General features: G+C 34.1%; 4 pseudogenes; all 4 read left to right on the top strand.

Annotated features, from left to right (window-relative positions):
- The first annotated feature begins 35,921 nt into the window (after nucleotides 1–35,921).
- On the top strand, nucleotides 35,922–37,473 carry LOC120157312 (annotated as a pseudogene).
- Nucleotides 37,474–41,932: 4,459 nt separating this feature from the next.
- On the top strand, nucleotides 41,933–47,502 carry LOC120157316 (annotated as a pseudogene).
- Nucleotides 47,503–57,653: 10,151 nt separating this feature from the next.
- LOC120157315 lies at nucleotides 57,654–59,676 on the top strand (annotated as a pseudogene).
- Nucleotides 59,677–62,042: 2,366 nt separating this feature from the next.
- On the top strand, nucleotides 62,043–63,365 carry LOC120157313 (annotated as a pseudogene).
- The last annotated feature ends 8,724 nt before the right edge of the window (nucleotides 63,366–72,089 follow it).

Here is a 72,089-nt window from a genome sequence, read left to right as displayed (position 1 = left end):
ATCTCGTTGTATCGTGGGAGGTCGGCATGAGCATATGCTTTATTAAGTAATTTCATAGCTTTGCGAGCGGTTGAAGGTGTTCTCAATTAACAATTGGTTTATCGGTCATTTCAAGAGGTATTCGAGAAATATAAATCCTCCAGGACTTCATCGCATGTTCCACTGTTAGCATCTTTCTCAAAATCCACGTGCTGATCCACAACTCTCTACAAACAAAAATAGTGATTAATCACCAAAGGTGTAAAATGAATGTATTTACCTCGAACGTAAACTGCATGTTGATTTGTCTTCGAAATATTGGAATAAAATTCTTTAACCATGGAGGCGTTAACGGGGTCGGGGTACCTTGCAAACTTTTTCCATTTTAATGGCTCAACAATGTTTATAATGTCTAGTCCAAATCGGCCATCTTGTTCCTCAGTGAAGACGAACCCTAACTCAAAGAAGAGTTTATAATTCTTGAAATTTTGAAACACCCTTTTTCCGCATCGTCAACAAATTATTGAGTAATAGTGGTATCAGCTTCCGCAGGAATCATTTGTACCATTTTTGTATCGGTTTGAAGGAACAAAGAGAAAAAAGTTGAGAGATTTGCTTTATAACAATGGCATTAGCTATAGAGGAAAATGAGAGAGAAAGAAGATGAAAATAAAAAGTTAATGGAAATAATGAAGGAAAGAGAGTGAGTGGATGGTTGAAAATTATGTGAGTGGATGGGGTGAAATGGGTAGGTGGGAAAAAAATAAACTGTAACAATAAATGTGAGGTGAAATGACAATTAAAAATATGGAAATAAAATAAAATAAAGGAAAAAGTATAAAAGAATATTTCCCCTTCAATTATTTTGTCTTTTCCTTCCCCTTGGTAACTGCTCCTTCGTACAACTTGAGTACTGGTGGGTCCCTACAATACAAAACAAATTGTAATTATCCAAAAATAATAATATAAATAATAATATAAATATAAATATAAAAGAAAAATAAATTTGTTATTTATGCATAATCAGTAGAATTAAATGTTGTGGCATTGAAATTTAGTTTACAGGATAGGCACATTAAAGCATTGTGCAGATAAAGCATTGATTTGTCACACAACATTGTAGCTCTGTTGTAAACTTTCAATCGTTGTCCATTGATCTTAAAGATCATCCTAACATCTACATTTTTAAATCAACTACTCCATGGGGATAGACATGATGCACCTCAAATGGCCTTGACCATTTGGATTTAATCTTTCTAAGGAAAAACATAAGCTTGGAATTGTAAAGTAACACTTGTTGGCCAACATGAAAATGTCGCGGCATCAGCTTTCGGTTATGCCACTTTTTAGCCTTTTCCTTGTATATCCTAGAATTTTTATATGTTTGTCCCCTAAACTTTTCCATCTCATTAAGCTCCAGCAATCTTTGTTCACCAGCTAGTTGAGCATCGAAATTTAACCTTTTAATAGCCCAATACGCTTTATGTTCCATACACCAACTTGAAAGGTGACATGCCTAGAGGAGTCTTAAAAGCTATTTTATATGCCCAGAGTGCCTCATCTAACTTTGGTGACCAATCTTTCTGCCGTGGATTCACCTCTTTTTCTAATATCTACTTTATCTCTTGGTTTGATATTTCAACTTGGTCATTCACCTATGGATGATATGCCATGGTAATCTTGTGACGAACTCGATATCTACTCAATGCCTAGGCAATCAAAGCTAATGATGGCTCGTGGTACTCCAAACTGAGTAAATATATTATTGTGCAAAAACTTTAGCACAGTTTTTGAGTCATTATTTGATATTGCAATCGCCTCCACCCACTTGGATTCATAATCCACAATCACCAAAATGTACAGATCACCAAAAGAATATGGGAATGATCTCATTAAGTCAATACCCCAAACGTCAAACAACTCAATTTCTAAAATACCTTTTAGTGGCATTTCATGTCACCTGGATATGTTCCCAATAAGTTGGCATCGATCATAAAACTTATAAAATGCATGAGCATCTTTGAACAGTGTTGGCCAATAAAAGCCTGACTGTAAAACCTTTGCTGCAGCCCTTGCAGCAGCCCTGGATATCTTCTTCATGTACACACGTCTACTGATTTGGTCTGCACAATGCTTGAATAAATGCAACTTATCCCAAAAGTAAAACCTTACATCATGCTTGAATTTCTTCTTGCCCTGGCTGTTCAATTCAAAAAGCAATATACCACTAACAAGAAAATTAACAAGATCAGTGTATCACATGATTGTCGTGGCATATAAGATTTTCTCATCAGGGTTTCCTCTTGAATATCTATAGTGTCATGGTATTCAGAATTATTCTCTAACCTAGAAAAATGATCAGTAACCTGGTTCTTAGTAACTTTTTTATCTACAACCTCTAAGTCAAATTCTTGTAAAAGTAAGATCCACCTAATAGTCTAGGCTTGGCATCCTTTTTGTTCAATAAGTATTTTATAGCAGAGTGATCAGTGTGAATAATAACTTTTGTGCCTATTAGGTAAGGTTTAAATTTATCAAATGAAAATACAACGACAAGTAATTCTTTCTCGTTGGTTGTATAATTCATTTATGCCTCATTCAAGGTACGACTAACATAATATATAACATGAAAATTTTTACCTTAGTGTTACCCCGGAATAGCTCCTATAGCATAATCACTTGCGTCACACATCAACTAAAATGGTAATGTCCAGTCGGGGGGAACTACAATGGGCTTTGAGATCAATCGTTGCTTCAACTTCGTGAATGTGCCTAGGCATAACTCGTCAAACACAAAGGGTTGGTTTTGTTGAAGCAAGGTGTTGAGTTAATCGATCTACGGAATCGGCCAAGAGGGGGGTGAATTGGCAATTAAAAATTTCGTGGAAGCTTTTGCAGAAAATTTAAAGTAATTGCACAGCGATTTACAGTGGTTCGACTTTCTCAAACAAAGTCTACATCCACTACCTTAGCCATTCACACTAAGGATTTTCCAACAAATTCACTAATTTGTTCTTTCTTTTGAGGCCAAAGAGATAACCTTACAAAATCCCTCAAGAGTATACCCCAACTCTTGAGAACACTCTTTTTCACAAAGAGAAGATTACAAATTTGCAAACTTACAGGAAAACCTCACAAGGTAAAATGTTTGCACAATTCTAGAACAAAGAAAAGAACACTCAAGGATAAATACAATTGAGTACAAAAGTGTTCTTGAAAGCAAATGAATATTGGATGAAAAATAGGCTTGAAATACTCAAACTTGAGGTTTGATGCTTTCTCTTTGATTCTCTCTTGATTCTAGTTGATTGATGTTTCTTGTTATTGATCAATGGCTCCAGAACTTGTTTAAATACCCCTTGAATCAATTCTGAACGTTGGTGATAATTAGTGGGGATAATAGAGCCGTTTAAGTGTGAAAACAATTAATTTTTCTAGGTGGAGCGTCTCATGCATCGATGCATGATCAAGTATGCATCGGTGCATACGTGTAAAATTCAAATATTTTGACCGTTGGAACACTTGATGCATCGGTGCACCAAGTGTGCATCGATGCATGAAATGCATTCGATGTTTGAAAAATAGCCTGATGCATCGATGCATGTCTTGTGCATCGATGCATCAAATGCATTCGATGTTTTGAAAATATTCAGAGTGCATCGATGCATGGAGAGTGCATCGGTGCATGGAATGCATTCGATGTTCAATTAATTCATCGATGCATCGATGCATGTACTGATGCATCGGTGCATGCCTTTGAATAATTGATTTAAGGCTTGTTTTTGGTTCAAAATACTTTGTGAAAATTGTTTCAAAAATAGTTTAAGTACAAATCACAATTTTACACATTTAGTAAGGATTAAAATTGATCTTGAAAAACTTGGAGTAATAATTGATATTCGGTTAATTGAATCGAATTTGTAAAATCATTTGTGAAATCTTAAAATTCATTTAACTTAATTTGTTATATCGAAATATCAAAAATGTTTTCAACAATCTCCCCCTTTTTGATATAACAAAACATTTGAATAATTTTAAGATTTGTTTAAGAAATTATTTTTGAAATTGATTTTGAAAAACTTACTCCCCCTTACTATAGCAAATCTTAAATTTTCTCCCCCTTTTTGTTAAATCAAAAAGACTCTATATAAACGTTTTAAACAAGAATTTTAAAAAAACATTAGCCAATTGATTTATTAATAATAAGCTGCTAAGATCACAATCAAAAGAGAGATTAGCCATTAGTTTTCATAAACAATATTCATAATAAAATGTGAAATGGCATAATTGGTCATATATCTAATGATGCAAAATGAATAAAATTCAAACCAAATATATTAAAATTAAGTTCAAACATTCAAGCATCCAAACATCCAAACAAACATAAACATTCAAATCAAAAAGTTTAACAATCCAAGTTCTTAAAGTTTAAAACCAAATATCATCAAATAACGTTTAATCATCCATAGCGGAATCGGGAGGAGGAGGAGGATAATGAGCTCTAACTTCAAGAGTAAGAGCATCCATACAATCACGCATCTCCCTCTGAAACTCAGTTATCGTAGACTCCATGGAAGCAAAACGCAGATCAAACGACTCTAGAAAAGATTGGAAATAAGGTGGCGTTTGATCATCTTGCCGAGCTGGTACTTCCTCGTCAATATCTCTCATAAGCCTTTGAAGCTCTGGATCATTATCAGCGTCAGGAGCTGGAGGAGGAGGAGGAGCACGAGAAGAACTAGGAGCAGCTCGTGAAGAACTAGCTCCGGGGTTTGCTTACCGGGTCGAAAAGACCATAGTCCGGTGTTCTCATCCAATTTCCAATCCGATTTCTTTAAGGATGTTATATTGATTGGGTTTTGGAGCGGAATAGGATTGTCAAGGGAGACATCTAGGCCGAGTTTGATAAACAAATTGCTTAGTAGACAACCATAAGGTAGGGTTTCTACATGCTTTGAGGGAATGATGTTTATGATATCGACAAGCGCGCTAAAGACAATATGTGGAAAATTGATTTTCTTTTGTTCTTTATACAGTGCATCCACCATAAGTCTGTAGTACGTAGTGTGGAGTACCGACCTGCGGATGGTCTAAACCACCAAAGATCATTAAGTGAAGAAATCGATCGTGGTGAGACCTAAAGGTACTGACACTAGCATTAGGAAGATATGGATATTCCACAGCTTCCTTCTCATTAAATAAACCCTCGTCATCTAAACCAAAATGAGATGTGATGGATTCAGAAGTAATAGTGATATATTGTCCTAAAAGATAGGATCTAATCGCTATAGTACCGCACTGAGTTGTGTTCTGAATACAAACCGCATTGGAATAAAAGATGCGGACAAGTTGGTGAAAGACGATGGGTTGAAGAGAAAATAGTTTATCAAACTTCCATCGGCGAAGAATTGAGAGGTATTCAAATTCAAGTTTTATCATAGCTTGTAGAGAAGGAATACGCTCTTCCCTAATACGATAGGATTGGAAGGAGTTCATGTACCTAGAGTATAATTCATCCCTACGGTTTTCAGGCATGTTAAAACAAGTACTAATGAGGGATGAAGGAATATTGGATGGATTTTGAGGTCTAGGAGGGGAGGACAGTTTTGGTGAGACCGACTCGAGGATGATCTAGGGCGTTTGGGATTAGACATGGTTAGGGAAATCGGAAAAGAAATATCACCTGCAATTTAAAAACACATGTATGCACAAAATTCAATCCCAAAACTCAAATGAGTCCTCAATAATTCAAGGTTCTCTAACATAATCCTAATGGGCAAAGTTTTGAAAACTATTTAAAATTAATATCATAATACGTATAATTTTCATGAAAACAACACAATTGAATCAATAATTTTCGAAATAATTTTTTTTAAATTCGAAATTTCCAAATAATTTTGAAAAATTATGCGTTTTTGATGAAATTCGTTGTAGAAACTAGTTTAGAATCATCATATAGCCAATGCCCGATAATTATTTCAAACTAGAACTAATCTAAACTAGTCATAAGTTTAAAAATTTAATGAAATAGAGTTTTTGTGAAAATACCTTGAAAAATTCGGATTGAGGGGAATGAGGAGATGTTTTGCGCGATTTAATGAGTGTAGCAGGTTTGTAGGATGAAAAACTTGAAGAATCCGATGTTTTCCCGAAGATTTTGAGCAGAAATAGAGATTTGAGGTGAGAGTGGGACGAACGGGCGTGAGTTTATGTTTTAGGTTTTGAGAAAAATGAAGAAGATGAAGATTTTAAACCTAAAACCCGACGGATGCATCGGTGCATGGTCTTATGCATCGATGCATATTCAAGGATGCATCGATGCATTGTTAAATGCATCGGTGCATGAAGCACAAAAATGTCAAAAATCCGTTTTAAACACTTAAAATGCTAAATAATTTGGCTCTAATGGTAATGGCAACTCATATATCAAAAATTAATTATGTTCAATCAATCAAATTAATCTTCAAACTTTATTTGAACATAAATTAATTTTTATTAAGAATCATAAACTCCCCTAACTAATAGCAAGAATACAATCAAAAATTATTATTATAAGCATTTTCAGTATTTATTAAAAGTGCTAAATTATTTTAAACACTAAGTGAAGATAGGTCAGTTAAACCTAATTCTCTTCTAAGTGTCCAAAATCTTTCTTTATCTAAGGGTTTTGTAAAAATATCCGCTAATTGGTGCAAAGTATCAACAAATTCTAGAATACATCTTCCTTAGTGACATGGTCCCTAATGAAGTGATGTCTTATTTCAATATGCTTAGTTCTAGAGTGTTGGATGGGATTTTTAGTGAGACAAATAGCACTAGTATTGTTACACTTGATAGGAATGGTACCTACTTCAATTCCATAATCAAAAAGTTGTTGTTTCATCCATAAAACTTGTGCACAACAACTACCGGCTGAAATGTATTCCGCTTCAGTGGTAGATAATGCAACACAATTTTGTTTCTTTGAAAACCAAGAAATCAACATATTTCCAAGGAATTGACAAGTACCGGAGGTGCTTTTCCTATCTAATTTGCATCCTCCATAATCCGCATCAGAAAAGGCATGCAAGCTAAAGCTAGAGTCTCTAGGATACCAAAGTCCTAAACTAGGAGTGTCCTTAAGGTATCTAAAGATTCTCTTAACAGCTAGTAAATGTGATTCCTTAGGACATGATTGAAATCTAGCACATAAGCAAACACTAAACATAATGTCCGGTCTACTTGCAGTTAGATAAAGCAAAGAGCCAATCATTGACCTATATAATTTAACATCTACACATTTACCTCCTTCATCTAAGTCAAGCTTTGTTGAAGAGCTCATTGGAGTGTCATGAGGTTTGCCATTTTCCAGTCCAAACTTTTTGAGCATATCTTTGACGTACTTAACTTGATTGATGAATATGCCATCTTTTCTTTGTTTGATTTGGAGTCCCAAGAAAAATGAGAGCTCCCCCATCATGCTCATCTCAAACTCACTTTGCATTAGCTTATAAAATTATTGGCAAAGAACATCATTAGTAGAACCAAATATTATATCATCAACATAAATTTGAATTACTAATAAATCTTTACCTTTATGTTTTAAAAATAATGTAGTGTCAACCTTCCCTTTTGAAAAACCTTTTTCAATTTAAAAGTTTGACAATCTTTCATACCAAGCTCTTGGAGCTTGTTTTAAACCATAAAGTGCTTTTGTCAATTTAAGAACATGATCCGGAAATTTTAAATCTTCAAAACCTGGAGGTTGTTCCACATACACTTCTTCTTTTATAAAACCATTTAAAAATACACTTTTAACATCCATTTGATATAATTTAAATTCATGAAAACATGCAAATGCTAATAACATTATAATTGCTTCCATCCTAGCTACGGGAGCGTATGTTTCATCATAGTATATGCCCTCTTCTTGAGTATACCCTTGAGCAACAAGTCTAGCCTTGTTTCTCACTATATTACCACTCTCATCAAGCTTATTCCTAAATACCCATCTAGTACCTACAGTAGATTTATTACTAGGCCTTTCAACTAATGTCCATACTTTACTTCTCTCAAATTGATTTAATTCTTCTTGCATAGCCATAATCCAATGTTCATCTTTTAATGCTTCTTTAATATTCTTAGTCTCTATGCATGAAATAAATGCAACATAATTACAAATATGTCTAAGAGAAGATCGAGTTGTTAACCCTTTGGATGGATCACCTATAATCTCACCATCCTTGACATAGTTGTACTCTCTTGGATAAGATACTTCCCTTTCTTCAATGGTTGGATTCTCAAGAGGATCATGAGTTATCTCATCTTTTGTTTCTTCCTTTGATGATGGTTCTTCAACGTCATGTCTAACTTCATTTGTATTTATAATACCTACATCATCATTCACACAAGAATCCTTCCTCGGAAGGAGATTATCATCGAAAACAACATGTATAGACTCTTTTACAACTAAAGTTCTTTTATTAAATACTCGATAAGCTTTAGAATTTAAGGAATAACCCAGAAAAATTCCTTCATCACTTTTAGCATCAAATTTGCCAAGGTTTTCTTTACCGTTATTTAAAACAAAACATTTACATCCAAAAGGATGAAAATAGCTAATGTTAGGCTTTTTATTTTTGAAAATTTCATATGGAGTTTTCTTTAAAATTGGCCTAATCATTACTCGATTTATAACATAACAAGCGGTATTTGTGGTTTCCGCCCAAAAATATTTTGGCACATTATTTTCACAAAGCATGGTTCTAGCCATTTCTTCTAAAGTTTGATTTTTCCTCTCAACAACTCCATTTTGTTGAGGGGTTCTAGGTGCTAAAAAATTATGGCTAATACCATTAGAATTACAAAACTCATTAAATCAAAGATTTCAAATTCAGTGCCATGATCACTCCTAACACTAGTTATAGAGTAACCTTTTTCATTTTTGGATTATTTTTGAAAACGTGATGAATTTTTCTAATGCTTCATCTTTAGTACTTAAGAATAGAACCCAAGTATATCTAGAATAGTCATCTACCAAGACAAATGCATATTGTTTTCCACCCAAGCTAGTAGTCCTAGTTGGCCCAAAAAGATCTATATGGATCAATTGTAATACTCTACTAGTTGATACGTCATTAATGGATTTAAAAGAAACTCGTTTTTGTTTTCCTTTAGCACAAGCATCATATATTTTATCATTATCAAATTTAAGCTTAGGCAACCCTCGAACTAAATCACCTTGAATTAGCCGTTGCAAAACACTCATACTAGCATGTCCTAGTCTCCTATGCCATAACCAACTATCGTGTTCATCCTTAGCATAATCAATAGAATCTAAATGCACCATGTATATGTTTCCTATTCTATGACCAACAAGCATAATCTGATTAGATGCAATGTCAATGGCTTTACAACCATTAATATCAAACAAGACATTGAATCCCTTATCACAAAATTGACTAATACTCAATAGATTATGCTTTAATCCATTCACATATAAAACATTCTTAATTTGTATGGAAGAGGTATTACCAATAGTATCAATACCTTCAATGTGACATTTTGAATCATCACCAAAAGTCACTTCTCCTCCATTTTTGGCATTAAGCTCAATGAACCGGTTTTTGTCTCCGGTCATGTGTCTTGAGCATCCACTATCAAGGTACCATGCATTTGGATTTGTTTCCTGTGCCTTGTAGCAATGCTCCTTATCCTTAGAATCTTCCCCGAATGCCATCTTTTCTTTGCTTGATTTGGAGTCCCAAGAAAAATGAGAACTCCCCCATCATGCTCATCTCAAACTCACTTTGCATTAGCTTAGAAAATTCTTGGCAAAGAACATCATTAGTAGAGCCAAATATTATATCATCAACATAAATTTGAACTACTAATAAATCTTTACCTTTATGTTTTAAAAACAATGTAGTGTCAACATTTCCTTTTGAAAAACCTTTTTCAATTAAAAAATTTGACAATCTTTCATACCAAGCTCTAGGAGCTTGTTTTAAACCATAAAGAGCTTTTGTCAATTTAAGAACGTGATCTGGAAATTTTGAATCTTCAAAACCTGGAGGTTGTTCCACATACACTTCTTCTTTTATAAAACCATTTAAAAATGCACTTTTAACATCCATTTGATATAATTTAAATTCATGAAAACATGCAAATGCTAATAACATTCTAATTGCTTCCATCCTAGCTACGGGAGCGTATGTTTCATCATAGTCTATGCCCTCTTCTTGAGTATAGCCTTGAGTAACAAGTCTAGCCTTGTTCCTCACTATATTACCACTTTCATCAAGTTTATTTCTAAAAACCCATCTAGTACGTACAGTAGATTTATTACTAGGCCTTTCAACTAATGTCCATACTTTACTTCTCTCAAATTGATTTAATTCTTCTTGCATAGCCATAATCCAATGTTCATCTTTTAATGCTTCTTTGATGTTCTTAGGCTCTATGCATGAAATAAATGCAACATAATTACAGATATTTCTAAGAAGATCGAGTAGTTACCCCTTTTGATGGATCACCTATAATTTCACCATCGTTGACATAGTTGTACTCTCTTGGAAAAGATACTTCCCTTTCTTCAATGGTTGGATTTTCGAGGGGATCATGAGTTTCCTCATCTTTTGTTTCTTCCTTTGATGATGATTCTCCAACGTCATGTCTAACGTCATTTGCTTGTGTAATACCTACATCATCATTAACAGAAGAATCCTTCCTTGGAAGGGGATTATCATCGAAAACAACATGTATAGACTCTTCTACAACTAAAGTTCTTTTATTAAATACACGATAAGCTTTAGAATTTAAGGAATAACCCAGAAAAATTCCTTCATCACTTTTAGCATCAAATTTGCCAAGATTTTCTTTACCGTTGTTTAAACCAAAACATTTACATCCAAAAGGATGAAAATAGCTAATGTTAGGCTTTTTATTTTTGAGAATTTCATATGGAGTTTTCTTTAAAATGTGCCTAATCATTACTCGATTTACAACATAACAAGCGGTATTTGTGGCTTCCGCCCAAAAATATTTTGGCAAATTATTTTCACAAAGCATGGTTCTAGTCATTTCTTCTAAAGTTCGATTTTCCTCTCAACAACTCCATTTTGTTGAGGGATTCTAGGTGCTGAAAAATTATGGCTAATACCATTAGAATTACAAAACTCAATAAATCCAAGATTTTCAAATTCAGTTCCATGATCACTTCTAACACTAGTGATAGAGTAACCTTTTTCATTTTGGATTATTTTTGAAAATGTGATGAAATTTTCTAATGCTTCATCTTTAGTACTTAAGAATAGAACCCAAGTGTATCTAGAATAGTCATCTACCAAGACAAATGCATATTGTTTTCCTCCCAAGCTAGTAGTTCTAGTTGGCCCAAAAAGATCTAAATGGATCAATTGTAATACTCTACTAGTTGATACATCATTAATAGATTTAAAAGAAACTCGTTTTTGTTTTCCTTTAGCACAAGCATCACAGATTTTATCATTATCAAATTTAAGCTTAGGCAACCCTCTTTCTAAGTCTCCTTGAATTAACCGTTGCAAAACACTCATACTAGCATGACCTAGTCTCCTATGCCATAACCAACTATCATGCTCATCCTTAGCAACTAGGCATAAATTAGTCATATCAATAGAATCTAAATGCACCATGTAAATGTTTCCTATTCTATGACCAACAAGCATAATCCGATTAGATGCAATGTCAATGACTTTACAACCATTAATTTCAAATAAGACATTGAATCCTTTATTGCATAATTGACTAATACTCAATAGATTATGCTTTAATCCATTCACATATAAAACATTCTTAATTTGTATGGAAGAGGTATTACCTATTGTACCAATACCTTCAATGTGACCTTTTGAATTGTCTCCAAAAGTCACTTCTCCTCCATTTTTGGCGTTAAGCTCAATGAACCGGCTTTTGTCTCCGGTCATATGTCTTGAGTATCCACTATCAAGGTACCATGAATTTGAATTTGTTTCCCGTGCCTTGTAGCAATGCTCCTTTCCCTACAAACATAGATTAATTTTTATTTTGGTACCCAAATTCTTTTGGGTCCATATTCATTAGTTTCCAAAATCCTAGTCCCCTTAGGTATCCATTTGTGTAGGATATTTTTATCTTTAGTAGTAATGAGTTCTTTAGGAACCCACATACTTCTAATGATTTTTCCATTAGAGGTTCTTTGGGGACCTCTATGATTGTAGTTTCTAAACCTTTTTCTAACAAAGTTGGATTTTGAATTTCCACCTTTTTCAAAATGTTTTGTTCCAACTTTATCAAAAGAAGTTTTAAGATCATCAATTTTCTTTTGATGATCATCATTGATCTTTGAAAGTAAATTTTGCAAATCTAAATTTTTCTTTTCAAACTCTTCTAGTTTGATTTGCAAATCTTTAATTTTACTTTCAAGATCGTTGTTGGTTTTGGATATGAGTTTGTTTCATTTTTCAATTTTGAAACATCATTTTTATATTTTAAAAACAATTTCTCATAATCCGAAGCCAACCCATTGTACTCCTCAAATAACTCATCATAAGATAATCATCAAAATCGGATGAGTTAGAGGTTACCTTAGAATCTTCCCCGAATGCCATCAAGCACAAGTTTGCTACTTCTTGTTCCTCTTCATCGGAACCTTCTTCATCGCTCCATGTAGCCACATGAGCCTTGTGCTTATTCTTTGATTGACCCTTTCTTTTCAATTGTGGGCAATCATATTTGACATGCCCTGGTTTTTTGCATTCATAGCAAATGATCGGGTCCTTCTCTTTGGTTCATTTTTGAGGCCTTCGTTTCGTTTGAATTTTCTTCCTTGGTAAGGTCTCATCATTTTTCTGAACCGTTTGGCAAACAATGCCATTTCCTCGTCATCATCATCATTATTAGAATCACCCTCATATTTTGTGGATTTGAGAGCAACTCCAATATTTTTCTTCTTCTCCTTTTCCTTTGGTGTCTCTTCAACTTTATCAAGGTCCACCTCATCTTCGAGCATCATCTCATGAGTGAGGAGTGAACCGATAAGTTCTTCAAGAGTTAAGGACGATAGGTCCTTAGACTCGATGATTGTCGTCTTCTTTGATTGCCATGATTTTGGGAGGGAGTAGACTAACTTCCTCACAAGCTTTTCATTTGAGATGATCTCTCCATATGATTTGAGACCATTGACAATCGTTGAAAATCTATCCGTCATAGCTTTGATGTCTTCATTTGGTTTCATCCTGAAATTTTCATAGCTATGCGTTAGAATACTAATTTTTGATTTCTTTACCTCATATGTACCTTCATGTGTGACTTGAAGCTTGTCCCATATTTCTTTGGCGGTTGTACACGATGAAACTCTTCCGTATTCATCTGGTCCAAGAGCACAAAAAATAATATGGATGGCTTTGGAGTTGAGCTGGAATATTCTTGTCTCTCCTTCACTCCACAACCTTGGATGAGTGATAGGCTTGATGTATCCTTCTTCTACGGCATTCCATGCTCCCATGTCACTTGCTTGAATGAAGTACATCATTCTATTCTTCCAATAGGCGTAATTAGCTCCATTGAAGAAAGGAAGCTTGTTGACGGGCATCGAATCAAGACCGGAGTCGTAATTTGAAGTGGAGGCCATTGATGACTTGGTAATCGATGTAACTCTTCACGAATCGACTCAAGAGGTGATTAAACCTTCAAATGAGTGAGGCTCTGATACCAATTATTGAGTTAATCGATCTACGGAATCGGCCAAGAGGGGGTGAATTGGCAATTAAAAATTTCGTGGAAGCTTTTGCAGAAAATTTAAAGTAATTGCACAACGATTTACAGTGGTTCGACTTCTCAAACAAAGTCTACGTCCACTACCTTAGCTATCCACACTAAGGATTTTCCAACAATTCACTAATTTGTTCTTTCTTTTGAGGCCAAAGAGATAACCTTACAAAATCCCTCAAGAGTATACCCCAACTCTTGAGAACACTCTTTTTCCCAAAGAGAAGATTACAAATTTGCAAACTTACAAGAAAACCTCACAAGGTAAGATGTTTGCACAATTCTAGAACAAAGAAAAGAACACTCAAGGATAAATACAATTGAGTACAAAAGTGTTCTTGAAAGCAAATTAATATTGGATGAAAAATAGGCTTGAAATACTCAAACTTGAGGTTTGATGCTTTCTCTTTGATTCTCTCTTGATTCTAGTTGATTGATGTTTCTTGTTATTGATCAATGGCTCCAGAACTTGTTTAAATACCCCTTGAATCAATTCTGAATGTTGGTGATAATTAGTGGGGATAATAGAGCCGTTTAAGTGTGAAAACAATTAATTTTTCTAGGTGGAGCGTCTCATGCATCGATGCATGATCAAGTATGCATCGGTGCATACGTGTAAAATTCAAATATTTTGACCGTTGGAACACTTGATGCATCGGTGCACCAAGTGTGCATCGATGCATAAAATGCATTCGATGTTTGAAAAATAGCCTGATGCATGTCTTGTGCACCGATGCATCAAATGCATTCGATGTTTTGAAAATATTCAGAGCGCATCGATGCATGGAGAGTGCATCGGTGCATGGAATGCATTCGATGTTCAATTAATTCATCGATGCATCGATGCATATACTGATGCATCGGTGCATGCCTTTGAATAATTGATTTAAGGCTTGTTTTTTGTTCAAAATACTTTGTGAAAATTGTTTCAAAAATAGTTTAAGTACAAATCACAATTTTACACATTTAGTAAGGATTAAAATTGATCTTGAAAAACTTGGAGTAATAATTTGATATTCGGTTAATTGAATCGAATTTGTAAAATCATTTGTGAAATCTTAAAATTCATTTAACTTAATTTGTTATATCGAAATATCAAAAATGTTTTCAACACAAGGTACATAATGGCTTAGAGATTGTGAAGAAATCTTTGATGAATATTCTATAAAAGCCAACGTGTCCAAGAAAACTCCTTATGTCCTAGACAGAAGTAGGCAGTAGTAATTTTTCAATCACTTCAATTTTAGCTTTATCTACCTCAATGCCCTTGTGAGATATCTTGTGCCCTAATATAATACCCTCAGTCACCATGAAGTGACATTTCTCCTAGTTCAAAACTAGATCAGGCTCCTTATATCTTTTGAGAGCTTTTTCCAAATTGCCAACATCACTCAAAGTCATCTCCAAAAATAAAGAAATCATTCATGCATATCTAAAGGAAGTCCTCAATCATATTAGATAAGGTGGGTTGCATACAACACTGAAATGTTTTCGGGGCATTACAGAGTCTAAAAGGCATCTTCCTAAAGGTAAAAGTGCCATAGGGACAAGTGAATATGGTCTTTTCCTGGTTCTCTGGTGCGATGGCAATTTGATTATACCTAGAATACCCATTTAAAAAATAATAGAATGATTTGCCAGCCAATCGATCCAACATTTGATCGACGAATGGAAGAAGAAAATGGTTCTTCTTTGTAGCTTTGTTGAGCTTTCAATAATACATACATATCCTTCATCTAGTGATAGTGCACATGGGTAATAGCTCATTATCCTCATTGGTCACCATAGTCATGCCACCTTTCTTGGGCACACATTGGACAAGGCTCACCCATGAGCTATTAGATATGGGGTAAATAACTCCAGCGTAAAGTCATTTAAGTATTTATTTAATCACCATTTTCTTTATAACAGGGTTGAGTTTTCATTATGGTTCTATTTAATTTACATGGTATTCTTCTAACATGATATTGTATATGCAAATCATGGGACTCATCCTCTTTAAATAATCCATAGTCCAACCAATCTCTTTCTTATGCTGCAACAAAACACTTACAAACTTTGCTCTTGGTTAGTAGTAAGGTTAGAGGAAATAATCACAGGCAAAGTATTATCATTACCCAAGTAAACATATTTAAGATGCCCTGGCAAAGGCTTTAGCTCTAGGGTAGAGGCATGTAATAATGATGGCTTAGGAGGAATAAATTCATCAAAATCAAGGGGTCCAAAGTTCATACATGATCAAGCTAGAAGTAAGATAGATTGCTTCATCCCAACTGGCAATTTGTCATGCTCCTCCATGCTTTCATCATCAATCAAACATTCCTTATCTGCTAGCTGAATGAAATTATTCTGGCAAAGCTGTTCAGTTTCTTCTTCAATCAATGAGTTCATTTCAAAAATGTGTTGACATTCTTCAGGGTCACCAGCATACTTGAGGGTACAAAAAACATTGACAGTCATGCATTGGTCGGCAACTCTCATGGTAAGTTCATCTTTTTTTCAATCTATCATAATACAACCAGTGGCTAAAAAAGGCTTACCCAATATGATGGGTGCCTTGTCATCAACTTCACAATCAATGATAAGGAAGTCGACTGGAAACACAAATTTATCTACCTTTACTATGACATCTTTGACTCTTCCTTCAGGTCTGACATGGGATCGGTCAGCAAGTTGTAAAATCACAGAGGTGGGTCTCGCATCTCCTATGTCAAGCTTTAGTATATAGATTTCAACATTAACTTCACACTTGAACCAAGATCGCATAGTGCCTTTCCAACGAAATTAGCTCCTATAGAACAGTGAATAATGAAGCTGTCAGGATCATTTTTCTTTGGTGGAAACTTAATGGAAAGTAATATTATTTTGTTATGGAAATTGTCTTATACTTCTCCACTTTCCTTTTCTTGGTGCAAATTTCTTTAAGAAATTTGGTATAAGTCGGCGTTTGTTCAATAGCTTCAAAGAAAGGTACATTAATATGAAGCTGATCAAGAATGTCCATAAACTTTTTGAACTGAACTTCATCATTGTTCTTCTTTGGTCTTTAGGGGAATGGTGGTAGGGGTCTAACTTCCTTAACTACGGGAGTAGGAATTTCTTTTACCTTGGTATTGGAATTTATTACTACGGCAGGTTCACTAGTAGAACCCCAATCATTGTCCTTCTCGACAATGATATCATCATGTAGTTCAGATTTAGCTTGTGCGTCATTGGGGGTATAATCATCATGTTTTATTCCCCCAACCTTGCCTTGTTGTTTAATCTTTATTCCACTCCTAAGAGTCAATATATTGCATTATTCTTTTCTAAGAGATTTAGTGAATTCAGTGTCACTTGGCAAACATCCTTGCTAACGCTCTTACAATGCTGTAGCAATCTGACCAACTTGACCTTCCAAAGCTCTCATAGACGAGCTATGGCTTTGAAGTAAGGCACCATAACTATGAAGCAAAGCTCTTTGATTCTAAATTGAAGCAGAATAGTCTTGCAGTATTATTTTATGGTACATACGAAATCTTAAATGGTGGCTTCTAAAGAACTAATGTTTATTGAATATGAGGCTCCCTTGCTAGATTTATGCCATGGCATAGTGTTTTAGTAGCCTTGAGATTCAGTATAATTTTGTTGATGAGTAGGTTGACTAGCATTAGGGGCTCCTTGATTACCCCATGAGAAATTAAGGTGTAGATGTCATCCTGTATTATATGTGTTAGAATATGGATTTTTATTGCTTTGATTGAAAATACCTACAAAGTTGATGGAATCATCATTGGTCGGGCATTCGATTTCTTGATGATTTCCTTGGCATAACAAACATGTCGAACTAGCTACTTTCACTTTCTTTACCTCAGTAGAGCGTTGTAAATTTTTTAGCATATTAGTGATAGATGAGAGTTGAGCGAAAACAAAATCATTAGTATCTAACTCAAATACCCCAGGTTCTTTTCTCCCAGTCCCAAGCCTTGAGAAAGGAAATTGATAGTCATTGTTGGCAATTCTATCCAATATAGCAAACGCATCAGTATATAATTTATCCAATAATGTCTCATTTGCCGAGGCATCAAGCATTATCCTCGTGGGTTCATTGACTCAATTATAAAATATAACTACTTGAGTCCAGTCTTGAAAACCATGATTAGAACACTTTCGAAGCAATCTCTTGTAACGATCTCAACATTCATACATAGATTCATCGCCACCCTAGCGAAAGGATGTTATATCATTCCTTAACTGAGTGTTCATGTTCAGTGGGTTATAGTGCAATAGAAAGCTTTTACAAAGATCGGATTATTTTATCAAACCACATGGAACACCACTCAACAAGCCCTCGCTTGGTCATGCAAAGAGTATGGAAATAGCTTTAATTTCAGCACATTCTCATGCACTCCTTGTTGGCAGAAAGAATCACAAACCTCCAAAAAGTTGCGAATATGTTGTCTGGTATCTTCAGTTTGCATACCCCCATACTGCCCTATAGAGTTCAGCTTATTAAACATGACTGATTTAAGCTCAAAATGGGTAGCTTAAATTTTGAGTGCCATAATTCCAGGATTCAGATAATCCAGTATAGTATTCATATGATCATGAATAGCACGAGGCTTATCATCATGCCCAACATTTTGGAATGCCTCAGAATTCTGATTACCATCATCTTGACCAATGCCCTAGTTCCCAATTTGATACATGTTTTCTCGAGCACGTTGAGTACATCTCATTTGCCTAAAGAGTCTCTCAATCTCAGGTTCAATTTGTTCTAATAGCTCGTCAGAATGTCTTCTAGGCATAAATCAAATAAGCCTGAAAAAGAATAAAATAAAATATCAAATAAAATATACAAAAATTAAAAGTAAAATACTCTAGCAAAACTAATTAACTTCACGTTGCAAATCCCCCGGTAACGGCGCCAAAAACTTGTTCGCGTTTTGTGAGTACTAAATATGACGAGAAATATGTTCAACTATACACAATCAAACAAGTAATATAATGATGAGTGAGTATCCTCACCAAAGGGATTAGTGGAAATTATTAGTTTAACTAAAGAAAAGAACTATTTTATCTAAGTATAGTTAATGATGGCATGTACTAATGTAAATGCTAAGGCAGAGTAAAATGTATGTTGATGGGGATGGAATAATAGTGTGATGTGGCAGCAAATGGAGATGTCATGGCAAAATAGATTGTGTGTAGTGTAATCAATGAGAAAGTAAAGGCAAAACAAAATGTAAACATTGGATTTGAATAAAATGACTTGATAATCCTCGCACAACAAGCTACTAGGGGAATGAATGATAGGAGTCACTTAGGAAACTTAGGTCTATCTTCTCAGGATGGTCTCACTTCTATGTTTTACTTTCCCGAAATATTTTACTAAAGGTTTTGTATGTTATCTCTAGTCAAAGGACTCTACATGATGAAAATGTCATGGCAATACCTCTTGGCGTTAGTAGGTGCAGGGATCACATCAGTTCAACAGAATATGTCACGGCAATACCACTCAGCATTAGCACTAGCATCTAACCTCTTGACCGAGCACTACTCATTTTAGTAGATTGAAATCCTAGACTTATGTTTTCAGGGTGGATTAGGTCTAGTTACTATCTAAAACCCATTGCTTATGTTGATTCTCCTTAGTTTCTCTCAAACACTAAATATGAGCTACTTAGTTTCTCTCGAACACTAAATATTTTCCTAGAGAATGGCTACTCTCATAGCTCCTACAACCTTAAGTCATTAAGCACCATAAACAAAACAAATAAAATTATAGAAAAAGAATAATCATCATTTAAAGAAAAAGCTTATACATTCATAGTGAACTCTCACCAAATAAAACTAGTTCATGGTGGGGTTCAAATAATCCATGAAATAAATCATAAAATCCATTCGTTCCTTGCAACCCAAATATGATAAGTGAGAAATAACAACAAAGGAAAGGAGGAAAAAACCTTTGACGTTCACTTCCGGAGCTCTCCTCAGCCACCATAAACCACCTTAGCTAGCTAGCTCCTCTCGGACGCCTAGCTCTCTACTCCTTAGAGCTTTCTAATGGAGGAACACCACGAAAATATGGAGGAAGAATAATGGTGGAAAGGATGAAGAAGATAATGATTTCTAAGCTGGTGTAATCGTCCTCTCTTCTCTCTCCTATGTGGTGTCTTTTAATAATAAAAATATCTAAGGGTATTCTTGGGATTTTATAATCAAAATACCTATAGTACCCCTAGATTCATTTCTTGTAGATGAGGTCTATCTTCACATGTGGAAATGGTCACCAACAAGCAGTTACAAGCATCAGACACGTGCCTTGCTAGCTGTCCTTTTGTAAAAATATATTTTTGTCTTTTTCTGCGCCAAAAATGTCAAGGCATTGCAATCTACTTCAGCAACATGTGATGCCACGACATTCTTTCTCAGCTAGCCCTTTTTCTCGTTATTTCCTGCACATCACTAACAGTTACACCTTTCTCCTCGTATATCACCTTAACAAAATAGAATAACACAACCACCACAAATGCAATTATATGCAATTACAAGTATCTAAAATGATCTAAATGAACCCTTATACAAACAATAAAAAAGGGCCTTAAAAGTAACCTTTTTACGAAGTTATCAAGAGGTAATTGTTCTAAGAAGAAATATTTGAAATATATAAAATAATTTCTTGTTTTGCTAGAAATATTATGAATCCTTGCATTTGTAATATGGAGATGCGAGGTATCGATCCCGTACTTCTTGCATACAAAGCGGGCGCTCTACCATTTGAGCTACATTCCTTCATTTTATTCTAATATCATGATTAACGTTAAAATAGCTTAATCATTTACTCCTTACATTTGTAATGTAGAGATGTGAGGTATCAATCCTGTACATCTCACATGCAAAGCAATCGCTCTACCATTTGAGCTACATTCCCTCATTTTATTCTAAGATCATGATTAACGTTAAAATAGCTTAATCATTTTTATTATATTGCAACACTTTTTTGTTTATATTTAATAAAATAGTTATTTTCCTTTAATAGTGTATATTTTTAAGAAATAATATATAACTTAATCCTATTCTTTCACTTCATTTTCATGTTATGATAAATGGAGATGCAGGGTATCAATCCCCATATCTATCCCATGCTAAGAGAGCGCTCTACCATTAGAGTTACATCCCTTCACATTTTATGGTTTTCATGATTAACTTTGGCTTACATTATCTTCAATGTAGTACAACACATTTTCACGTTTATAACAACCACATATTTCTCCTTGTATGGTAAGCTTTTCAGTGACATTAGCTTCCTTTCTTTTCCTTGACTAATGCAAGCTCATTTTCTACGTTTTCTTCTGATCTTGCAATCTCTCCTTCCTCTAGCAAATTTAATATAAAATAAATATCAAAGATGTCATTATTCAGCTTCTTGATCTCTCCAAAGGTTGTTTTTCTTTCAAAAACATGTATCACGCTAAGTTATGTCCTTAATCTTCACTCGAAATAAATGTATCCAATGAAATATATACTACATAAAACACAAACCAATTGAAAGTATCGCATAACACATGGGAAGCAAGTCGAATAGGTTGCTCGATTTTGATTTGAAAACATGGATTTTGATCGTCGCTTCATTGGGATGGCAGATTAGGTTTTCGGTATGTCTATGCTATGTAAAAGACATGAAAAATTGTAAATAAATAAATAAATTTCTTTTGTAGTAATTGAGGCAATTATTCTGAGAAGAAACATTTGAAATATATACAATAATTTCAAGTTTTGCTAGAAATTTTATGACTCCTTGCATTTGTAATGTGGATATGCGGGGTATTGATCTCGTACTTCTCATATGGAAAGCAAGCGCTCTACCATTTGAGATACATTCCCTTATTTTATTCTAATATCATGATTAACGTTAAAATATATTAATCTTTTTTATTATATTGCAACACTTTTTTATATATATTTAATAGAAATAAAATATTTTCCTTTAATATTTTATATTTTTAAGGAATAAAATATAACTTAATCCTATTCTTTCACTTCCTTATCATGTTATGATAAATGGAGATGCAGGGTATTGATCCCCATACCTATCACATGCTAAGCGAGCACTCTACCATTAGAGCTGCATCCCTTCACAGTTTATGGTTTTCATGTTTAACTCTGGAATACGTTATCTTCATACAACAAATTTTCACGTTTATAACATCCATATATTTCTCCTTGTATGGTAAGTTTTTCAGTGACATTAGCTTCCTTTCTTTTCCATTACTAATGCAAGCTCATTTTTCTACGTTTTCTTCTGATCTTGCAATTTCACCTTCTTCTAGCAAAATTAATATAAAATAAATATCGAAGATGTCATTATTCTACTTCTTGATCTCTCCAATGGTTTTTTTCTCTTTCAAAAACATGTACCATGATATGTCATGTCTTTAGTCTTCACTCAAAATGTATGTATCCAATGAAATATATACTACCTAAAACACAACCCTATGGAAAGTATTGCATAACACATGGGAAGCAGGGAAAATGAGTTGCTTGATTTTGGTTTGAAAACATGGATTTTGATTGTCGGTTCATTGGAATGGTAGATTAGGTTTTTGGCATCTTTATTCTATGTAAAAGACATAAAAAATTAAAAATAAATAAATTTCTTATGTAGTAATGGAGACTATTGTTACTTTGAAGAAACATTTGAAATATATACAATAATTTCATTTATCATTATTTAAAATAATAGTTATCGCCACAAAACAATTTTAATTAAGATATTAATAAATCGCTTTTAATAGTGCATATTAAATTTAAATAAGTTGTTTTGCTAGTAATACTGTGAGTCCTTGCATTTCTAATGTGGAGATGTGGGGTATTGATCCCCGTACTTTTCGCATGCAAAACAAGCACTCAATAATTTGTACTACATACCCTCATTCTATTATAAGTCTATGGTTAACGTTAAAATAGCTTAATTATTTTTATTTTACTGCAACACTTTTTTATGTTTATTTAAAACAATAGATATTTTTAAAAGAATAATTATCGCCGCAAAACAATTTAAATTAAGATACTAATAGATCACTTTTAATAGTTTATATTAAATTGAATTCACGTGTTTTGCTAGAAATAATATGAGTCCATGTACTTCCAATGTCAAGATGCGGGGTATCAATCACCGTGCTTCTTGCATGCAAAGCGAGCGCTCTACCATTTGAGCTACATCCGTCATTCTATTCTAATTCTATGGTTAATGTTAAAATAACTTAATCATTTTTATTTTACTACAACCTTTTTTTTTATATTTATTTAAAACAATATTTTTTTTCTTTAATAGTTTATATTTTTAAGGAAGAATATATAGTTTCATCCTTTAGATTCACTTCATTTTTAGGTTATGATAAATGGAGATGTGAGTTATTAATCCTAGTACCTCTCACATGCCAAGCGAGCGATGTACCATATGAGTTACATCCCCTCACATTTTATGGTTTATATTTTAATACTGGAATATATTATCTTCAATGCAGTATGACATATTTTTATGTTTATTACAGCCACATATTTCTCCTCGTATGGTAAGATAGTCATAGACATTAGCATCTTTTTTTCATTACTATTGCAATATCATTTTTCTACCTTTTCTTCTGATCTTGCAATCTCTCCTTCCTCTAGAAAAATTTATATCAAATAAATATCAAATATGTCATTATTATGCTTCTTGGTCTCTCCAAAGGTTGTTTTCTCTTTCCAAAATATGTATCATGAAATGTTATGTCATTAATCTTCACTCGAAATGTATGTATCCAATGACATGTAATAAATTGGTAATGCCGATAACACTGAATTTATAAGGACAATTCTTCCTGCAAAAGATAAATTTCTTCTTTTCCATGTAGAGAGTTTCGCATGAATTTTTCTCACTTCTTCCCAAGAGTATATACGACGCGGGTCAGCACCAAGAGGAATACCGAGATGTTTAGAAGGTAACCTCCTCACTTTGCACCCACAAATCGAAGCAAGATTTTGCAGTTTTGCCTCCTCCACGCCACACCCAATTATTATAGATTTGCTGAAGTTAGTACTAAGACCCGAGAATAATTCGAAGCATCTCAAGGTATACTTCATTTTCACCATATAATCTCAAACAGCCCATTCCTCAAATCCTTTGGTTCTTCATACAAACTATTCCCAATTTTCATCCCATGCAATACTTTCCGCTTCTCTTTAAATTTTACCGATTTATGAAAAAAACCAGTGTTAGCGTCACCCTCTTTGATTCACCTAATTCTCGATTTTTGTCTCCATTCGGCTTCCTTCTGGTTCATTAACTTCCATAGCTAATTTTACCCTTCTGAGCTTTGTTGGCATTTTCATTAACTCTTCAACCTACTTTGCACAAATCCTTGAGCCAAGTTGACCATTGTTCATCTAGAAATCATTCTATGAATTCGTTGAACTCCCTTGAGCCTGCTACATTTTCAAAAGTACCGCTCCTTTCACTTCTATTCTTCACTACATTAAAATCTAAACCCATAATCCAGTAACCAAATTGCCTTAACAACATCCTTCCAACATAGCAGTTGCACTTCTGCCAAAATCACTGACTTTATCACAATCATGTGTCTTTAATAGTTTATATTTTTAATGAAGATTATATAGCGTAATCCTTCTGTTTCACTTAATTTTCAAGTTATTATAAATGGAGATGTGAAGTATCAATCCATGAGCCTCTCGCATGCTAAACAAGCGCTCTACCATTTGAGCTATATCCCCTCACATGTTATGGTTTTCATGTTTAACACATGGAATACATTATCTTAAATGCGTTTATAACAGCCAATATATATACTAATTTCATTTATCATTATTTAAAAGAATAGTTATCGTCACAAAACAATTTTAATTAAGATACTAATAGATCACTTTTAGTAGTTTATATTAAATTTAATTCACGTGTGTTTTGCTAGTAAATAAGAGCCCTTGCATTTCTAATGTGGAGATGTGGGGTATCGATCCCCGTACTTCTCGCATGCAAAGCAAGCGCTCTACAATTTGAGCTACATACCCTCATTCTACACTAATTTCATGGTTAACGTTAAAATAGCTTAATCATTTTTATTTTACTGCAACACTTTTTAATATTTATTTAAAAGAATAGTTATTTTTCTTTAATAGTTTACATTTTTAATAAAAGAATATATAGCGTAATCCTTTTGTTTCACTTCATTTTCGAGTTTATGACAAATGGAGATATGGGGTATCGATCCTTATAACTCTCGCATGCCAAGCGAGCGCTCTAACATGTGAGTTACATCCCCTTACATTTTATGGTTTATATTTTAACACTGGAATACATTATCTTTAATGCATTACGACATATTTTTATGTTTATTACAGCCACATATTTCTCCTTGTATGGTAAGATAGTCAGACACATTAACATCTTTCTTTCCATTACTATTGCAATATCATTTTTCTACCTTTTCTTCTGATCTTGCAATCTCTCCTTCCTCTAGCAAAATTAATATAAAATAAATATCAAATATGTCATTATTGTTCTTATTGGTCTCTTCAAAGGTTGTTTTCTATTTCCAAAACATGTATCATGATATGTTATGTCATTAATCTTCACTCGAAATGTATGTATCCAATGAAATATATACTACCTAAAACACAACCCTATGGTAAGTATAGCATAACACATGGGAAGCAAGGCGAATGAGCTGCTCGATTTTGGTTTGAAAACATTGATTTTGATCGTCGGTTCATTGGGATGAGAAATTAGGTTTTCGATATTTCTATGCTATGTAAATGATATTAAAAATTTCAAATAAATAAATAATTTTCTTTTGTAGCAATGGAGACAATTGTTACCGAGAAGAAACATTTGAAATATATGCAGTAATTTCATTTATCATTATTTAAAAGAATAGTTATCACCACAAAACAAATTTAATTAAGATACTAATAGAATTGCTTTCAATAGTTTATTTTACATTTAATTCACATGTTTTGCTAGAAATAATACGAGTCCTTGCATTTGTAATGTGGAGATGTGAGGTATCGATCCCAGTACTTTTCGCATGCAAAGCAAGTGCTCTACAATTTGAGCAGCATCCCCTCATTCTACTGTGATTCCATGGTTAACGTTAAAATGGCTTCATTTTTATTTTCCTGCAATTGTTTCACTTCATTTTCAAGTTATGATAATTGGAAATGCGGGGTATCGATCTTCGTACCATTCACATACTAGGCAAGCACTCTACCATTTGAGCTATATCCCCTCACATTTTATGGTTTTCATGTTTAACACTAGAATACATTATCTTGAATGCAATACGACACATTTTCATGTATATTAACAACCACATTTTTCTCCTCATATGGTAAGATAGTTAGAGACATTAGCCTCTTTTATTTTCCATTACTAATGCAATATCATTTTCTATGTTCTCTTATGATCTTGCAACCTCTCCCTCCTCTAGCAAAATTAATATAAAATAAATATAAAAAATATCATTATTCTGCTTCTTAGTCTCTCTAAAGGTTGTTTTCTCTTTCCGAATCATGTATCATGATATGTTATGTTAGTATTCTTCACTCGAAATGTATGTATCCAATGAAATATATACTACCTAAAATACAACCCTATGGCAAGTATCGCATAACACATGGGAAGCAAGGCGAATGAGTTGCTCAATTTGGGATTGAAAACACGGATTTTAATCGTTGGTTCATTGGTATGGTAGATTAGGTTTTCGGTATGTATATGCTATGTAAAAGACATGAAAAATTGCAAATAGATAAATAAATTTCATTTGTACCAATGGAGGCGATTGTTACCGAGAAGAAACATTTGAAATATATACAATAATTTCATTTATCATTTTTTAAAAGAATAGTTATTGTCGCAAAACAATCTAATTAAGATACTAATACATCGCTTTTAAAAAATTATATTAAATTTAATTCACATGTTTTGCTAGAAAAAATATGAGTACTTAGAATTCTAATATGGAGATACGGGTATTAATCCCCGTACTTTTCACATGCAAAACAACTGCTCTACCATTTGAACTACATCCCCTCATTCTACTCTAGTTCTATGGTTAACGTTAAAATAGCTTAATCATTTTTATTTTATTGCAACACTTTTTGTAATATTTATTTAAAAGAATAGTTATTTTCTTTAATAGTTTATATTTTAAAGGTATAATATATAGATATTAATCCTTTTGTTTCACGCCTTTTGCAAGTTATTATAAATAGATTTACAGAGTATCGATCCCCTTACCTCTCGCATGCTAAGCTAGTGTTCTACCATTTAAGCTATATCCCCTTATATTTCATAGTTTTTATGTTTAACACCGGAATGCGTTATCTTTAATGCAATACAACACATTTTCATGTTTATAACAACCACATATTTTTCCTCGTATGATAAAATATGTTAAACCATGTTTTATAATATTTTGATATAACAAATTAAAGAAAAATGTTTTTGGACTTAATTGAATTTGTTTAAAGTTTTCAAAAGTTATCAAAAATAATTCAAAGTCCAAATAAACTAAAATTTGAGCAAAAACAAGTTTTTCACGTACAAAGTACTGATACTGTTCTTACAGTATCGATACTATATGAACAATACCGATATTATTCATGTGGTACCAATACCCTAGGTCGATACTCTCTAGGTAGTATTGATCCTACCAGCTTGCTCAAATTTCAGAATGCAAAATAGGTACTGATACCCAAAGGGGTATCGATACTACTTTACATAGTAGTATCGACACCATGAAGGATAGTATTGATACTGTACGGCTAGTTTTATTTAAAAATAACAAAGGAAGTATCGATACCTTTAAAAGGAGTACCGATATTCCTTGTACTGGGCAGCTTTATTTTGCACGAAATTTCATCCCCAACGGCTAGAAACGGCCACAAACACATTCCAACATATAAATATAAGTTCAAGACACTTAAAGAAGGGTTAGAACACCTATCCAAGCAATCAAACACAAGAGAAGAGTTTTTCACTATTTATTTCAATTCTCTTGTAAATAGTTTTGTTCTTGTGAGCTCTAATTTTGTAAACACCTACCTTTTATAGGTTTCTTTGTTTACTTTTCCTTTCTTTTGTAAAAGGGGTTTTGGTTCTATCTTAGCCAAATAAAAAGATAGGGAGTTGTAAAGGTTACTCTTGATCTTTGAAAAAGAAAGAACAAATTAGTGGATTTGTTGGAAAATCCTAGGAAAGGAGCTTAGGTAGTGGATGTAGACTTCATTGAGGGATTTGAACCGCTATAAATCTTTGTGCATTACTTTTCTCATCCTTTAAATCTCCTTACTCCCTAATTTTTTTATCAAAATCTAATTCACCCTCTCTTGGCACTTTTTCGATTGTCAGTTGAGCTTAATAAGTCTTAACAATTAGTATGAGAGCTTGACTCGTTAGAAGGTTAACCACCTTGAGACGATCCTAGAATAAGCTCTATCAATTCTCGATGCAACCGAGAAGATGGCTTCGACCTTTGGCTCTTACTACATTGAAGACTCTAAACCGGTCAACAAGCCACCTTATTTCAATAGAGCAAACTATGCCTATTAGAAGAAAAGGATTATGCTCTTCATTTAAGCCAACGATCTAGGAGCTTGGAACTCTATCATAAGAGGATACTCCATTCCAACCGGTGAGATGAATGATTGGAGTGATGGAGATAAGAAGAAGTTCCAACTCAATGCTAAGGCTATGCATATCCTCTTTTGTGCATTAGGCTCGGATGAATATGAAAGAGTCTCCTCTTGTTCTAATGCCAAAGAGATTTGGGACAACCTCCAAGTCACTCATGAAGGAACCAATGAAGTGAGAGAAACCAAAAGCAATCTTCTCAACCATAGCTATGAGAATTTCAAGATGAAACCGGATGAAGACATCAAAGTTATGACAGATAGATTTTCCATGATTGTCAACGGTCTCAAGGGATTTGGAGAAGTAATCCCTAATGAGAAGCTTATGGGGAAAATGATATACTCTCTTCCAAAGTCTTGGAAATCAAAGAATATGGTGATTATCGAGAGCTAAGAACCTTAAGTCACTCACTCTTTATGAGCTTATCGGTTCTCTTCTCACTCATGAGTTTATGGTAAAAGAAGAAGAAAATGATAAAGAAAATAAGAACAAGAAGAATGAGGTAGGCATTACCTTCAAATCTATCAATGGGAGTAATAAAGATACAAATGAAAAGGTGGATAAAGATTATGATGATGATGATGAGATGGCCAAGCTCTTCAAAAGATTCAAGAGATTCATGACTTTCAAAGAAGTGAAGTATGAATCAAGCAAGAAGAAGGGTCCCCTAGTGCGCTTCGAATGTCAAACAATAGGGCATGTCAAATATGATTGTCCCCTCCTAAAGAAGAAAGGATCAAATAAGAAGAAGGCATTTGTGGCATCTTAGAGTGATGAAGATGACTCCAATGATGAAGATGAAGTAGTCAACTTATGCCTTATGGTCATCAATGAAGATTCAATGGTAACTTTAAACTCTAGTGAATTAAATTATTATTTGTTTAATGAGTTACAAGTTGCCTATGATGAGTTGTATTTGGAATTTGAGACCATGAATTCCAAATATAAGAAATTAATTTCAAAACTTAAAGTTGAAAATGATTTGGTTTTGAAATAAAAAGTTGATTTTGAAAAACAAAATGAATCTTTGAAAAATGATTTAGAGCTTTCAAAAGTCAAAATAAATGATTTAGAAAAAGAAAATTTTGATTTGAAAGTTAAGCTTGAGAGCTTAACAAAAGAAAAAGAATTAATTTCTAAAAACAACTCATTATGTTTAAAAATGGCAAAATGCTCACATTGTCATTTTCATGGTCATTTGGAACATACTTGTCCTATAAAGAAAATAAAATCTTTTAAAATTAGACAAGTATGGGTTCCTAAGGGAACAAGATGCATTGAAACTAATGTTCAAGGATCCAAAGCAATTTGGATACCGAAATCCAAATGAATGTCTCTTGTAGATGTGTGGGAGCAATGGTGATGAAAATGAAGATATTCAAATGTTCTAGCCACACTTGAAAAGGAATGGGTAACCTCTAAGCTTAATGTTTTTTTTTATTAATTGGTTGCTCATTTAGTTTTAAGAATGCATGAGTTTTTTATCTTAAATGACTATGCATTATTTTTCATCTCATGTATGTTGAAAAGTGTATTATGATGAGCATTTTAAAGTTTTAATGATTTTTCATAATTTTTAGTTCATCATAATGAATTTTGGTCAAAATTGGTTTTAAACTCAAATGATATCTCTCTAACAACTAATATCAATTTTTCAAATTTAAAATTTTGGCCTAAATTTAAATGTTTATGCATGTGATTTATTGCAAATGATATCTCTCTAACAATTGTTATCAATTTTTCAAATGCATAACATTTTTTGATAGCTTTATGCACATGCAATTAAATTCAACAATTGATATTGCATAAAGTACTTTAGACTTGGGTATATTGAATTTCGTGTGCTACTAACATGTTTGTTTATCTTTGTTGAAATTCAATTTTTTTAATGTCTAAGTTTTTTAGCCAAAATTTTTTGGAATGCTTTTATTGACGGGGAGCTTTGATATTTTCAAATGCTTTTAATGTCAAATTTACCACTTACTCTCCAATGTTATTTTTTAACTTTAAAAGTTGAATTATTTTTTATATAACAAAAAGGGGAAGAAGTTAGGTTTGAAAAATTCAATTTAAAGAATGAAAAAGGGGGAGTTTTAATGTTTTTCCAAAATATGTCTCTTTTTCATTAAATGTTTTATTAAGGGGAGTTTTGCAAAAATAATTTTTTAAATGTTTTGTTATATCAAAAAGGGGGAGATTGTTGAACCATGTTTTATAATATTTTGATATAAAAAATTAAGGCAAAATGTTTTTGGACTTAATTGAATTTGTTCAAAGTTTTCAAAAATAATTCAAAGTCCAAATAAACTAGAATTTGAGCAAAAACAAGTTTTTCACGTACAAAGTATTGATATTGTTCTTATAGTATCGATACTATATGAACAGTACCGATATTGTTCATGTGGTACAGATACCCTAGGTAAGAGAAGTATCGATACTCTCTAGGTAGTACCGACACTAACAGCTTGCTCAAATTTCAGAATGCAAAATAGGTATCGATACCCAAAGGGGTATCGATACTACTTTACATAGTAGTATCGATACCATGAAGGATAGTATCAATACCGTATGGCTAGTAACGGCTAGTTTTATTTAAAAAATAACAAAGAAAGTATCGATACCCATAAAAGAAGTATCGATACTCCCTATACTGAGTAGCTTTATACTACACAAAATTTCATCCCAATGGCTAGAAACGGCCACAAACACATTCCAACATATAAATACAAGTTCAAGACACTTGAAGAAGGGTTAGAACACCTATCTAAGCAATCAAACACAAGAGAAGAGCTTTTCACTCTTTATTTCCATTCTCTTGTAAATAGTTTTGTTCTTATGAGCTTTAATTTTGTAAACACCTACCTTTTAGAGGTTTCTTTGTTTAATCTTCCTTCTTTTTGTAAAATGGGCTTTGGGTCTATCTTAGCCAAGTGAAAAGATAGGGAGTTGTAAAGGTTACTCTTGATCTTTGAGAAAGAAAAAACAAATTAGTTGTTGGAAAATCCTAAGTAAGGAGCTTAGGTAGTGGATGTAGACTTCATTAAGGGAGTTGAACCACTATAAATCTATATGCATTATTTTTCTCATCCTTTAAATCTCCTTACTCCCTAAATTTTTATCAAAAGTCAATTCACCCCCTCTTTGCACTTTTTCGGTTGTCAATTGAGCTTCATAAATCCTAACGAGATAGTTAGAGACATTAGCTTCTTTTCTTTTCCATTACTAATGCAAGATCTTTTTTCTACATTTTTCTTATAATCTTTCCATCTCTCCTTCCTCTAGCAAACTAATATAAAATAAATATCAAAGATGTTATTATTCTGCTTCTTGCTATCTCAAATGGTTGTTTTCTCTTTCAAAAACATGTACCATGATATTTTATGTCCTTAATATTCACTCAAAATGCATGTATCCAATGAAATATATACTATCTAAAACACAACCCTATGACAAGTATCGCAGAACACATAGGAAGCAAGGCAAATGAGTTGCTCGATTTTGGTTTGAAAACATATATTTTGATCGTCGGTTCATTGGGATGGCAGATTAGGTTTTTGACATGTTTATGCTATGTAAAAGACACAAAAAATGCAAATAAATAAATAAATTTCTTTTCTATCAATGGAGGTTATTGTTACCGTGAAGAAACATTTGAAATATATACAATAATTTCATTTATCATTATTTAAAAAATAGTTATTGCCACAAAAACAATTTTAATTAAGATACTAATAGATCGCTTTTAATAGTTTATATTACATTTAATTCACATGTTTTTCTAGTAATAATATGAGTCCTTGTATTTCTAATGTGGAGATGCGGGTATCGATCCTCGTACTTTTCGTATGCAAAGCGAGCGCTTTACCATTTGAGCTACATCCCCTCATTCTATTCTAATTTCATGGTTAATGTTACAATAGCTTAATCATTTTTATTTTTTTATTTTTTTTTTGTTCGGCAAGATGGAATTTTTTAATTAAACAAGCATACGTTAAGAGTCTCATTAAAAACATCCCTACACCTAGTTGGAGGAAAAGAGTACTCTTAACAAGGTATAAAGTTATAGCTCCAACTAACGCTTACAAAATCGAAGACACCAAAGACGGGCACTGGCCCCTCCATGACAATCCCAAGAGCTAATTACACAACATATCCTAACATAAAGCGGGACTATGTAGGCACCAAAAAAGACTAACTAACATCAAGTTTGTGTGAGGAGAAACCATATGATAACACGCTAAAATAATCGAACAGCAATCAATATTCGCACAACAAGAAATCACCCGAGTAAGTCAAAATAAAAGTAAACACGGTTGTTGATGCCAAACTTGTTGTTCTCCAAACTTTCTTTTCCTTCAATCGAATGGAAATTCTATAAGGAGACCTCTTTGAAACTTTCTTTTCCTTTAATCATTTTTATTTTACTACAACACTTTTTTTATATTTATTTAAAACAATAGTTATTTTTCTTTAATAGTTTATATTTTTAAGGAAGAATGTATAGCTTAATCCTTTTGTTTCACCTCATTTTCAAGTTATGATATATGGAGATGCAGGGCATTGATCCTAATAACTCTCCAATGCTAAGTAAGCGCTATAACATTTGAGTTACATCCTCTCACATTTTATGGTTTTCATGTTTAATATTGGAATACGTTATCTTGAATGCAATACGATTTCATGTTTATAACAGGCACATATTTCTCCTCGTATGGTGAGATAGTCAGATACAGTAACTTCTTTTCTTTTCCATTACTAATGCAAGATTATTTTTCTATGTATTCTTCTGATCTTGCAATCTTTCCTTCCTCTAAAAAAAATAATACAAAATAAATATCAAAGATGTCATTATTCTGCTTCTTGGTACCTTCAAAGGTTGTTTTCTCTTTCTAAAACAGTATCATGATAGTTATGTCCTTAATCTTCACTCGATATGTGACGCCTAAACACAACCCTATGGCAAGTATCACAAAACACATGATAAGCAAGGCGAATGAGTTACTCGATTTTGTTTTGAAAACATGGATTTTGGTCATCGGTTCATTGGGATGGTAGATTGGGTTTTCGGTATGTCTATGCTATGTAAAAGACATGAAAAATTGAAAATAAATAAATAAATTTCTTTTTGTAGCAATTGAGACAATTGTTACCAAGAAGAAACATTTTAAATATATAAAATAATCTCATTTATCATTCTTTAAAAGAATTGTTATCGCATTTAATAGTTTATATTAAATTTAATTCACATGTTTTGCTAAAAAAATATGAGTACTTATATTTATGATTATAATTTAAAGTTGTCGAAAATATTTAAAAACAAAATATTGAATTAAATGTTTGATTCTAGGAAAACTTAAAATTAACTACATAATTATTGACAATATTACAACCTTGAAAGAATATAAAGTGGAGATACGGGGTATTAATCCCCGTACCTCTCGCAAGCAAAGCGAGTAAGCTCTACCATTTGAGCTACATCCTCTCATTCTATTCTAATTACATGCTTAACATTAAAATAGTTTAAGCATTTTTATTTTACTACAATATTTTCTTATATTTATTGAAAAGAACGATTATTTGTCTTTAAAAATTTATCTTTTTTAGGAAGAACATATAGCTTAATCCTTTTGTTTCACTTCATTTTCAAGTTATGAAAAATGAAAATGCGAAGTATCGATCTTCGTACCTCGCATGCTAAGCGAGAGCTCACCATGTGAGTAACATCCCCTCACATTTTATGGTTTATATTTTAACATTGGAATATATTATTTTGAATGTAGTACGACATATTTTTATGTTTATTATAGTCACATATTTCTCTTTGTATGGTAAGATAGTCAGAGACATTAGCATCTTTTTTTTCATTACTATTACAAGATCATTTTTCTACGTTTTTTTTTCTAATCTTGCAATCTCTCCTTTCTCTAGCAAAATGTATGTATCCAATGAAATGTTACCTAAAACACAATGCCATGGAAAGTGTCATAAAACACATGGGAAGTAAGGTGAATGGGTTGCTCGATTTTGTTTTGAAAACATGAATTTTGATCGTCGATTCATTAAGAAGAGAGTTTAAGTTTTCGGTATGTCTACGTTATGTAAAAGATATGAAAAATTACAAATAAATAAATAAGATTCTTTTTTAGCAATGGAGGAGATTCTTAACGAGATGAAATTTTTGAATTATATACAATAATTTTATTTATTATTCTTTAGAAGATTAGTTATCGCCACAAAACAATTTTAATTAAGATACTAATAGATCGCCTTTTAATTTTTTATATTAAATTTAAAGTTGTCAAAATTTTATTTAAAATTTTATATATATATATATATATATATTTCAACTTTATCCTTAAACTATGACTAGCATTCTAAATTAGTCATCAAACTTTTAAATATTTCAATTTCATCTCTAAATTATGACATTCATTCTAAATTAGTCCCTAATTTTTCAACATTTCAATTTCATCCCAATCTATAAGTTATACATATATACTAATCACAACCAGTTTTAATAAAATTTCTAGGCCAAGTTATATTTTTATATGTTTTAAAAAAAATAGGTTAAATATGGTTAAAACTAATTATATATTTGGATGAATTTAGGGATAAAAGTAGAATGTTCAAAAGTTTGAGGACTAATTTAGAAAGAATGTAATAGTTTAGGGATGAAATCAGAATATTCAAAAGTTTAAGGATTAATTTAGAATGAGAATCATAGTTTAGGGATAAAATTAAAATATGCAAAACTTTAAAGTCTAATTTAAAATAAAACTATATTTTGATGACACATGATGAAATTAACTTTTATTCTTTAAAAGTTTATCTTTTGAGAGACATTGGGCCCATGGCCCATCAAAAATAACAATAAAATAAATGATACATAAACAAAACCGGCCTTCGCCTCTCCGCTGTGGCTCTATATCATAGGGTTTTGCAATCCCCATCCTAATTTCCTTTGTTTTTCATTTTGCAAATCGGCGGTGTTCAATAATCGGTGGTAAAGGTAAGGTTTTCTCAATAAATTTCTTCAGATTTATTCTTCTTTTTTTTTAAGTTCTTTTAGCGTAATTTGATATTTCTTATATACATAAATAACACTCTGAATACGTTATATTGAGGTATTGTTCTTACGATTCAATTTATTTCATTTGATTAAAAATATGGTAAATCTGGTTTTTTCTTGTTCTAAATTGGGGATTTTGTTAATTCTTAGTTTTCTCAAGAAAAAAAAACCGTACCCCTTTTTTAACAATTGTGAAAATCAAAGGGTTATCTTTGAGCTGCTTATAATATGTTTTTTATCTTTCTTTTGCGCCGACGAGCATCCGTGGCTGCAAATAGGTTAATGTCTTGTTAAATATGTTGAAATTAATAGATTGTTTCCATTTTTACATTATTTTAACTTGGGTTTCTCTTGTTTTTAATTTTTAGCCTTTTCCGCCATTGATATATGTTGCTTTGAGCTGTTATATACTTATTATTATCTTATCTTTGAAACAGTAGCTATGGCATCAAATATGTTTGTGGTTCCTCAGACGAGAGGTACTGTCTTGTGTTGCAAATGCGGTATTTCAATGGCACCAAATCCTGCCAATGTGCGTGACTTGTTTGAGGTCCGAAGTCGATATCACGGAAGGTTTACGAAAGCATGTGACCATTATGCATTGTCCCGAGTGTGATAGCTACTTGCAGCCCCTAGAACTTGGATAAAAGCTCAGTTGGAATCGAAGGAGCTCTTGACGTTTTGTGTGAAACGATTGGAGACTGATTTGAAAAAAGTTAGGCTAGTAAATGCTGAATTCATTTGGACAGAACCACATTCTAAGAGACTCAAGGTCAAGCTGAAAGTTCAGAAGGAGGTTCTCAATGGGGCTATTCTGGAGCAATCTTACCTTGTCGAGTATGTTCAGCAAGATCACATGTGTGAATCTTGTACAAGGATTCAGGCCAACCCTGATCAGTGGGTGGCTTCTGTGCAGATCAGACAGCGGGTTACACACAGGCGAACTTTCTTTTATTAGAGCAGCTCATCCTGAAACATGATGCTGCTGTCCATGCCATTAAAATCAAGCAAATGGATCAGGGTATCGATTTCTTCTTCGCTAACAGGAGTCATGCTGTGAAGTTTGTGGAATTTTTAGGTAAAGTTGCTCCGACAAAGAGTAGACATGACAACAGCTTGTGTCCCATGATCCTAAGAGTAATAACTACAATTATAAGTATACGTTCTCGGTTGAAATATCCCCCATTTGCCGTGAGGATTTGATTTGTTTGCCTCCGAAAGTGGCTGCTAGTTTGGGTATTTTGGTCCACTTGTGATCTGCACAAAAGTGACTAACAACATTACGCTGTTGGATCCTTTTACTCTGAGGCAGTGTTTCTTGGACACTGAACAGTATTGGAGGCATTCGTTTAAGTCTCTTATTGGTAGCAGGCAGCTGGTGGAATATGATATCTTCAATATTGAAGTTGTATCTCCTGAATATAATCTTGGGGGCTCCAAATATGTGATAGCAGATGCTGAGGTAGCTCGTGTAAGTGATTATGGAAAGTTGTTTTACATAAGAACACATCTAGGCCATATTCTAAAGCCGGGAGATCGCGCGCTCGGTTACGACCTTTATGGGGCCAACAGTAACGATATCGAACTAGATAAGTATAAAGGACTGGTCCTTCCCGAGGCAATTTTGATAAAGAAGAGCTATGAAGAAAAACGCCAGAAGAAACGAGGGAAACCTCGTCCGTGGAAGCTCAAGTCCCTTGAGATGGAAGTTGATGAATCTAGAGGTAGAGGAAATGAGCAGAAGGTGGAGTCGGAGTACGAAGAGTTCTTGAGAGATCTGGAAGAGAACCCAGAATTAAGGTTCAACTTATCACTGTACCGCAACAAAGAATACCAGCCATCGGAAATGGCATCTGTGTTGGATGGGGATGATGTTCCTTCCATTCCATTGGAAGAGTTGCTTGCCGATCTAGAGTTGAGTGAACAAGGAGATGGTGAAGATACCATGAGAGAATGAATCTGATGTACGTCTCATATACTACCTTTTATGAGTCTCATCTGCTTTGTGTTATGAGTTTCTGTTTTTTTTTTCTTTTGCAGTAAATAAATAGTTCTATCATATTTGCTACTGCCCATGGGACCTTAGGTTTGTAAGGCCAAATATTATTGAAGTTGTTGTTTTTTGAGTCGAACTTTCTGGTATTAAAAGTTGTTTTGAGTTCATTTTGTTGAATGTATCGGTTTCATTTTTGTTCTATTTCAACCTGAAATGACTTGTCCTCAAGCTTACGTTTACTATGAAGCTTTCTCCAATGGATGATGAACTAAATTTGTTGAGGCTTTATTTTTTTATGGAGATTTGTACTCAAATGTATTAGGGGAATATACGCATGAATGTTAGAGCTCCATATTAGAGCACCATAAATATTAAAGGTTAAAGATGTGAACAAACGATCTTTGTATTATAATTATATCATATTGATAAAAAAAAATTAAATTTCAGCGTAAAATTGCTCAACTCAGTGACTTACATTTGTCTTTTACTATTATGCTTTCTTCAATTCCAGATAATAATTGGAGCTCGCACTGCCATTGCATGGTTATAAACAACTCAATTATAAGCAAGTTGTGGATTTAATCTTTAATATTTCAATTGTGTTAATTTAATCTTTGTGTTTTCCTTATTTTAAAATTTTAGTTTTCTCAAATAATGACTATATTAAAAGGAGGAGGAGAATTAAATTTGGGGTAAATTACATGTTTAGTATTTAAATTATTGTTTTTGTTTCATTTTGATATTTAAACTTTAATTTTTAAAAGAATTATATTTAAATGTTTAGTTTAGGTTTTATTTTGATACTCCACCGTTAAAATTTAATAGAATTGTTGACATAATATCATAAAATAATACTACGTCATTATTTGAAAATTTTTAAAAAAATATCACGTGTATTCTGTTAAGTTTTTAACGACAATGTATCAAAGTGAAACTTAAGCTAAATGTTAGGTATAGTTTAAAAAAATTAAAGTTTTATAAAGATGGAAAAAAAAGTAATAGTTTAAGTACTAAACATGTAGTTTACCCTCAAGTCTATAGTTTATATATAGCACAATAGCTAATAATAAAATTTCGTTTAATAACAAATATTTAAGATAAGATCTATATTTTAAATTTAAAAAAATATAAAAACTTGGAAGATATTAATAGAAAATTTTGAGCAATATATAATTGGTCTTTTGGGTGTGGGGTATGTTAGTGGTGCCAAATCAATAGAATGGGTCCAATAATAGTGGCAAGTGGCATACATATTCCTGGATGGGATCATGTTAATGTAGACCTTAGGATTTGATAATTTTGGATAGTTGGAACATACCATATTTAATAAATTACCAAATAATGCAATAAACATCATACAAATAGTGAATTAATTAAGAAAGTTAAAAATAGATGATACTTTATAATTACTTGAATTATTAGATGAAAAAATAATATAAAAATAATATGCTTAGCCCATGTGTTGTTATTTTGTAATAAAAAATTTATAATCGGGTCAAATTTGGTTTAATTTTTTCATTTTTCAAAATTTCGATCTCTTTTTCATAATATTAGACATAATTATTAGAGTCAATAATCTTTAGAGGAAATAGTTAAAAGCTCTCAGTTGACACATCTTATCTCTCTTAAGTTACGAGTCCATTATCTATTAGGAGTAAAATTCTCCCTCTCCCTCTCCCTCTCCCTCTCCCTCGTCCTCTTTTAAGTTGGAATTATTAAAAAAAAGTAAAATTATTAGAAAATTTAAAAAATATATAATTAATTAATTTTAACATCACAACAAAAAGATTTCTTGTGGGAGGATGAGTAGGTGTTTTGGTCTTTTAAAACGGTATAATTTATGTTGAGTTTTTTTAAAGCTTACAAACTTTCAATGAAAAATTACACATTTGGCCACCCAATTTTTATAAATTTGTGGGACTTTATAATGCTAAACTTTATTAAGAAAATGTACTGTGTTATGGTTGTAGAAACCTTAAATTGAGAATTGGTAAGTTGACAACTAAGAATCAAATTATCTAATTTAGATGTGTTTTAAAATGATAACATTTTTAAAGGCGGCGAGTAATTGTAAACCCCTTTCCTCGATGACTAAAATTAATTTTATAGAAACTGAGTGACCAATCATACAATTTACCCCAATTTAATTTAGTAAAATAGGAAAATCACTGTTTACCTTCTTAAAATTAATAATTCGATTTCAACTCAAATATAATTATAATCTAAATAACCTTTAACATCACAACAAAACATGTCTGTGGGCATAAATCAACACATAATTTTACGTTAGAGATGAACTAATAAAATTTAAGAGATGAAGTAATAAAATTTAAGAGATAAAATTCAAATATCAATAAAAATGGATAAAGTACACAAATGATCCCTTGGTTATATGGTGTAGTTTTGTTGAATCCCCAGATTATTAAAAGTTACAAAATGGTCCCTCGACTATAAGGAGTTGCTTTGTTGAGTCCCTCGACTATTAAAGTTACAAAATGGTCACCCGACTTTTCATTATGTTCCAAACTCATCCTTTTCAGTAAAAAAAATTGACGGAAGTCTGAGCTGGACGTTAACACGCTGGCTGAGATATTATAAAATATGATATCATAATCTCAAACGACTATCATATATTCGTCGACGTGTTAATGTTCATCTCAGATGACCGTTACTTTTTTAATAAAAAAGAACTAGTTTGGAACATAATGAATAGTCGAGTGATCATTTTATAACTTTTAATAGTCTAGAAACTCAACAAAGCAATTCCTATAGTCGAGGGATCATTTTGTAACTTTTAATAATTAATGAATTCAATAAAGCAATACTTTATAGCCAATGAATCATTTATGTACCTTACCTTAAAAAATATTTAAATTATATAAAAAAATTAAAATTTTAAGAAGCAATAGACCGTGTAATGTTCGTTTCCTCCCCACGTATGGTAGATGGTGTTGGCATACCGACCCACCTTTAGAAATGGTGACACGTTCACATGAATCAGATAAGCCTCCCCTTTGAATTTTTTTTTTTAAAAAAAGTTTTCAATACAAAAAGAAATTCTCATTTTGTTAGGAAATTCACATTTTGTGACAACCAACAAAACAAATATATAATTTCACGTTTATTGATACTTTAAGGTTGGTATGATTTATGTCGGATATAGTATATTTAAGTCCAATTTTGATATTAATTTATGTTAAGATTAGTTTTTTTAAATTAACAAACTTTAAATATATGATTAAAATTTCAGTTGATACATCTTTCTTCCCTATAGATTGTGGGTTCAATATTTAAGAGTAAGATTCTCCCTCCCCTAGGTAGGAATTGTTCAAAAAAAAAGATTCTTTGTTTATTTTTTTTATAAAACCACCGGATATGATCTATTAGTCGTGTAATCCAAACATGTACTCTAAAGGTCAAGGAAACCCTCCCAATTCAGTTTGTTTCATTCGCAAACGTCGTGATTTAAAATTATAACTTTGCTTAAGGGATCTAGTGTCTCGTCTCATTAAAAAAAAGTTTATTTATTTTAATTCAACATAATTGAACTCATCAAGTGGCCTCAATGGTTAAAGGAGTGTTTTTCTCCTTAGAGGTCATGAGAGTAATTACGTCTGCATGACAAGTGTACGTTATAAATATTAAAAAATTATAACAAATATTTATTATACTTTTCTCAAACTAATCAAAGAAATTTAACAAATTCAATTCAAATTTCATCCACTAAAAAACTCAAATCATAATTTGAGATTTTTAAAATTTTTATGCATGTAGAGATTACTCTCTTAAAAAACCCATATTCGAACAAGTTTTAAAAGTGAGTTTAACATTAGTTTTGAAGTGTTTTTAGAGAATATGGTGAAAAAAAATCTTATTTTAAATTGGTTTTGATATTTTTGGATATTCCAATTTTATCTTCAAGCTCTCTTATTCTGAATTGATCCCTGAATATTTGGGCATTTCAATTTCATATCTAAACTATAACTCTTATTCTAAATTAGTCCCTAAGCATTTGAATATTCTAATTTCATCCTCAAACTCTAACATTTCAAATTCATCCCCAAACTATGACTCTCATTCTAAATTGTTCCCCAAGCTTTGAATATTCAATAACATTCCTCAGATCATTCAAAATTTGAGGTGAAATGGAATATTCAAAAGTTAGGACTAATATAGGATGAAGATCACAGTTTGGGATGAATTTATAATGTTTAAAAGTTTTGGAAGTAATTTAGAATGAAAGTCATAATTTGAGGATCGAATTGGAATGTGCAAAAGTTTAAATACCAATTTAAAATGAGAATCATAATTAGGTCGTGCAATGTAATTAACTCTTAGAATTGATAAATCCAAAGTTTTATACTTCATTATATATTAATAAATTCAAATTTACATAATAACTTAATTCAAATTTTGCGATACAAATTTTTGACCCGTTCAAGTGATCTCAATGGTTAAAGAGATAGTTGTTCTCTTTAAAGGTACTAATTTAATAAGTTGTGTCTGCAATGTATGTATTATCAATGACTAAAAATATTATGAACAATATTATCTTATAATCACCTCGTACCATCGAAAAATATTAAAGAGGGATAATAAAGAGTTGAGTGGAACATGAGACAAAAACAAGTTATAGTATAATGTGAAAAGAGACGTGGTAAACAGATGCAAAGGGAATCCATTTGTTAAGTTTGATTTGTATTCCCTAACTGTGAAAAAGAAGAAAGCACTCATCATTTGGCAGCAAATACACCTATGAAAGTGATACTTGTCTTTGTCCGTTACTAAAATATAAGTTAATTGCATCATACATCTTCAAATTAGGATTCTCTTCTAAATTGGTCTTTAATTTTTTAAATATTTCAATTCATCTTTAGATTATGACTACCAATTTCATCTTTAGATTATGACTACCATTCTAAATTTGTCTTCAAATTTTTGAACATTTAAGTTTCACCCCCAAACTATATCGTTCATTCTAAATTAGTCCCTAAACTTTTTCAAGATTTCAATTCCATTCCAAATTATATGTATATACTAATCACATTCCATGTTAATAAAATTGTTAGGTCAAACTATATTGTTATATGTTTAAAAAACAAAGTTTAGGTTAAACTATGGTTAAAACTAATTACATATTTAGATGAATCTGGGGATGAAATTGAAATATTTAAAAGTTTAGGGACTAATTTAGAATAAGGGCAATAGTTTAAGGATGAAATTGGAAATTTCAAAACTTAAGGACTAATTTAGAATGAGTATCATAATTTGATGATAAAATTAGAATATTCAAAAGGTTAAGGACTAATTTAGAATGAGGGTCACAGCTTGGGGACATATGTTGTAATTAACTCCTAAAATATCAATCTTACCTACATGCAAACGTGGCATTCTCTCACTGGACCTCCACTTGTCTTCATGTTTTCTCCATGTAGATAACCCTAAAACTAATATTAAACAAAACAATTTTTTTAAGTATATCACTCCTATATTCTTTTTTTATTACACAAACTTATCTCTTTGACAAATTCACTAATTTCTCTTTTCTTAATTAAAAATAATACAGAGTTTAAACTTTATAAATTTCTTAATATGTAACAATAACAATATTAACTAGTTAAAATTCAATCAATAATTATTTATACACAAAAATAAATTAACAAAATTAAGAAATATATCTTTTTTTTAAATGGTTGATATAGAATATGATGAGATTATTGGACTTACTTTGACAAAAATGGAGAACTAAAAAAATAAAGAAATAAGTCAAGAAAGATACTTTGTAGGGAATTATAATACTTGTTTGAATGAGTGGTGAAGTTATTATAATTGAGGATGATTTTTATAGAAGTCATATCTCTTATTTGAATTTAATTTTTTTAATAATTTGAAACGAATATAAGGTAATATTGTTGAAATGCTTTTAACTTTTTGATAATAAATATTTATACTCCTATATATGCAATGTTTAATAATTTGAAACGAATATAAGGTAATATTTGTTGAAATGCTTTTAACTTTTTGATAATAAATATTTTATACTCCTATATGCAATGCTCAAATTTGGAACCTCAAGAGATAACAAAAAAAATTCATTAACTATGAAAGTCATTGATTCGTACTTAAAAATAAACTTAAATTTTAAATTTGAGAAGTTATCATTAAAAATTGATCATTTGAGAAAATATTGTTAATGATTGACATTTTTAGATTAATTTTAAAAGGTATAAATCATTTAAGATCAAAATGGAATTAAATTTTTAAAAGTATAAATCATTTAAGATCAAAATGGAATTAAATAATTATATAAAAATAAACTGAATAGAATGAAAATACAAAATTAATAATATCATATATATTTACAATATTTGACCATAATCAATTGGTTAATCCATATACAATTAATTTTCATAAGCGTGAATCAAGAAACTTGAATGGTTAAGAGATTAATTGTTATCGTTTGAGATTCTATATTCAAACACATGAGTATTATTATCAAATAATTAAAGTCTAAATTGATTAAATGATTATTTTATCTAACAGATAACAAAAAATTATAATTACAGTCTAATTAAAAATGATTATTTATCTACAGTATAACAAAAAATTATAATTACCTAAATAATTTTCTTCCTTGATTTTACCTAATAAGTCAGATTACTGTTGGTAGTAGCAGCACATAAATGAAAATTGTTTAACAAATTGTATCTTTGTTCTCTCTCTTGCCCAACCTGCCTATTTCCTCTGTTTCAAACTGCCCAATCTGCCCTTGTTGAAACACTTCCTCCTCTCTCTCTCTCTCTCTCTCTGAAGCAGCACCACTTTATTTCTGTCTCTCAAAAATTGCCTTTGACTAAATTTAAGATTTGTTGGAAAAAACATCAAGGAAGAAGAAAGATGGAGGAGGTGAAGAAGAAGAAGAAGCAGGATGCTGGGTTAAATTAAGGTTTATGGGATGTTGCATGCCTTCAAGATCAAGAGTTGATAACTCCATGAGTGGAAGAACAGGTACTCCTTATGGTAATCTTCTGATTTTCCTTCCCTTTCTCTTCTCTTTTATATTTTTTTTATCTTAAAATTACTGTTTATTCTCCAGAGATTGCTTTCTTGTATCGATCTTAATTAAAGGTAATTTATTGATCAAAAGTTAACTTTTTTAGGGTTAATGTTATGTATGTGTATGTATGCATGTATATTTATGCTTTACTTATCCATTTGTCATATGGTTAGTTTTGCTGAATGAGGTGATTAGTTGAAACTTGAAAGCAACTGGGTTTTTACCATTTATTATTTTGGAAAATCCAATAATATGAATCCTTTTGCAGCATTTGATGCAGTTTTGGAAACATTTTCTGTGTGATAAATGCATATACAATATATGAGATGGTATCTGATTGCCTTGCTGTTTATAAATTCAGCGAAGTAACCGACGAAAGAGAAACGCAGAGATCAACCGATTGTTTCGGTGTCTTCTACGACTAGTAATGCAGAAACTGCTTCGTCCACACCAAATACAGTGAGGAACTCAAAGTTGCTTCGCAACTACGAAAGTTCCCATTTATTGACCTTAATTCAACCCGAAATTCAGACCCGAGAGTCTTCTTGGTGAGGGTGGATTTGGTTGTGTCTTCAAAGCTGGATCGAGGAAAATGGAACTGCTCCTGTGAAACCCGGTACTGGACTTACCGTGGCTGTCAAAACGCTAAACATCGAAGGACTTCAGGGTCACAAAGAATGGCTGGTATGACATCTGAATGATTTTTTTCTATCTGTGTGTGCTTGGGGGGGGGGGCAATATTTTCTATCGTAACTTTCATGTTTCTGATTGTATTCAGGCCGAAGTGGATTTTCTTGGTAACCTTCTCCATCCCAATTTGGTTAAATTGGTTGGTTTACTGCATTGAAGATGATCACAGGTTATTGGTATACGAGTTTATGCCAAGAGGAAGCTTGGAGAACCACCTCTTCCGAAGTACGTACAATCTTTTGTTTCGTGATATATGTTAAGCACGGTTTTAACCAAAGTGTTCCGACACTTAAGTAGCTAAATAAACACATATTTCTAGGGTGCTCTATAGCTTAGATTAAACTGAGAATCTGGGTTTTATGATTGAAAGGTAATGTCCTCAGTTGTTCAATATTTAGCTAGAGATATTGTGTGGTGCCTCAAGTTTCCTTTTTATTGTTATATTATTTTATTTTCTTCACCTTCTGCAGGCATGTTTCTTTCCTAGTAACCTCGAAAATTTTTTCATTTGGCGAAAACATTTTGTCAAATAATTGGATTCTGACAGTTAGATCCATATATGATTATGTAATTATATGTTAGAATTGGCTTGATTTGTCGTTCTTATTTTGTGTAAGAGCCTCAAATTCGAGGTATCCGAGTTATGTACCAGACCATTCTCTTGTTTGGCAATACTTTTATATTGTTATAATTGTGCTTTATGCATTCGCATTTTCGTGTTCGATATTTAATTTTCGCTGGTAACAACCACTTTTTGCGCAGAAGGGTCCCTGCCACTTCCTTGGTCTATCAGAATGAAAATTGCGCTTGGCGCTGCAAAGGGTCTCGCATTTCTTCATGAAGAAGCGGAAAGACCAGTTATATCGGGATTTTAAAACATCTAATATCTTGTTAGATGCCGTATGTAATTAAGACATTAAGTAAGTTCCCTCTGCAAATTTATGTTTTTATTGTACTGAAACTGTTGCTGCTTTTCAGGATTACAATGCCAAGCTCTCTGATTTTGGACTGGCCAAAGATGGTCCTGAAGGAGATAAAACTCATGTATCTACTCGAGTAATGGGAACATACGGCTATGCTGCACCCGAATATGTAATGACTGGTACGTGGTAGAATCAAGGTTTTATTTCCGGATATGATGTTTGATGATTAGTCCCCTTTATATCTGACGTTCTTTCTGCTCTGCCTTTCGAAAGTACTCCACCCTCCATATGCAATCAAACCGTGTGTTGTGATTTTATTGAGAATATGTTGAGAGTTTTTATTTACATCTGTGGTCACATAAATCTAATACGGTTATTGGTTTAGGACATTTGTCATCGAAGAGTGATGTATATAGCTTCGGGGTAGTTTTACTTGAGATGTTGACCGGCCGAAGATCTATGGACAAAAACCGACCTAATGGGGAGCACAATCTAGTGGAATGGGCAAGACCGCATCTAGGAGACAAGAGAAGGTTCTTCCGAATTTTAGACCCCAATCTAGTGGAATGGGCAAGACGCATCTGGAGACAAGAAGTTCTTCCGAATTTTAGACCCTCGACTTGAAGGTCACTTTCAATTAAAGGTGCACAAAAGGCTTCCCAGCTGGCTGCCCAATGTCTTAGCCGTGATCCGAAAACCAGACCTCGGATGAGTGAAGTTGTTGAAACTCTAAAGCCACTACCGAACCTCAAAGATATGGCAAGCTCTTCCTATTATTTCCAAACTATGCAATCCGATCGTGTTAGGTCCAATGTAATGCTAAAACAACACCAGAGCACAGGCGGGATTCGTAGTGAGGAAGGGGCAACCTATGAGGATTTATCCGCTTTGAACAATCATCAGGCTTCTCAATATCACCTACCTCACCCATCACCAAAGCCCAGAGCAAAAGAAGCATAGGCTTGCAGGTTCAAGTTTCTCTATTTTCATACATAGAATTTGGTTCTTAACCGGTATCCGCTTCTTCGGGTTGCAATATCAACTGTTTTATTATACGAATAGAACTGAGCAAGCCACACTGATTGTTCAGCATCGTGGCCAGTTAATCATGCTCAAGGAAGCTCATCTCATTTATTTCTCTCGTTCTTCGTCGCTATCCTATACTGTTATCTACATTGAAGAATAGAGGCTGAAAAGCTATGCCGGCGATGGATTACGGCATGCCGATGAAGGCCAGTCGATAGGTGCTTCAACCATGATATTATTTTTATGTGTTCTTTGTTTAGTCCTTGACTGTTGATGGATTTAAGAGACCTCACAATTTACCTTCTGCGTTGCCCTTGTCTTTGATTTGTACAAATGAATCTCTTTTTTAGTCTTATTAACATCTTTAACATAAGAAAAACTTGTGTGAATATAATATATATGTAAATTAAATCGATCTTATAAGATTGAATCGAGTCGAAATTCAATGGGTCTCCATCATTGGTTGATGAATGATACAATGTTGACACTAAAGCTAAAGTCCTAATTAGCTGGGATGTTTAAGGTACGACAGTCTTAATATACGACAACAAAGAAAAGATGATACTTAAAATGTTAATTTTTTAATATTTATGGTAAAATAATACCTAAAATATTATTTTTTTTATCGGAAATGTTAATATTGGGCGTTACTTAAAATGTTTAACATTTTCGGTAAATTAATACTTAAAGCATTATTATTTTTATCGAAAATCTTAATATTGGGCGTTACCTAAAATGTTATTTTTTTCTACTAAAATTAGGTAACAAAATTAATATTTTCGGTAAAAAATAATGTTATAGATATATTTTATCGGAAAAATTAAAAAATTATTAATATTTCTGGTAGAATCTTTTATCGGTATATTAAGATTATATTAAAACAAAACTATCACCACTCAACCCTAACCCTTAATTATTCAAAAAAAAAATGTTGTTGTCAAGTTGTACACTGTTCAGCCTATCTACTCTATTCCATGTGTTTTCCACTTTCATTTCTTCTTCTTTTTGTGCCAGATTCCACTTCAAAATTTTAATGGAGAGCTTTCCTTTTTTAAAACAATAATAATTGGATTATAAGACTCTTTTAAGTCAAATATTTAAATTTTTTTTATATAAAATCATATATCAAAATTTATAATTTTATAATCATTTTAAATCATTTCATTGGCTTGTTAAAATTGAATCAATTTTAACAAGCAATATCTCACTAAAAAAATTATCATCTGTTAAAAACAACCTTATTTCAAATAGTTAATCTTCCATTTAACAATCAAAATGATCAACTAATGTGAAAGACAATGAAGAATAATTTATTTTTACACTACACGATAAATTTATGTTTACATAAAGAGTTGAGTTATACAAAGTGATTTTTAAAATATAGAAAATTTGATAGAAAAAGGTTGATCCACGACGGAAAATGACAGAGTTAGAAATGTAAAGGGGTCATTCCTGCAATTAACACAATTTTTATTTAATTTCTAACTATTAAATTATTATTTTTCAATACAGATCACTATCTGATTGTTTGATTTTTTTTAATAATTATAATGATGATTACATCAATGGTAAAAAATCTTATCGTAACTGTCTTTCGGTTGGGCCCCGGAATTGGGTTTCGACTTGAAAAGTGTGGATTGGAGTCGCCACCAACCATTTTAAAATGAATTTAGGTGGGTCGGACACCATCTTACATGATCTGTGTTTTTACCAGAAATGTGTCGGGTTCGGGAGTCGGTTACGGTCAATGAAGGATTAACACCCTTGAACCGCCCTTTCGGTACCAATTAATTTGCCGGTTGTCTTAGTTGCGAAAATTTGAAATTAAAATTAAAATTTAACAGATCCGATTCAAATTACTTACAATTGATTGATTTGAATACCCTTAAAAGATAAAAAAACGTTTAACTCGTAGCGGAGTATAAAATCGAATTAGGATACCAAGTATGCAAACGTGAGAATAATAAATAAAATAAAATAAAGAGAAAATAACAAAACACATAAAAAATAAAAAAAAACAAAAAAAACCAAAATGAATAAAATGTTAAAAAACAAAGACACAGATAAAGGAAAAATATTAATGGAGTAAAAAAATAAAAAATATAAAAGAAATTAAAAAGGAATAAAAATAATGCATACATATAAAGTAATATTTATTAAAATAAATAAAAATAATAAATATAACACTAAGTAAAACAAATAAAAATAAAGATATACATGATTTAAGAAAAAATAATAATAGAAAAAAATAAAATAAAGTAAAAATATAATATATATATATATATATATAAATAAATAAAAACAAAAATAGAATATTAAGATATATATATATATATACATATATATATATATAACGTATAAATTAATATTAAAATATATATATATATACATAGTAAATGGAGAAAATTAATACTCATACATATATATATATTTATGATATAAGATATATATAATAAAAATAATATAATATAAATAAAAAAAGGAATATAGTAAATAAATAAATAAATATAAATATATATATATATATATATATATATATATATATAGGGGATGAAATTAATATAAAAGTAAAATTAAAGGGTAAAGTTCAAGGTAAATTAAAGATTAAGATTAACTTAGGGGGAATATTAAATACTTTAAAAAATAAACATACCTTAGGAGTAGATCTAGGTTCGAAACTCCACCCTTTTTTAGTCATCGGCGCAACCCACGCTTTGGGTTATTCAAACCAAATCTCAAGAAAAATAATATGCACATGCGAGAAATGAACGAATCAATGTAAAAAAGATGCTACCTTTTATTTCCTTTTCGAATCGTTTACAATAATTTGCCTTTATATTTTTCGTGCTTTCCTCTGTATTTTATATCTAAATCGTGTGTTACAAATGGGGAGGATTACATGTATTTATAGTGAAAAAACTAACTATTTTTAGAATCCTAATGCAACTAGACTCCTTGCTCGGTTGTTTCACATTTGTTGGTGTGGTTGTTGCTTTAAAAGATATGGTGGTGGAAGAGTCCTCTTAGGAGATGAACTCTTGCTAGTTTCATCTTTTAAGAAAATGGGTGTCTACAGCTGCCCCTCTTTGTCATTTTTCATGGAACGAAAAATAGGACAAAAATAAAAAGACACAAATTTTCGTTCAGTGGAGTTGAAGAATAACTCCCTGTCGAATTGAGTTGCGGATGGCTCCTCCGTCGCGAAGTCGAGTCCATCTTGAAATGATTTGAATCAGAATGTGGCTTCTCGTTGTAGTCCACTTTGGTCTTCTTCTCGGTTTAAAGACCTTGGCTAAAATTCGACTGTAAAGTAATCCATTGACTCCACAATGTGGTGATATGCTCCGAGCTAAATGAACCGAACTCGAAAAGTCTTCGTTGACAGATAGTTTTTCTCGACTTAAGCTATGCTGACGGAAAAAATGCTTCTTGCTACTAAGGCACGGCTAACCCAAATCTTCTTCTTGGCTTGAAAACCTCGATTGCAGCCGAACAATAGTGTGATTGAGGTGTCATCGAGCTGAATAGAATCGAACTCGATAATTTTCGTTGACAGATAGCCCTTCTTGCCTTGAGTTATGCTGTAAATTTGATTTACTTCTGAGTTGAATGTAATCGAACTCGAAGGTCTTTGGTGATAGATAACCCTTCTTTGAGTTGGATATCCTTCGTCATGAAGTTGAAATCCAATCTAGAGATGGATACTGCTTGTGTGCACGATTCCCCTTCGTCGTGAAGTTGAAACCGCAGGTGGCCCCTTCGTCGTGAAGTTGGGCCTGGTAATTGGATATCCTTCATCGTGAAGTTGAAATCCAAGTGGGTAGTATTGTTCCGAGTCCAATATCCTCCGTCGTGAAGTTGAAATTGGATCTGGAACTGGGAAATTGTTTGTTGACAGCCAGCCGCCTCTTCGGTGTGAAGTTGAGCTTGTGTTGTCTCGAGTTCAATATCCTTCGATGTGAAGTTGAAATTGGCTCTGAATAAAACTGAAAAGTTGTTTGTTGACAATCAATCGCCACTTCGTTGTGAAGTTGAGCTTGTGTTGTCTTGAGTTCAATATCCTTCGATGTGAAGTTGAAATTGACTCTGAATGAAACTGAAAGTTGTTTGTTGACAATTAGTTGCCCCTTCGTTGTGAAGTTGAGCTTGTGTTGTATTGAGTCCAATATCCCTCGCTGTGAAGTTGAAATTGGCTCTGAAACTAGGAAGCCCCTTCGTCGTGAAGTTGAGCCTCAAATGGCACGATATCCTCCGTCGTGGAGTTGAAATCGTGGATGTGCGGGTACGATATCCTCCGTCGTGGAGTTGAAATCGCGGATGGCTCCTTCGTCGTTAAGTTGATCCTTGACTTGAATATCCTTCATCGTGAAAATAAAATCTAAGTATTGTATGTTGCGGGTGGACACGATTCCCTTCGCCGTGAAGTTGAAACCGTGGATGACCCCTTTATTGTGAAGTTTGGCTTCGAGTTAGATATTCTCCGTCGTGAAGTTGAAATCTACTCTCGAGCAAATTGTGTCGCTTTGAGTTCAATATCCTTCGCCGCGAAGTTGAAATTGACTCTAGCTAAAACCTGAAAAAGTTATGCATATATGTGATGTTATGGATGCAATGCTCTTAGGTGTGCCTAAAATGTATATGCAACATATGATATCTTGGGGCTCTTGAATTCTTCAAATGTTCAAATCTGATGTGCACATTCTATTCTTGATTTGAGAAATGCTTCTCGACCATCTCAAGTATGTGTTTGAGCTGAGGTAACGATTCAGATGATGCTTCAAGAGAAGTTGTCTCGAAAGAGATAGAATTCGTTTTCAAGGGAAACGATCTCAAAGACATATGTTGTTTCATGAAAATGGTCTCAAGGGAAACAAAATTTTGTTTTAAGGGAAATAAATTTGAAGATTTTGTGTTTCAAGAAACTGCTCAAGGGAGACAAAATTGTTTTAGGGGAAATAAATTCAAAGATTTTTTTTCAAGGGAAACTGTCTCAAGAGAGATGAAATTTGTTTCAAGAGAAACTGTCTCAAGAGAGACAAGACTTAGTTCCAAAAGAAAATGTCTCAAGGGAGATGAAATTTGTTTCAAATAATTTGTTTCAAGGGAAACTATCTCAAGAGACAATTGTTTCAAGGGAAACTGTCTCAAGAGAGACGAAATTTATTTCAAGGGAAATGTTTTCAATGTTTATGTTTCAAGAGAAACTGTCTCAACGGATACAAAATTTTGTTTCAAGGGAAACTATCTCAAGCGAGATAAAATCTTCTTTTTAAAAACAGTCTTGAGTGAAATGAAATGCCTTCTTTCGAGTGAAACAGTCTCAAGTGAGACAAAGTCTGTTTTAAGAAAAGCAATCTCAAGTGAGGTAATCATCTGCATTAAATGAGAATGTCTCATGCGAGACAAAATTTATATTGGAAATGTTGAATCTAAAGATGAATGTCGATCTTTCAATCTGTCGAGTTGGTTGAAGTGTGACTTCTTGCTGCTGAGTTAAGCAACCACCATCGATTTTTACAAACTCTTTTGAATCAAGTATCTTTCGCCTTGAAGTTGTAACTTTACTCTAAAGCTGCAAAACTTATGTATGTGAAAAAATGATAAATATGATGCTCTAAATTGTATGCATAATGAATGAGTTCTTGTTTTATTCCTTGGACAGAATCTCATTTTTTGCCTGTTGGTTCCTACATGTGGAGGAAAAGCCTTTGGAAGATCTGATCGTTCATATCAGGATTTTGAATTCCCGGAGATTTCCCAATATTCAATGTTGAATCTCCAAAAATGCCCCAACATTAAAAGTGCCCCTATTGTTTCTCATTTCTTGCTTCAATTAATTCTAAGCATGAGATTATTGTCTGAGAGCTACATGTCATTTACCAAGATCCACTCTAGAGAGATTGTCTTGTTTGAAAAATGTTTCTCTTTCATTTTCAAAGTTCTGAAAATATCAATTAAAAGAGTTTCGAAAAATGTTTAATCAGAAGTTTTGAAAATATTTCCCCTTTCACGATTTTACAATTTAGACGAATCATAAAACTAGAGTTCATTGGATATTAAAGAATTAATTACAATGTTAATCCTTCAATAAATTATAGCTATTTGATACGTGTCAAGATCAAAGCTATTTTTGGGAAATGGTTAAGTAAGGAAAGGATAAAAAGTCTTAGGTTAATGTGTTTGGTCAAAGGTTTGGCATTTTTGTTTATTTGATGCTCAAAGGTTTGATGGGGTAGCTTGTATGCTCGTCTACTGGAAGTGTTCTCCGACTCCCAGCTTTCATGGTCACGCTCGGATTGTGCGATGCCTTATCAAGGAATTTGTGCGATCGCCTCAGCTGCCCAATTTTTGTATTCGAGTCACCTTTTCAGGTTTTCAACTCGAATCCTCATTTGGTTTCAAGACGTCATTCGTAATTTACGTCTTGAACCCCACTTTGTTATTTTTCTCTATCATACATTAATTACATTATTTTTTGCAAATAACAATTAGTCCTTATGGGCGGGATGAAATCTGAAGATAGTCTCTTCTGTTTAGAAATCCATGTATGATTAAAGGGACTTTTAAGGCACGTAACATAGGTCATTGTTCATGGTTATGAAATAAAGGGATAAAAGTCTCAAACAAGTGTTTAAGGGTGATTGAACCAAGGATCAATTCATTCTGATGTCTTCAATCATATCTTGCTCAATTTGAATCTGCTTTTATGTCTCTCTCTCTTGATGCTCTATGATCTTCGAGTGGAGTGATTCAGTGATTCAGAAATGATTGTGCTTGATCAGTCTCATTTGATGCTCTATGATCTTTGAGTGAAGTAGTTCAGTGATTCGGAAATGATTGTGCTTGATCAATCTCATAGTTTGAACCTCGATGCGTCGTTTAAATCGAGAGAATCTTTGCATATGCATCTTGTCTTCTTTTTTCTTCAATTTTCCTTTGTTTTTTTTCTCTTTGCTTTTTTTTTTCTCTTTTTCTCTTTTTGCTTTGATTAAATCTTCACACTTGGCATTTGGTTCACCTTTCGGTATCTCATCTGAATCAATATCTTCACTCATGCAAGCAGATTTTCTCCACTTTTCCCCCCAGTGTGGAGGGTGATCCTTAGTTAGGATTGAATCAGAAGAAAAAAATACTATAGGCTCAAAAGGGGACACAAGGGATATATATTTTCTCCTATTGTGAATGATGAAGAAAGAAAGCCGTTCATCATTTCATACATGGAAGTCCTCACAGAAGAGGTATCCCCATGGGGATAGATTTTCAGGATTATTTTTATTCACATGAAAACAGTGTAATTAATACATTGTAGAATTATTTCGAGTGAATTCTTCTTTTTGCTTCTTGCCCCCAACATGTCTCAATGTCCAGGCTCCTTACGAGATGCCCCAAGTTGTGTCTTAAAAGAATGCTCATGTTCAAATGAACAACTCAATGCCTTGGGTTTTGATGGAATAAAAATGTCAATTTTGAGTCTAAAAAGACAATGGTGTGACTTTATCGACTCAAAGAAAGGTATGGTATGAAAAAGTTTCAAAGGGGTGATAACGTCAAAACTTGGTCTTTTTGGTAATGACCATGAGTTATGTTGGGTAAAGAATCAAGGTATTTTATTTTGGGGTTTGAGACAAGATAAGAAAGGTCTAATCTTGCCATATGTCAAAAATCTATAATTCTTGAAGAATTAAAAGAATCCTTAATTCATTTAATATTCGAAGAACTAAAGATTAAAATTTGTTCAAATGCTTTACCTTAGAAAGTAGCATAAATTCAATCGTTTAAAAGATTAAGCAAAAGATCAAAGACGTGTTCAAACAAAACAATCCTCTAGGTGCAAATGGTATATGCAATGCCCCTTCTTTGGCTGTTCGTGCTCCTGAACCCATCAGGTTTTGGATCTCGCGCTTCAGCGCCTTATAGTTCTCAAAGAAATGTTTAGAGCATCCTATGTGGCAACTGCAAACAACTTCAACATCGTAGCCCTTAGGATATGTGGACTATTTTCTCAGATCATCTTGGTAGGCTTAGTCGTACAACCATCTGATCGAGCTCATTCGTTATGATTTCAGTTTTTTATTTTGATGTTACAATTTTGCTTCCATGTGGTGTCATGTGGTTAAAACCACTTCATCGAATTCTCCATGAAGAAATTTCATGTTTATGAAAATGCTTAAAAATGAAATGTAGATGCAAAATGTAAAATGCATGAAATGTTCGAGGCATTGATCCAAAAACATGTATGTTATTGTAAATAACCTTTATTGGAACAAAAGTGTTTTATCTTTTAAGAGACAATAAACATATTTAAAGGTACATCCAGACTAAATCCTCTAGACCCGGAACAGGTTGACTAGTCATTTACCTTCGTCTTTCACTGGTTGAATAACCTGTTGAACCACTCCGGCCTCTCTGGATGAACCGTGAAAATGTTGAGTTGTTTTTGTACTGGTTCCCAAAAAGTATCGAATGATTGCATCTCTGGCTTTCATCCTTTGCTGAATCGGAAATTCCAATGAAATCCTCCATCAAAGGGATTATCCAAAGTTTATTTGCTTGTTTCTTGAATTTGTAGACAGTGACTTGCCATCTTGTTCTTGTTGTCTTTGAATGGAATCTCGAGGTCAGTAACTTTTTTCTCGTCTTGCCTCTACCATCTTTGTCAACCCATTTTTGAAAAGTTAACTTTTGATGTACTTGATTGTGGGCACCATGTCTTCTTGATCGAATGTGACACATAGTTGTCTTGCAAATTGTCCTCATTTTCTTTCTGAGTCTTTTCTTACCATAGTCGGACCCCTGCGTTTTTCATCTCTTGTATTACAACCCCTTTGTCCATTAATACAAATTATTTATGGTTAACGAACACGTTTTTTTGTGTGGATCAACCTCTTTTGAATGATGCATATGATGGAAATAAAATAAAAGAGAGAAAAATTGAAAAGAGTTAGTAAGGTAAAGATAATAATAATGAAAATAAAAGGTCCTACCCCACATGATATCTACCCTACATGCTTTAATTCCTACTCGGACATGATTTCTATCCCGCATGCTAATTCCATACAAATCCTAACCGCATATTTGTCTAGTTCGCATACTTTGAACAGAAAGTAAAGCATGAAACAAAGCAGCCTAGGATTTAGAATGAGGTTTTGGGATGGACTCTAATTCTCCATAGCCTCCCGGTTTAGGTTCTAAAAAACGGGACACCAGTTCTCCTTGTCGATGCCCCCTTGGGCTTATCAGACCCTTAGTCCTAAGCCCATTACAAGCTTATGTAGACTAAGTTAAACTCGAGAGGAAACATTCTCTTATGCCCGCACGGTGAATAAATTCACATGAAAACATAAGGTATATGAATCCCAAAGACTACTTGCTATGCTCGCACGGTGAATAAATTCACACGAAGGCGTCGCTTTCACCTCACTTAAAAGGGTTCGGAGCTCGGGTATAGAGCTAGAGATGGAAACTTTTTCAAAAATATGAAATCATTGAAAAAAGTCAGTACAACTATTTACTTGAAAAAAAATAATCAAAGATAAATAATTAGAATCGAATAAATAGATTAAAATTTAAACTTGTAATTTTCGCTAAAAAAAGACAACCGAAAATTAATTTCGGCCTTACTCACTTAACTGTCCCCAGTGGAGTCGCAAAGCTGTCGTAATTGTCTTTCGGTTGGGCCCCGAAATTGGGTTTCGACTTGAAAAATATGGATTTCAGTCGCCATTGACCATTTTAAAACGAATTTAGGTAGGTCGGACACCATCTTACCTGATCTGCGTTTTTACCAGAAATTTGTCGAGTTCGAGAGTCTGTTACGGTCAAGAAAGGATTAGCACCCTTGAACCGACCTTTCGGTACCAATTAATTTACCGGTTGTCTTAGTTGCGAAAATTCGAAATTAAAATTAAAATTTAACAGACCCGATTCAAATTACTTACAATTGATTGATTTGAATACCCTTAAAAGATAAAAATGTTTGACTCGTAGCAGAGTATAAAATCGAATTAGGATATCAAGTGTGTAAACGTGATAATAATGAATAAAACAAAAAAATAAAAAATAATAAAACAAGAAAAAATAAAAAATAAATAAAATCGAATTATGCTATTTATATACTCAAACTCGAGTTCAAACTAGTCATACACATTTATGATAAATTGGTACCCAACTTAATATTAAAATAGATCAACCAAACCCAACCTTGCAGCACCCATTAATTTTAAAACCCACTTTTTTTACAAAGGCTATTTTGAATCAAAAGTAAAAGAAGAGTTAAAATTTTGGGTAATCAAAACCAATCAAATTAGTGTAAATTAATTTGGTTCAGTTAAATAGATAAGCATTTTAAAAATTCAATTAATTCTATTAATATCTATTCGAGAATCGATTATTTGAACACTAATTATGGTGGTTGAAAATAAAAGCCCATGACCAATTGATCACAATCATACGAACCTGGATTCCATAGTTTTTACATGAAAGGGAGGGAACTTTTGGTCAGTTTATGCAAAGCATGTAACGATGGGAAATCAACAGCAAAATTACATTCACAAATTCTCAAAACTTGGAACTCAAAAACTGTATGCAAACTTTAGTTCCATTGAAGATGCTCAAAAACTGTTCGATGAAACGCCTCAAATAACTGTTTATGCGTGGAACTCAATTCTTAGAGCTTATTCAAAACTTAAGCAATGGAAAAAAAAACTTGGGTTTTGTTCAAAAACATGATATCTGATGAAAAGGGGATGAGAAGTGTGCCTGATAATTATACTCTGGCTATAGTTTTAAAGGCTTGTGCAGAGTTGCAGTTGCTTAAACGAGGAAAAATTTTACATGGTTATTTGTGGAAACATGAAAATATTAGATTGGATTTGTTTGCGGGTTCTGCTTTAATTGATTTTTACTCGAAATGTGGTGCAATAAGTGATGCTTCCAAAGTTTTTGATGAGTTTGAGAAACCTGATGTTGTTTTATGGACGTCAGTGGTAAGTGGATATGAGCAGAACGGTTATTTTGAAAAGGCTGTAGCTTTTTTTTCTCAAGAATGGTAGTGGGGGAGGGCGTCGATCCGGATCGTGTAACACTCGTTAGATTAGTTTCAGCCTGTGCTAAGTTGATGAATCTTAAGCTCGGCAGAAGTGTGCATGGTTTTGTTATTAGGAAAGGGTTTGAAAGTGAATTATCTTTGATTAATGCATTGTTGAATTTGTATGCAAAGACAGGTATCGTAAAAGCAGCTGAAAATTTGTTTAGAATGATAGAAGGGAAATATGTTGTAACATGGAGCGCGATGATTGGTTGCTATTCTCATAACGGAGCTACTGTTGAAGCATTGAATCTTTTCAATGAAATGATCAACAAGGGATGTCAACTGAACACAGTTATTGTCGTTAGTGCACTGCAAGCGTGTGCTGTTGCCTGTGATTTAGATGAGGGTCGGAGGATTCATGAACTCGTAACTAAGAGAGGTTTTGATTTAGACGTCTCAGTTTCAACTGCTCTGATCGATATGTACATGAAGTGCTTGTCACCTGATGAAGCTGTTAACGTCTTTAGCAAAATGCCCTGGAAAGATGTAGTAGCGTGGGTTGCTTTGTTAAGCGGTTATGCTCTAAACGTGATGGCTTATAAGTCGATTGGGATCTTCAGAGATATGCTGTCTAGTGGAATCCAACCTGATGCTGTTTCTATGGTAAAGATTCTTGCTTCTTCTTCGGAGTTAGGTATTTTTCGCCTAGCCGTATGCCTTCACGGTTATGTCACTAGAAGTGGCTTCGAAAATAATGCTTTCATTGGGGCATCTCTCATAGAGCTGTACTCAAAATGTCGTAGCTTGGATCATGCAATAAAAGTGTTTGAAGGAATCATAGACAAGGATGTTGTTCTATGGAGTGCTATGATTTCCGGCTTTGGAATCCACGGACAAGGCAAATAATCATTAAAGTTATTTAATCAGATGGTCAAGAGCTCGACATCTAAGCCGAACAATGTCACGTTCATATCTATTTTATCTGCCTGTAGCCATGCAGGTTTAATTTTGGAGGGGATCGAAATATTCCATACGATGGTAAATGATTATGGATGGGCTCCTGGCTCAGAGCATTACGGCATAGTTGTCGATCTCCTTGGCCGTACCAGAGAGTTAGACAAAGCCGTGGACATTATCAGCCGAATGCCAATTTCGGTTGAGCCACATGTTTGGGGTGCCTTGCTTGCCGCATGTTGGATTCATCACAATGTCGAGATAGGTGAGCTAGCAGCAAAGAATCTACTCGGCTTAGATTCTAACCATGCAGGTTATTATATTCTGTTATCCAATATGTATGCTGTTGATGGACAGTGGGGTGTTGGTAATGTTCAATCCCACATAGTATTGGAAACACTATTAAGAATGGTATTTAAGGCTTGACTTTCCCACTTCCTTGTTGAGTGATAGAGAACAAGGGGGACTCTTACGCACCGCCACCGCCGTCGTGTCCGCCGCCGCGCGGTCTTTAGAGAAAATTCATGAGGAATTTCTCTTTGAAATAAACATTTATAGGCTGTTGAGGACTGTTTAAATTTCAAATGATAACAGCTGATTTATGAGTTATCAAAAATCGTTAAGATGTATCTGGACTGATTTCTAGCTTTGTACAGAGGAAACAAGCCGTTAATATCAGGAGTTATTTATAACAGCTGAATAATGATGCAATGAACCTGGACTATTTTTTAGTCAGGTTCATCTAGACGTTTCAGTTATTACAAAAGAAGAGATTTAATCCTTAAATTTTATGACGATTTTGACCCTATTTCTAGCCTATAAATAGAGGGCTATATTCAGCTTCTCAACTCACTCTCAACATTCACAATTCACTCTCAAAGTGTTTTATGCAATTATTCTTTCTGTGCTTTCCGATAAGAAGAACAATACCACTGGCAGTCCACTCTGATTTCGGGTGTACGGAATTCGGAGCGACCGTGTTAACCTCGGGGGACGGTCCGCCTACTGCAGCGATTACACACATCGGGGCGAATTCGTTTTTAAGGCAGTGGTTATACCACGACACGGTTTACGAATATGTTCCTTTTAAATGGTTGAGATTAGGAACGAAATCCATAGCTTTGTTGCTGATGATAAACTTCATCCTGAATGTGAGAAGATTTATGAACTTCTAGGACAATTGGAGGTGATTATGAGACTGCAACTATATGTTTTTGAAATTCCTTGAGCTCCATCAAATTTTAAGATAACCCGAAGTCATTGATCGTTGTGTTATCGGCTTGATTGGTAGCTTGATCGTTGGTTATCGGTTGATCGGTTGTGTTATCGGTAGCTTGATCACCAACAACATGGTAACAAGATGTAACATAAAAGAGATCTTCCTTCCATGGTGGATGCAAATGAATTCCACATTTCTCTGTATCTGGTGAAATTGGATGTTCATGGTTTTATGTGAAGAACAGGAACTAACAAATTCAGTTGATTGTAGGGTTATAGTTACTGTCTTGCATTGATTTTTCAATTTTCTCATAATATATGTGATGTGTTCGGCACAGCACATATCAAAATGAGTAAATTATCGAAATGATCACTTTTGTCTTATTTTTATTCATTATTGATTGTCGATTTAAAAAATAATAATGTTCTAACATTATCGATTTATAATGTTTTGCAAAATATTGTTTATTTGATGATGTAATATGTTAGTAAAAAGGTTAATTTTATATTTGATCATTAGATTTTAGATAAAATATTAATTTGATATATAATTTTAAGATAAAATATCAATTTTATCCTTAAACTTAAAATACCAATTTAACTCATAAATCCAATTAAAATCCCCATCGTCAACCATTGATCATTGGCACAAGCAAATACATGTACTACAAACTTATAAACTGGTTAGCCTTTTTAATATTGTAAGGAAAACACAAGGAATACTCAACATATTCTCGAGGACATATGAAAGACTCAACGTCTTCTTTCAAGATACATGTATGCCCCCAAGTTAATAACACTTCAGTTTAAACGGCACTTTTTCGAGAAATGCTCAAGTGCGACGCTTTAGTATACGGTTAAAATAAGGTGTTATTGATTTTGTTATTCGTTTAAATAACAAAATCAGTAAAAAAATGATCGAAAACATTATTATTTTGACAAATTCTATTTATCTATATAGGCAAACGTGGTAGAAAAAATCCGTACCGTATTTACCTATATAGATAATTAGAACCGGTCAAAATAATGATGTTTTCGATCATTTTTTATCAGTTTTGTTATTTAAAATAATAACAAAACCGATAACGTTTTATTTTAGCCGTATACTAAGGTGCCACACCGCAGAACTGTCTTACTTTTTCAAAGAAGTCATGTAATCTGGTATTTTTCAAAAACCGTCAGATAATTTGAACATATTTCATAATGTATTGTAACAATAACCTCAATAAAAAATAAAATTTTCAACCCCTTATACAAAGAAATGCTTTTTCAATTACATTATATAAAAATATTATCAATTTGATAAAATACCATCTCTTTCAAAATATATTTTTTATTAAGTTAAAGGTAATTACAAAATATATTTTTTGATTAAGCTAAAAAGATAATTATCAAATAATATTCGTTTTAAGTAGGCTCAATCATTTGATAATGAACTTTCAATTAATCTTACAGTCGTTGATGCTTGAACACATAATTTTTGGGAACAATAAAAATTCATTTAACTATTAAGGTATTGATTAAATGATGATTACAAAGAAAATCTAGTTCTTTAACTTAAGAAAATGAGAGTTTAAATGAATTCAGTCCTAAATTCGCCTATTTTCACGGCGAAATGCTTTCCTCGCCGTATCTAACACATACCAAAGAAGAAGAAAACTCTTCACTCAAAAGTCCAAAGCAGTCTCATTTCACCTCTCAAATCTCAATTTTCTCTGTATTCTTTCCTTCAATCCAAACAACTAAAAGAAAAAGGAAAATGAAGAGATTAAGAAGCTATTACATGCAGTTTCGTCACAACAACAATCAAGCAATGGAGCGTAAATGGATCTTCCCATTAGCTATTGGCTCCATCGTTTCCTTATTTTTACTCTTCCTAACAACCTTAACCTCTTTTGATGCCTCCCCATTTCTTCTCTTCTACCATTCCTCCGCCGTAACCGGTTGTTCCTCCCCTTTCATTGAGAACCAACTAAATCCCATTCCTACCTCCACCCTCCCTTCGCCTCCGCGTTTCGCCTTCCTCATTTCCGGCTCCGCTGGCGACGGTCGGATGTTGAGAAGGACCCTTTTAGCCCTTTACTACCCGTTGAATCAATACGTTGTTCATCTTGACCGGGAAGCTAGCTCCGAAGAGAGGCTCGATGTGGAGAAGTTTGTGAAAGATAATCAAGTGTTTAACAAAGTTGGGAATGTTAGGATGATTGTGAAAGCTAATTTGGTTACTTACAGAGGCCCTACTATGGTTGCTAATACGCTTCACGCTGCTGCAGTTTTGTTGAAAGAAGGTGGAGATTGGGATTGGTTTATTAATCTTAGTGCTACTGATTATCCCCTTGTTACCCAAGATGGTGAGTTGGATCTTAGTACAACTTATTTTCCCTTTTTTTTTTTGGAATAGGGAATTGGAAGGAAACATTTTCTCTGTATTTTTTTAAAGCTTTGCTCTTTGATATTAGGTTTGAGATTTTGGGTTCCTTTCAGATTTGTTGCACACATTTTCATAATTGCCAAAGATCTGAATTTCATCGATCATACAAGCAATATTGGGTGGAAAGAGTGAGTTCATTTCTTTTATAGAGCTTTAAAATTCTACTTTCCTTTTTTGCGTATCTTTTATTTCAAGATGCTGATTGATTGTTGTAATGGCAGGTTTCAGAGGGCTAAGCCAATCATTGTTGATCCAGGATTGTATGGTACGAGAAAAGCTGATGCGTTTTGGGTTACACAGAGGAGAAGTGTGCCCACTGCTTTCAAGCTCTTTACGGTAAAGATGCTGAAAGCTTCAAACTCTATAGTGCTGTGTTTAGCTAATATGTAGTTGTGGGAATTTTGATGATGTTGTTTATATGCCAGTTTTAGATAAATTTTGTTTAGATAGACACTCTGTTCACTCTTCTCTATGCATCGCTCCAACCGTGTTTCATTCTTGTGAGGATAGTTGTTAGATATAATGATTTCGGCGAGATTCGAATAATTGTTCTAGATAATATTTTGCGAATAAATTTGTTTTTGTTGGAATATTGTCGTTGAGGTTGAAACTGGAATATAGTTCACTTGATGGTTCTTTTGTGATCAAGTTAGATGTCAAAGTTTAAAGACTACAAAAATCTGGGTTTTCCAAGAACAATAGATTTGATTGAGCTTTGATTTGAATTGAGGTCGATTGGTTGGACTGTGGAGAACAAACAACTTTCCAGATCATGTTCTCTCAGCTTTCTGATTGTTTATAAGTAGCTTATTGATGTGATTACTGAAAGGAAAATTGATTATTTTGCTTTAAATGCTTCTCATATTATGATAAGGTATTTCGGATTTCCTGATTCAAAGGAAGTGTCATATTGGTAGAGTAGAATGACGTGTCCACACTGCTACCCTTGTTTAAGTAGCAAGTTGATATACACATGCATAAAGCTTTGCTTCTTAGTATGGGATTGTTGGTGAGAATCGTTCAGTGAAACCGGTGCATTAGTGTCTGTTATTATACTAAATTAATTTTACTTATATTTTTCTCTGTTCTCAAAACATGTTTGATACCTAGGTTCTTGATGTTACCCCTGTCAATTAGACGGTGAAACCCATGGTTACTTGCCTACTCTTTCGTTTCCCCTTAAAACATAGAAAATGCAAGTCTTTAAGGACGAACATGTGCATCTTGTACATTTGCCTTTGGTTTTACTGATATTTCCAAAGCCATTATTGGAACTTGGATGCACAAAATCGATGATTTATGTGCACCTGTCATTACTCATTTTCTCCCTTGTTCACTCTTTCTATAATGGAAAGTAAAGCAGTGAGCTCATTCACGTTTCCTTTGAATCGAGACTTGTTTCTATTCGACTTTACCTTGAAGTTATATTACTTTTTGAGTGGTATATTTTTATTTTAAATTAATTTTCATATTGGATGGGTAATAGTTTACACTGAATGCTAGCAGATCCTTGAAGTTTGTCATCTCTTTGACGGGAAACTAGAAACTGAAACTGCTTCTTAGCCTAAACTAATCTTCCCATGACTAAGTATTGCATTATTCCTGTTCGATTTCATGTTGCTAGCATGAATGTGATCGTAAATTTTTTACTTCCAATTACAGCTGACTAAAATTCTTTATTTCTTTTCTTATTTTTTTGATCATTTGTAGCCTTTCCAGATGCATTTTTCAGATTCTGTGTTGCTATAATACTAGAATGATATCATTCGATTTCCTTTTCATGTAGAATATTTTATAATGCGGAATATATAAGTTAAAGGCTCAAAAGTAATTATGTTCTTTGAAACTTTCTAAACAAGATAAGGCAAATTAGTATAGATTTGTTGTTACAATTACCTTCATATACTTAAACGACTAAACATGCATGTATGTTATGTCATGTTTGACTTGTAAGTTGTAATTTCATTGAACTTTTATGATGTTTAGAGCTTTTGACTTCTGGTGCTTTGTCATTACGTACAAATGGCGTTTTCAATAACTTTGTTTAATCATTTGGTTATACAAAAACTTTTTGCAGTAGTGAAAATATATTCTAATTTAGTATCCTTTCGTGGTAAGAAACATAAGTACTATGCGGTTGAATGTCGAAACCTTCTTATGAAGTACTGGATTATATATGGAATTGGCTTTTGTATGATCATATGCGTGCTACTTTGATCAGGAAATGTATTCATTATTCTGGCAAAATGTATTTTGAAGCTAACTTATTGGCAGAATCTATTAGACAGCCCATCAATGCCCACAATTCTATTGATTAAGTATATCATTTTGTGATAGGTTCTGCTTGGATGACACTCTCGCCCTTTTATTAACTATTGCATTTGGGGATGGGACAACCTACCTTGAACTGTCCTTATGTACTATGCAAACTTTTTATCTTCTCCAGAAGGTTATTTCTACACAGTCATCTGTAATGCTCAAGAATTCGTAACACCACGGTAAACAATGATCTCCATTTTATATCATGGGATAACCCTCCTAAGCAGCATCCTCGTCACCTCAGGCTTGTTGACATGCAACGTATGATCGATAGCAACGCCCCTTTTGCTAGAAAGTTCCCCAGGGATGATCCTGTACTTGATAAGATCGACTCGGAGCTTTTGTCTTGGGGCCCAGATATGTTTACTCTGGTGGTTGGTGTGTAGGAAGTAGGAAGAATGGGACTGATCCTTGCTCTGTTATCGGTAATACAACAGTCATCAGGCCTGGCCCCGGAGCGAAAATGTTGGAAATTTTGATCAGCTCCCTTCTATCCAACGACAATTTAGACCGAGGCAATGCAAGTAAACACAAAATGAAACAGATCGAGGCTCGCTATGGGAGCACTAAAGCTTATTGAGGTAGGTTTGTACACGTATAAGAAGATGGAAATGATTCAATCCAATAGTACCCAATGTTCCCTTCTGCCAGGGTTCGAAAAGAATGATAGAAATTATAGATGATCCTTTTTGATTTAGATAATTACAGCCATGATTACTTATGAACTTGTCAATTTACATGGTTAGGGATGAATTTTCAGTGTTGGAAATGGGGGTTTACTCTTCTGAAATCTCTCCTTTTGCCCCCTTTTTTAGTGTTATTGTGTAACTATTACATGTTGAAGAAAAGTTAGTTTTACACGTCTACCCCTATTAAAGTATTCCTAGTATATATATATATATATATGAAGTAGGATAATGATAGCTAAGTGTCACGGGCCTAGACTGCTGTTAGTAAGTTCGTGCGGCCTTAGTCGTTTTCAAGGTCAAAAATTGGCTAAGTAACCCAAGCCTCCACTAAGCAAGAATGCTTATAACGTTGCGAAAACAAAGGAAATGGGAAAAATAAAGAGATGGGCGCTCAAATGGAGAAGAGAGAGTTTAGAGTGAATGCTAACTTGTATTCCTCAATCTGAAGTGTGTAAATGAGGTGGGGGTGAGCCTCCTTTTATAGTTGGACCCCCTACAATCAACGGTTAAGATTAAATTACATCAACGGTCAGAAAAGAGCCCTACTCTATCTACAACTCTAAATTAAAGGATAATTAGTGGGAATTATCTCTAAGATATTTTCAAATAATTATCACGTCTTCTCTCTCTCCAAGGTGGATGGGCCAGCTCTGTTGGGTCTTCTAGAAGGCCCAAAATGTGGCAAAGATAGTCTCTGGCACCCTTAAAACGAACTGGGCTCGGTCTTGGGCTGGCGGTCTGTGACATTCTCCCCCACTAGTTCTAGCGACGCCCTCGTTGCACGACTAGAGTGAAACTGGTCTATCTTATCTCGGAATTGCCATAAGGCTTCGGAAGGTTCCCAACTTCCCTCACTCTCTGGAAGTCCCTTCCACTGAACAAGGTATTCATGCCTTGGTCATTTTCCCACTCCATGAACGGCTCTCTCTGCGTGGATAGCTTTTTCTTCTCTCTCGTATGAGACCTTTACCCCGACTGGCGATCGGTGTGACTTGCCTCGATCTAGCTCCTCCTCATCCTAATGGTATGGCTTCAACAGACTCACATGGAACACATGATGAGCTTTGATGGTCGAAGGTAACTCCAATTTGTAGGCCATGGTGCCTACTCGCTTCAAAACTTTGAATGACCCCTCATATCTTCGCACAAGCCCTTTGTGATATGGGTTGCGTAAAATACCACTTAATTGGCAAGGACTAGGTCGCCAACCTCAAAGTTTACGTCCCGACGCTTTCGATCCGCCCACTTCTTGTTCCGCTTCCCGGCCTTGTGCAAACAAGCTCGAGCTAGTTCATGTTGTTCTTGCCACTCATTGGCAAATTGGTATGCTGTTGGATTCAGCCCTTGGTACTCGGTCAAAACCGCATTTGGTGTTAATAGCTGTTGCCCAGTAACAATCTCAAATGAACTCTGATTGGTCGCTTCACTCCTCTGCAAATTGTAGGAAAACTGGGCTATATCCAACAATTTTGGACAGTCACGTTGCGTGGCACTCACATAGTGCCTCAAGTAGGTCTCTACGAGTGCATTCACTCTCTCGGTTTGCCCATCCGTCTGTGGATGAACACTTGTCGAGAAGTTCAAGCTTGATCCCATCAATTTGAACAACTCTTTCCATAACCTCCCAGTAAACCTTGTATCCCAATCACTGATAATCGTCTTTGGAACACCCGGTACTTCACTACGTACTTGAGAAAAAGACGAGCGGCCTCCTCGGCTGGACAAACTTTGGATGCTGGAATAAAGGTCTCATACTTGGAAAATCTATCCACCACGACCATGATGCTAGAAAATCCGTCGGAAGCAGGCAAACCGACAATGAAATCCATGGAAAGGCTTTCCCATGGTTTTTCGGGGATAGGCAGAGGCTGCAACAATCCAGCTGGTCTCCTCTGCTCTATCTTGTCTTGTTGGCACACAAGACAGGTCTTCACATAGGCCTCAACATCATTGCCCATGTGCGACCAATAATAGTGCTCTGCTATCAAGGCCAAAGTTTGGTGGATCCTCGGATGTCCCGCCCACTTAGAATTATGGCATTCCCTCATGAGCTCATTTCTTAATCCTTCAAACTATGGCACATAGAGACAGTGTCCTCGAGCATACAACAAGCCTCCATCTAGCTAAAACTTTCTAGTCTTACCCTCCTTGGCAAGCTCAATCAATGAAGGGGCTATCGGATCATGTGACAACCCCTCTTTGATGTGCTCCCGCATCTGTCCGTCGGTAAACTCACAAACTCCATGTCACACCTTCGGCTTAAGGCATCGGCCACGAATTCACTTTCCCTGGTTTGTGCTCCAAGGACAAGTCAAACTCGGCAAGGAACTCTTGCCAACGAGCCTGCTTCGGTGACAACTTCTGGGTTAAGAAGTAACTGTTGGCAACATTGTCGGTAAACACCACGAACTTGGACCCAAGCAAGTAATGTCGCCATGTGCGCAAACAGTGCACAACTACAGTCATCTCTTTCTCATGGTTCGTGTATCTCCTTTCGGTCTCATTGAGCTTCCAGCTTTCATAAGCAACTGGATGTCCCTCTTGCATCAGGACCCCACCAATGGCAACGTCGGATGCATCGGTGAATACTTCAAAGGGCTTGATGTGATATGGCAACACCAAAACTGGCTCGCTTATCATAACAAGCTTGATTTCGTCAAAGGCACTTTGACACTTTGGGCCCCAATCCCATGCCTTGTTTTTTTCAATAACTCGGTTAAGGGGGTTGCGATTTTTGAGTAACCTTTTATAAACCTTCGATAATAGTTAGTCAACCCCATGAATGATCTCAGCTCCGTCACCTTGGTTGGCACCTGCCATTCGTCAATGGCTCGAACCTTGTCCCTATCCATCCAAATCTTACCACCTCCAACAATATGGCCAAGGAAAGAAACCTCCGTTTTGCGAATGAGCACTTCTCTTCTTTGACAAAGAGCTCATTCTCCCGCAACACCAGGAACACCTGCTTCAAGTGTTCAACATACTCCTCTAGCGTCTTACTGTAGATGACGATGTATTTGAGGTAAACAACAACGAATTGATCCAGAAAAGGTTGCAACACCTTGTTCATTAGGGTACAAAAGTGGCTGGAGCATTCGTGAGGCCAAAGGACATCACAAGGTATTCATACGAACTGTACCTAGTCACACAGGCTGTCTTCAGTTCATCTCCTTCGGCTATCCTGACTTGGTAATAACCCGATCGTAAATCCAACTTGGTGAACCACCTTGCATTACCAAGCTGATCGAACAAGTCCGCAATGAGAGGAATCGGGTACTTGTTCTTCATCGTGAGCTTATTCAAAGCCCGATAATCGATGCACATCCGCAAAGAACCATCGTGCTTATTCTGAAATAGTACTGGGGCACCATAGGGGGACTTGGATGGTCGGATGTATCCGACATCGAGGAGATCCTTCAACTGTCTGCTCATCTCCTCTAACTCGGACGGAGCCATTCGGTAAGGGGCTCGAGCAGGTGGCTCCGCATTCGACACAAGCTCAATCTTGTGATCCACCTCCCTCTTTGGAGGCAACTTGTTCGGCAACTCGACAGACATCACATATTGGAATTCTGCCAACACGTGGCTCACCACATCGGGAACTTCCTTGGTTGTGGATGGCTCATCACACACCAAGACAGTTAAGAAGGTTGGTTTCTCCTTGCGCACCACCTTCGAGACTTGAATTGCGGATAGAACTTTGGCCCCTACACCGGACCCTCGGCTCACTAGAACAATGCACTGTTGCTTCGGATCAAGGATGCACAAACAATCGGTAAAAGGTACTGGGAAAGCGTTGATCCGGTCCAAGAAACTTAACCCAAGCACGAAGTCGAAGTCATCAAGAGGAATCACCTTGATGGCTTCCCTTCCCGGACCAACCTCCCACGGTTAACTCAATTCCTTTTGCGACCCCCACAATCGAAACCTCTTTGGCGTTGACAGTTTTGATAGAACCACTTGTCTTCTCGACATGAAGACCAAGTCTCTTGGAGACTGGTTCTGACATGAACAACTCTGAGGCACTGGTGTCCACTAGTGCACTCAATTTCTGGCCAGCAATTGTGATGTCAACGAACATCAACCCCTTCTTCTTTCGACCCTTCTTGACCTCCATGGTGCTAAGGATGGAGCCACGCTTTAGAGTCTCACTCTCCTCCCCATCTTTCTCCTTGATGGCCGAGAGTTTATTCTTCTGCGGACAATCCCTCGCCAAATGCCCTTGGCCCTTGCAGTTGTAACACTGGATAATTTGCTTGTCTTTCTTATCCGAGTGCTTACCATTCGATGGCTTTCCAGTGCCATTCGAATCTTTGTCGGATTTGGATGCCTTGTCCCTATCACCACTGCTGCCTCAAAACTTCAGCTTTGGTTTGGAGTCCACCTTCTTGACGCCAAGCTCAATGATCGACTCGGCTGTTGTCAAGGCAACCGAGAGCTCCTTAACTCCTCGTTGCCTTAGCTCGTTCTTCACCCATGGTTTCAACCCATCCATGAAGGTGAAGAACCCATCCTCTTCGCTCAAATTTGGGACTTGGAGCATTAGTTCGACAAACTTTCGAACATGCTCCCTCAGTGACCCTTCTTGCTTGAGTCGCCTCAACTTGGACCGCGCCTCATCTTCAGTATACTCCGGGTAGAACTATTCCTTGAATTCAGCTTGGAACTCTACCCAGGTCTCGATGGCAGCGTTCCCACGCTTCACATCGTTGCATCTGCGTCGCCACCACATAAGGGCAACCTTTGACAAGTAAACACTAGCGATACTTACTTTCTTTGCATTCTCCGTGATGCTCGTGGCTGTAAAGTACTGGTCCAACCCCCAAAGAAAATTCTCAATATCTTGGGCGGACCTGGTTCCTTTGAACTTCTCTGGCTTAGGGATGTCACCTAAGGCTTTGGTGCAACCATGGCTACGTTATTCCCGAACGTAGCTTTGCACACCAACAGCTCGGTCTTGAGCAACTCGACCTCCCTCTTCAGCTCGACCACCTCAGAATCGGAACCCTTGCTCTTGAGTTCCTCAACTTCCTTCCTTAAAGCCACCGCCATGGCTTCTAAGGAATCACCTCGATCAATTGCCTTCACATCCAACTCGTTGAGTGAATCCTGAACCTCTCCCTGATACTTTCCAAGGACTCCAACTTATCGAGATCCAACGATCCCAGCTTTTCAAGGTCTACGGACTCCAGCACATCCATCACTACCTTGGCTTCCGTCATGGAACCCTCGAGCCTGGTAACCTTCTCCTGGATGGATGTGAGAATATCTTTCGAGGGTGCTCTCTTATTTCTAGCATTGCGGGTTTCATTCCCATCGGAACCCGTCGCTTCGCCATGTTGTGGTGCCATCTCGAATCAACGAAAATTAGCAAAACAAGCTCTGATACCACTTGTCACGGGCCTAGACTGCTGCTAGTAAGCTCGTGCGGCCTTAGTCGTTTTCAAGGTCAAAAATCGGCTAAGTAACCCAAACCTCCACTAAGCAAGAATGCTTAGAATGTTGCGAACACAAATTAAATGGGAAAAATAAAGAGATGGCGCTTAAATGGAGAAGAGAGAGTTTAGAGTGAATGCTAACTTGTATTCCTCAATCTGAAGTGTGTAAATGAGGTGGGGTGAGCCTCATTTTATAATTGGAGCCCCCTACAATCAACGGTTAAGATTAAATTACATCAACGGTCAGAAAAGAGCCCTACTCTATCTACAACTCTAAATTAAAGGATAATTAGTGGGAATTATCTCTAAGATAATTTCAAATAATTATCATGTCTTCTCTCTCTCCAAGGTGGATGGGCCAGCTCTGCTGGGTCTTCTAGAAGGCCCAAAATGTGGCAAAGATAGTCTCTGGCACCCTTGAACGAACTGGGCTCGGTCTTGGGTGGCGGTCCGTGACATAGCTAAACTTAGAAATGACAAGTTTGTGTGGTGTATATATATATGTGTGTGTATGTATGTATATATATATATATATATATATGAAGTAGGATAATGGCAGCTAAGCTTAGAGATGGCAACGAGTTGGGCCGTGTTGGGTTTTCAGCCAACTCGACCCGTCTGAAAAATATATACTCTCCTTTCGAACCAACTCGAAAAATATATATCATCCACTTAAACTTAATCCAACTCGATTTTTTGGAGTATAAATCTGACCCTGTCAGACATAAATTAAGAATCTAATTAAAAGAAGGGTAAAATATACACAAATAGTCTCCCGATTATAAGGTGATGCTTTGTTGAGTCCCTTGACTAATAAAAGTTATAAAATGGTT

Source organism: Hibiscus syriacus, unplaced genomic scaffold (genome assembly GCF_006381635.1).
Source record: "Hibiscus syriacus cultivar Baekdansim isolate YM2019G1 unplaced genomic scaffold, ASM638163v2 tig00111242_pilon, whole genome shotgun sequence".
Taxonomy (NCBI): Eukaryota; Viridiplantae; Streptophyta; class Magnoliopsida; order Malvales; family Malvaceae; genus Hibiscus; species Hibiscus syriacus.
The sequence above is the reverse complement of the archived record's forward strand: the minus strand, read 5'-3'. Positions and strand labels throughout refer to the sequence as shown.